Genomic DNA, 72,089 nt, shown 5'->3' with positions numbered 1-72,089 from the left:
GTAGGAATATTGCTGTTTTTTGGGACATTTGAGTAGCTTGTAACTTGGAAAATCGCATAATAGCAGAATTTTTTTGGCATATACCCCCTTTTTTATTATATATATATTTTTTAGGATGAACACATGATCTATTCGGGATTATATATTTTATATATACCGACCTTACTCTGTATGGTGTGGTTGATACACATTAGACCATTTTTATGATTGTAATAGATTCTAGTAGGAACTGTTTCTGTTGCCTTTTTTCTTGATCCTAATAGAAACAATTAGGACCTTATAGGATTTGAGGAATCCCAGTAGAAGGACTTTTCTTCACTCTATTGGTAAGGAATTTTATTTGTAGGTAGCGCCAATTACCCTGGTTACCATATTGTTTTATTTTTTGGAGGAAACCCCAATTGGAGTTTCTCTCCTTGTGGGTGGCAGCAACCTAGTGATACAATTAGTATTTGTCTGTAGCCATTGTTATCATTATCCTTTTTTGATTTCCAACCCCCACCGTTGTTTAGCACGGTTTTCTTTACTTTTATATCAACTTTCAATGATTGGCACCATAGCGTGTAGACTCTATAACTTTCACAAAGACCAAAAAATATACACTGATTTGTTTTTGTTTTTTGTTTTTGTTTTTTACCAAAGATATGTAGCAGTATACATTTTGGCCAACATTTATAAAGAGGAATTACTAATTTGCAAAATGTTAAAAAAAAACAAGAAAAATGTGTTTTTTTACCAAATTTTCTGTCTTTTTTTAATTTATAGCGCAAAAAAAAAACAGCATGAATAAATACCAGCAAAATAAAGTTCTATTTGTGTGAAGAAAAAGGACTTAAATTTTATATGGGTACAGTGTTGCATGATGGAGTAATTGTCATTCAAAGTGTACTGAAATCTGAAAATTGATCTGGGCAAGAAAGGCTTCTTCACAGTAAGAGCTATGAAATGTGGAATAGATTACCTCAAGAGCTGGTTCTGCCAGCTCATGATTGCTTTAAAAAAAGGCCTGGATTCTTTCATAGATGCACATAAAATAACTGGATACTAATATTTATAGGGAAAGTTGATCCCAAAAATATCTGATTGCCTCTTGGGGGATCAGGAATGATTTTTTTTCCCCCGCTGGTGTTTTGCTGTTTTTTTTTTTTGCTTTCCTCTGGACCAAATGTGGGTATGGGATTGTGTATATTGGATAGTCATTTTTTTATCCCTTTTAATGATTGAACTTGTGGACTTGTGTATTTTTTCAACCACACTATCTATGTAAGTATGTAACTATGTCTCCATGTGTAAGTGATATTTTGTTCTCAGAGCAGTGATGCTATAGGAATGTTTTTTTAAACTCTTTTTTATTGAAAAAGCTACATGACAATGACAGTTATCAAATAGGAATGTTTTGGGGCTGTAAATGCTGAGATATCTGCAAAAAGTGAGAAATGAGAGTAGGAATCTATAAGAGTGCCCTGACAGTATTTAAAAATACGTGTAAAAAAAATTGCGCTTAATATAGGTGAAGAATGCTGCACTTTTACCACTCCTTGTAAACAAGGAGATAATAAAAAACACATGAAAATATAAAAGTTTGCGCTGTCTCTTTTGTAAAAAAAACTCTTATCAAAGAATTAATTCAAACAGTGTCTCAACACGTGATTAATATTAAAAAGTTCAAAAACAAGTGTCCATGTGTGTCAAAAATATTTTTATTGGTATTCCACCAACTGAATGTGCTGTACACCGTTCCCAGTGATAGCATATTACATCTATCCATGTGAAGATTAAATTGGCCTCTTATCAAATCCCAATTTCTAAATTCCAGGAGATCATCGCTCACATGAGGTAAGTAGATGCTGGATGCTTAGCCACATCTTCTGTGTGTCTCCCGACCTCCAAGATGGATGGAGCCGACAGTAACCGACTCAGCGTATTCACATTGAAGGTTTACTGCACAGTGTCCCAGAACAGTTTGCCTCACTCAGGATAACCTCTTGGATCACTGGCAAGCTTTCCAGCTCCCTCCACATGTCAGGCAGCAGCAGTCAGTGTCACTAGTCCCAAGATCAGGAGATGGGGTCTCCTACAGGCTGTGAGTCTGTAGCTGAGAGTATTTGAACCTTAACATGAAAGAAAGGTACTCTCGCTAGGATGCCTCTAGCAATTGAGGATGGAAGAAATTTAGGTTTGGCGCTGTGAACTGTGTCCCAGACCACAGCCATTTTGAGAGCCCATGCCGATGCTGTGAAGAACTTGGTAAATTTGCAGGGCCCCTGTTTTTTTTTTTCTTTCAGGACACTGCCCCTTCTCCTGTGCTTGTATTGCTGAATGGGAGCCAGGAGAAGCAGTTGCGAGAGCATAGAAGTCACATACAGTCCCCAGGCAGTGAAGAGCAGCAAATATCAAGTAGCCATCATGCTCTACTGGCCAACTATGCCCACTTCTGCACAAGCATAATATTGAAAAATAATAAGCCGCGCTTGACTCACACAAACATCTAATTGTGCAAAAAATGAAATAAATCGTGAACCAATATTATCAACTATATATAGATTAATATATGCCTATATTGTGCATAGTAAAAAACACAAATACATTAGTAGCTCAAGCCATACAACTTATTTCTTGCAATATGAAATTCCATTTATATAAACCTATAACAACATGGAAAAAAGAGGGAAAAAAAACACCCAGTGTATAACCAATGAGTCCGTATATATGACCCACAAGGAACTAGTTTTCAAAAACTGTGAATGAAGTCCTCCACAGATGAACCACAGAAATCATAGGAGATCCACTACTGGGTCCAATGAAACAGTGCTCGATCCACCACCAACATGCGATAAAATTTGCCACTTACCAGAAAAACATGAGCCCCCGCTACAGAGGGTCACACGAGACCTATAAGAGTAGATTCAACCTCCAGCCAAAAAGGGGTCCTCAGTATTCTCCTGGTTTCACCACTCCAATGAGAGTTAAGTGGAAACTACTCCCAGACGTCTTCCTCATAGGTCCAAAGGGACTCAAAGCAGGGACATCAGAACCATAAAGGAAAAATAGAACTCCAAATAGTGTAAAACCCTTTATTACTGAAGATAAAAAAAGTAAAATTGCACTTACAATGTGTAGAAGAAAAAAAGCCCTAAGTCCGCTGCGCCGGCCGGACGCACACGGACAGACCCGTTCTCCTGGAAACCGTCACAAACACGAGGTGATTTATAGCGTACCTATCAACCCTACGCATTTCGCAACAAAATTGCGTCATCCAGGGGCACGAGCGGCACGCTGCATCACCTCCATTTATATTGTCTCTAGCCCTCCAAGCCTCACTCTGGGCACCTGGCTGTTCCCGCCAAAACCAAGCCTCATTTCAGTATCCCAATCTGATTCGTCAGATCTTACCCCCAAGGGCCAATCAGGGACTGACTCAGGTCAGGTAACAGCCCACCCCCCATATAGACAACCAGTCATATTTGTTCCTGGTATCTATCAAAACTATAATTGAATGTGTGGCCTGGTACACAAACCGCTGGGTATTATATGATCCACTATATTCCCTGGGACGCACGCCCATCGTTATTAAGACATACCTCTGGCAGTTTTAACAGGAAAGAAAAAACGAAAAAACGAAAAACACTGGATTAAACCTTCTTCCGCCCCACTTCCGGTTCCTTACTACCGGTTTACTACCACATCCGGTGTGACCAAGCCTCGCCCTCGGTCCCGGATCACTTCCGGTACGACACATCCAATACATGGCTATATTCAGGCCAGCCAAGCCTCGTTATCATTGCGGTAGATCATATCCGGTGTGTGGCTGTGACAAGCCAACCAAGCCTCACTCTCATACCGGTATGTCATATCCGGTGTGTGGCTGAGTCAGGAACTACCAAGCCTCACTATCATCATCCAGTAACTTTCAGTGCGTCCCGTCCGGCGCCCGATCTTGATAATATTACCTTAACCTGCCAACCGCCCTTTAACCACTTAAGCCCCAGACCATTTGCCTGGTCAAAGACCAGACCACTTTTTGCGATCCAGCACTGTGTCGCTTTAACTGACAATTGCTTGGTCGTGTGACGTGGCTCCCAAACAAAATGTAAGCCCTTTTTTCCCACAAATAGAGCTTTCTTTTGGTGGTATTTGATCACCTCTGTGGTTTTTATTTTTTGCGCTATAAACGAAAAAAGAGTGCCAATTTTGAAAAAAACATATTATTGAAATATCCCCCAAAAATATATATATATATATAAAAAATTCCTCAGTTTAGGCCGATACGTATTCTTCTACATATTTTTGGTAAAAAAAAAAAAAAAATTGCAATAAGCGTTTATTGATTGGTTTGCACAAAATTTATAGCGTCTACAAAATTGGGGATAGATTTATGGCATTTTTATTAATATTTTTTTTACTAGTAATGGCAGCGATCAGCGATTTTTATCATGACTGCGACATTATGGCGGACATGTTGGACAATTTTTACACATGTTTTGGGACTATTGGCATTAATACAGTGATCAGTGCGATTAAAATTGCATTGATTACTGTAAAAATGTCACTGGAAGTGAAGGGGTTAACACTAGGGGGCAGGGGAGGGGTTAATGTGTATCCTATTTTGTGTTCTAACTGAAGGGGGGATGGGACTCTGCAGGGAAACTAACAGATTTCTGTCTATACTCTGTATGGACAGATGATCTGACAGTTCCCTACTCTGTTTACACACACAGCCGGCGGCGATTGAGACCGCTGGGCACTTGCATTGGCTCAGGGAATGGGGGAGTGGGGAGGGACCAACGTAACATAACGGCGATTCGTGCAGCCGAGCCATGCAGTACAACTGTGGTGGCTGGTCGGCATGCGGTTAAGTATAACTAAACACAAAACCTTTTTTTAGTTTTAGAGTGGATGCAGATTACAACACCTTTCAGTTTTTTTTTTAATTGCTGTCTGTGCCGTCCCTCTCTATTTTTCCTGTTTACCAATATCTTTGAAAGTGAAAGTACCGTATATACTCGAGTATAAGCCGAGATTTTCAGCCTCTTTTTTGAGGCTGAAAGTGCCCCCTCGGCTTATACTCGAGTCACCGCTGTCTGACTGCTCGATCAGCGTATCGAGCAGACAGACGGCGGACATTAAAATTCAAAAGCCGCGCCTCCTTCTCCGCCTCCGCCTGTGATAGGCGGAACACTGAATTTCCCAGCAGTCAGTGTTCCGCCTATCACGGACATCCGCTCATCCTCGTACTACGGACGAGGATGAGACGATGTCCATGATAGGCGGAACACAGGCTGCTGGGAAATTGAGTGTTCCGCCTATCACAGGCGGAGGCGGAGGCGTGGCTTTTGAATTGTAGAATGGCCGCCGAGAAGAGCGGCGATCCTGGAGCGGCGATCCATCGGCACGACACGGGACGGAGGAGGCACGGGACGGAGGAGGCACGGGACGGAGGAGGCACGGGACGGAGGAGGCACGGGACGGAGGAGGCTCGGGACGGAGGAGGCACGGGACGGAGGAGGCTCGGGACGGAGGAGGCTCGGGACGACGGCGGCTCGGGACGGAGGCTCGGGACACAGGTAGGCTGGACACACACACAAGGCTGCACGGACACACACACAGGGATGGATGGATGGATGGACACACACACACACACACACACACACACACACACACACACACACACACACACACACACACGGATGGATGGATGGATGGATACACACACACACACACACACAGGGATGGATGGATACACACACACACACACACACACACACACACACACACACACACACAGGGATGGATGGATGGATGGATACACACACAGGGATGGATGGATGGATGGACACACACACAGGGATGGATGGACGGACACACACACAGGGATGGACGGACACACAGGGATGGACAGCCATGTCTCACCCTCGGCTTATACACGAGTCAATAAGTTTTCCAGTTTTTTGGGGGTAAATTGGGGGCCTCGGCTTATATTCGGGTCGGCCTATACTCGAGTATATACGGTATAACAAAATTTTAAATTTTGGGTTGTCCCCAGAAGAGTAATAGAGGGTTAATATTCCAATGGGAGACACTAGCTCTGGCGACCTGGGTGACCCCAAGGGATTCTCTTAGTTTGCAGGGGTTTCCTTTCACTTCATGTTTTGGCTATGGGGTAGGTCATGAAGATAAATGCTCCCAATGGGTCAAAGATGGCAAAAAGAAAACTGATAGGGGTCTACTGCTCTACTTTATGCAAAATGAAAACAAAATAAAGTTTTGCCTATGGTTCTACTTTAAAGTGGTTCTAAAGCCCTAACATATTCTGTGCTGCAGCCCCCCCCCCTTTGTCTACCTGAGCCCGATTTGGTCCAGTGATGTGCATGACAGCAGCGGCTCCCCGGCTTTCTCCCTCCTCATTGGGCAGCTTGATAGCAGTGGGAGCCATTTGCTCCCTCTGCTGTCATTCAAATGCTGTGACACAGGAGCAGTGGGTGGGGCAGGAGTGTCATTGTACACAGAAGCAGGATGCAGGAGTGAACATGCTTGGGTGCCCCCATGGAAATCAGCTTTCCATGGGGGCACCCACTGAAGAGGAGGGGCCTAGAGCGCCGGCGGGGAACCTCAGAAGAGGAGGATCGGGGCTGCTCTGTGCAAAACCTGCAAATAGCAAGTAATTATAGACGTGCTTGTTATTTTACAGACACTTTAACCAGAATAACTCTAAAACTATTATCATAATGTAAGCAATGATTCCTAATTGTTTAGCTACAAATGTTTCTGATGTGTTGAGGCACCTAAAAAATAACCCCCCCCCCCCCCCCCACAACCTCTTTAACCACCAAAGAACTCAAGAAAACACCCTATATGAGTATATTTTTTTCAGGCCTTAGTGTTTTTGAGAGCTTATCTAAGTACCCTGTGTTTCCAGTTCTTAGAAACAGAAGCATGTTTTTTTTTTGTTGTTATAATATAACTACTAATTGGCTTAAGCCATTTAGAAATTTAAAATGAGAAAAAAAATATTCTTGGATGTACTTTTTAGATGCAAGATTTTGTACTATACTAAAGTCAACACCAGAAAGAAGTTTCTAGTGCAATTAAATTTTATTCTTAAATGATTTAGCTGTGGCAGTGTACCATAAATAAATTATATATGAAGATTATAAAGTAAGTCAGCATTAAAGCTTGAATTGCATCTGATTTTTACGACATCAAGTCAAGGATACTTCAATGATTCAGTAACTGTCTTCCAACACTGTCAAAGTTATGCTGCAAAGAGATAGATCTACTGCTTGAAAACATCTGCTAAGGTGTTTTTTTTCAAGCATTTTTTGCTCTAAAAGCTAAATGTTAACCATATTGTATTTACTCAAAAGCCCATATGTCAGATCTCCCAAGTGATACTTTTTAGGTGGGTCAGCATAGCAATAAAACTGCATCACGTGGATAATTCAAGTTAAAAGAATAATCTAACATACAGAAAATTATAAAGCAAAGACATTATTAAAGAGACGGTGCTACTGTTACAATATCTTTAAATTAGCAATCATTTTATGAATGTAAATACCACAGGTAGTGCCATAGTCATCAGATGAAAGAATAGCTAACATTTCTCACGATGCTGAGCATGACAAGTAAAGAAGAAAGGTACATCTTTCACATTGCAAAATTTCACTGAACAATATAATAAACCAACATCAGATGACACAAAAAGTCACTGCACACCAATATGATTGAATCAAAGAAAATAAATGCGGAAAGGATTGCAAGACATTCAAAGGTAATATCAACTGAAGGTGACATACAGTGCTGTGCAGTAAATTGATTGACTACTCTTCAGCTGCTCAGAAAAGGTATGGATGATTTGGAATGACACTTGATATGTAATAGTATATTTGTACACATTTTTATAGATGATATCCCTATTTTAGAATGATTATACTTTTTTTTTTTTTAACATGTACAGTTCCCACATATTGTCACTGATCACTAATATAAAATGAGTCCTGAATATAGGCAAAAAAGATATAGAACAGGGATATGCAATTAGCGGACCTCCAGCTGTTGGAGAACTACAAGTCCCATGAGGCATAGCAAGACTCTGACAGACACAAGCATGACACCCAGAGGCAAAGGTATGATTGGACTTGTAGTTCTGCAACAGCTGGAGGTCCGCTAGTTGCATATCCCTGATATAGAACAAATCTGATAGAAATCTGATGTATTTAAAGCACAAATCTAATAAAACCTGTTCAAAATGGAGACTACATTAAATGAAAGGCCTGTTAAAAACTATGGTGAATGAAAAAAATGTTTTTATTAAATAAATGTGATTTGAACTGCAAAAAAATGCCACAGTGCTTTAAAATCTATACATGTCAATAGGGTGCATTCTAACATAAGCATTGTCTTACAATGCACTTTAAATGTTTATGCACTTTAAATCTATACTTGATGATGCAGTGTTGTACATATTGACCTACAATGACCCCTGCAAGTCAAATCACATTGCAATGCCTCTGAAAAACAATGTCAACGCATGTTCAATCTTATGCAATATTACAAGCCTTTTAATTGAATTTACTCTTGGCAAACTTTGAGCTTCCAGTACAGGTTTATGTGTGTTTTAAATCTTTTGATGACATCACTTTTGCAGGTATGATTATTGGTTGAATGAATTGATTTCTTTGACAGTTTTCTTTTCTAGGATGGATATGGGTTGGGTGCAAGGAAATGACATATCATACATGCTGTACACGTTTAGACTTGTAAATGTTAAGATGTTAGTTTTTAACTGCTGCTATTAATAAAGAGTTTTATGCAAGCATTGATCTGGAGTTCTGAATAATCTATGTTACTTAGGTTTGTTAGCATGTGAAGCATTTTCTAGGCACCCAGAGAAATGTGATAACTTCACTGCAAGCACATCAATGTTATAAGGCACAGTGTGTTATGATGAAAAGGCAATGGTTGCATATAGGTAAAACTAAACCTGTGTTTTTAACACATCTTCACAATTTATAGAGATATGTTTTACACTTTTAGTTATAATAGTAAATTGTGTGGACCCTGCCCTTAGATAATGCCAATCTGGCAAATGGTTTCAAAACTGGTATACCCATTGCGAGGAGGCAGCAAGCATGTAAGCCCCCTGCCATAATTATATTAATATTAGCCTGCATGATATTCTACATTTAATGAGGTGCTTTAAGAGGTGTCCCTATCCCAAAAAAGTACTCCTTGTCCAGCATTGGTGTCTTTTGTTGATGGTCACTAGGTTCTTCAACTCTTTTTTTCCTGATTATATTAGTGCTCACGTGTGTTGGTCCTTGTGTGTGAAAATACAGTCAATCACAGTAGATTTAATTTTATTTTCAACACTAACCAACAAAATTATTATTATTCAATACAGAAGTGAAAATGGATCTCTACAATGTGAAACTAGTTGGAATGAAAAAAAAAAAAAGTATATGCTCTTTTTAACCAGCTCAGCTCCAGGAAGGTTTTGCCCCCTTCAAGACCAGGCCATTTTTTGCTATTCAACACTATGCACTTTTAACTGGCAATTGCATTGTCATGCAACACTGTAATAAAATGAAATGTATATAATTTTTCTCACACAAATAGAGCTTTCTTTTGGTGGTATTTAATTACTACTAGATTTTCTGTTTTTATTATATATAGGAAAAAAGACTGAAAATTGTGAAAACAAAAAAAATATACATTTTCTACTTTCTGTTATAAAACATATCCAATAAAATTACATTTCTTCATAAATGTAGGCTGAAGTGTATTATGCTATATTCCAATGTAAAAATCCCATTGTTTGTGTGTTTATCCTAAAAATACAAAACTCAAAAACCATTAATAACACCTCATTCTACCTCTGAGAGGTTTCCAATGACTACACCGGTTGTGGATGCTTGTACCAACCTTCCAGCAGAGGTATTGAGTCCATCAACACTAAGTACAGTCAAAATGTAGACACACCCACATATCTATACTCTAACAAAAATGTTATAGAAAACTTGGTGGGTTTCTAAGTACTTGAAGTCTAAAACAACAACATGTACACATATAACCTTCACACACATTAACACAACATGAGTCAATTTGGAAGCAAAAAAAAAAAAACACAAGACATAGTGAATCCATAAGATGCCATAAGTTGCAAAATAATATATTACCATTTACTTTCCCAGTGTCAGAGTGAATGAAACTTCACTCTAAGCCCCAGGAAAGGAAAGAGAAAAAATCCCTACAGTTTCTCAGAGTTATAGGCATCTGGATCTCAAATCTGTGCACAGGTTCATTATTTGAGAATACATTTACTTGTAAAAGAGAGAAAAAATTATAAATGTAAACTAGTACTGAGCTCATTACAAACGGAAACAAAAAATAAATAAAAAGCATGTGTGCTAATGTGATCACCTGATGGCCATCCAACAATGGTGTGTTCACACCCCTGAGAAAAAAAAAATCTTGTTTACACAGAGATGGTTCATACATATCCATTACATCACCCAGACACACACATTACTTGAGATTGAATCCCATACATTCTGGATAGGGAAAGCTTTGTAATTGCAAATGAATTGCTAGGTGTTTCTGGCTACAAAAGAATAAAAAAAACAATGGAACAGGAGCACCTAGTCTATTATACTTTACCTTCTGTTAGGCATGTGTATTTATGCATATGCGTTGCTGTCTACATACACCTGCTTTATACATATAAATACACTTTTAGGAACTCACTTAAACTGAAAAATATAACTTGTAGACAAAAGTTATTACTCTATCCTTTTGTTTCTGTAACCTATTTAAAGCAAACCATACAACATTCTCACATGTACATTGATAAATTGTCAATGACATTCCCACTTTGATCTAGTGAAACTAAAATGCCATCGACCTCTAAAACATAATTTATATCTTGTATTTCTTCCCCAGTTTAGTTCTCGACGTCATGCCTCTTTGTGATATATTGAATTTGTTTCAATATATTTTTACTAGAAGGCAAACAAAATTGTGCCATGTGACCAAACAATCCACAGGTGTAGCATTTTATTTTTTGTAGAGTATTAAAGAGTCTCTTAACAACCGGTGTGGTTTTAGGCTGAGAAAATTTCATGGCTAAAACCGGATTAACCACTTTTTCTGTCTTCATAAGAGATATAGGGGCACCTTCAAAAGAGCTCCCACCTAGCACATACTTCAGATGGTGATAATTCCCTATTGCTTCTAGAAATACTCAAACCCATTGCATTACAATATATGGTATGTGGAGATTGCACAAGCTGTCCTGGGCTGGAAGATGTAGACAATTGTTTGCTCTATGCCTCCTTCAGCCCATGTGCCAGCTGCTCAGCATCTCCCTGCTTGTTTTGGTTGTCTATTGTTGGTTGCTGGTGACTAGCATTCAAATATACCATTGAAACTTTTAGAGTACTGATATTGTCAGGGCTGGGCTCAGCCTTTCCTTCTCTGAGCTGGCCACTCTGCTGTCAGCTAATTGCCAGCTCCCATATCTCTCCACAGTTATTCAGCTGTTGATATCTTTCTCGTCAGTCCTGCCTACTTAAGCCATCCAGTCCAGATGATCTCTGCCTTTGCCTTGGTCAATTTCACAAGAAACAGCTCCTGCATTTCTGTTTAAAGACTGGCTTTGCTGACATCCCTTCTGGCTCCAGATCCTGCCTGCTGGTCCACTACATTGATCTCTGGCCTCTGGCTTGGCTGACTATCCATTCTGGTTACTGAAGTTTGGCTATGTTTTTACTACATTTGTTCTTTTTTACTTTTTTTATTAAACAAGTGTGATTTAACTGTACTTCTGTCTGATTTCATGGTTTCTGACAGATATTTCTCTTGGCTTTCCAGATCCTCCTTGAGATATATGTTTTGCAACAGTAACTATTCACAATTGTTAGCTATCCAGCTTTGTATTTTTTCTCTGTAAGCTTTACATTTACATACTCTTGTGCCTACTGCTATGGGCTTTTAGATTCCTCTATTGCTTATATTATTTCAGAGCTATTTAACTTAACAATCCTAGCCATCAACTTGATGTACAAGTTTAATGATGATACAACAATACACCACAAAAACAGACTTCTGACACAGTAGTTAACCACTTAGAATATGCACAAGAGTGGAGACAAAAACATTAAAAAAACACTAGTAACTTCACAGAAAGGATGTCTACACCCAAGAAACAAAATATAGAGGAAACATGCTGAACAATAGAGATACAGTCTGTACAGTATACACACAACAAACAATTGTGCTGAGATAAGCACACGAGGAACATTAGGGGTAAACCATCTTGGTAGACAATAGAAAGGTAAACACAGCCGTGTTTAGACCAATAACCACTACACCCACTTCTTTTTCACACAAAAAACACAAATCTAGCTTATCAAATTATTGGTAGGGTTTTTTTCCTTAACAATATTTCAAGGTATAATACAGAATACTAAATGTACCTTATTTTACACTCTACAATCATCATCATGTATTGGATTGGGTAACCAATCTTAGACAGTTTGGTACTTTAAAGTGGAATTTTACTCTGACAACAATGAGAATATTGCTCCAAAAACAGCCACCAAAAAAGCAATAAAACTACCAATTCTCTTGTAGCTCAGTTTCAATATCCTACACAAATACAATGCCTTTAGTGGACACAAAATCTAACTAAAACCCAAAAACTTTTTGAACCTTTTTTGGCTGACCAACAAAGACCACACTCTTTCAGAGGCTTTCCAATAAAACATGTATGCACTCCCCATAAAGCAAACTCAAACAATGATTAGAGAGAAACAATGCTTGGTAAGCACAAACAAATTTTCCTGCTCAATATATCCTCTCCATTAAATGTACTGTTTTTTACTGATTCATCCAATATTTATTTTTCACTATAATTATGAGATATTAAATAAAACAAGATTTGTGGAGTATCCTCCCTATATCTTATTGCTCGTACACACAATCAGACTTTCCGACAACAAAACCATGGAATTTTGTACAAATTTTTTTGGCTCAAACTTGTCTTGCATACACACGGTCACACAAATGTTGGCCAACAATTATGAATGTAGTGTTGTACTAGACGTACTTCGTGGTTTTTCAGCTCTTTAACGCCACCCTTTGGGCTCCTTCTGCTAGTTAGTAGAAGTTTGGTGAGTGTTGATTTGCACTTTTCTTTTCACGTTTTTCAGTTCATTTCTGAAGAGCCAATCATCAACCAGTCATGTTGCGTAATTCGGAGGAGATAACATGTTATTTAATATTGGCCTTGGAGTTATTGCTTTGACTTTTTTTTTGGTTGAATAATGGAGTGGAGAATAATACTTGGCTATGTTTTTTACTTCAAATAACAGTTTGGGAGTAGGCAGTTTTTATTTAAAATAATACAATGTCAAATTGTATCTTTGATCTTAAAAACTATGGGATAATAGTGTTGTGGTAACTTGCCCCCCCAAAAAAAGCATAATAATATTATTCTTGATATCACTATAAAAAAAAAGCCTTTAAAAATTTGTTTGCAATAACTCCATCAGTATGACCAGCAAAGCAGTTTCATTACTATCCCATAAAAGAACAAGAGAATTGTGCGCTGCATTTGGAGATTTCCTAATTTTCCACGTCACAAATGTTAATTCTCTATTAGGAAAGCTAGTTTACAAAACTGACCACTTCTGCCTCCTAGCATGCTTGTTTGTACTTTGTACTTTTGTCAGACGGACTTGTGTACACACAATCGGAAATCTGACAACACACATTTTTTGGTGGAAAATTTGAAGTATGACAACAAATGTCCAATGGAGCATACACATGTTCGGATTTTCCACCAACAGCCTGACATCCAACATTCCCCTTCGGAAAATCCAATCTTGTGTACGGGGCTTTAGAGTTATTCTAATACCCACTAATAAAACACAGGTATTTAACTTTATTTTTCCCTAGATAAACTTTCTGTGACCTCCAAACTACCAGACAAACTGACACAGTTTAAAATCCCCACCAATAACCTAAATCTGTATTACACAAATCTCAGTTTTATATTAAATACTTTCAGTCTGGTCCCGATTTTGTAGGTTGCCAATTATATAATCTGTTTAATATATTTGAGATTTAATATTTGTCTGATATGATTTGAGTTAAATGAGAGTTTGTTTTACCATGAGTGAAAGCTTTAACACAATAACAACAATTTTTTGGTAAGTAGTAAGCAGGTCTAAACTAATACACAGTAATCTATTTGTTCAGGAAAAGAGTAAAGTACAGAGTATATTCCTTAAAACATTAATCTGAAAACAGTAGGACAGAAAAGACATAAGACAAACATATTTAGTTACAAGTACAATGCAGACATTTCATAGTTACCAGGCTATGGCCCACAAAGGTTTCATTCAGGTGGCTGCTCTACCATAGAGTGCATCCTTCCTTCCCATCTAGTCTGTGTATATCATTACAGGCTGATGCTTCATTGGTTGGCATGGCGTGGCTCTAATTGGTGGGCCTCCCTATTCCTGGTTAATGATTGGCTACATCTCCAATCCCTATACTTTGCATAATTCAGCCCCTTTTAATGCAAATCCTTGTCACTATTCTGAGCCGGAGATTTAATTTGGTCTTTTTCAGGGAAGTTACAACAAAAAACAGGAAATTGCCCCAGGACTTTAAATGAGGTGAATGTGGTTAGCAAACAATTAACAGAGTAAATGCAGTTCCAACATTTAATAAAATATTCATGCAAACATAAACATGAATCATAGCCAAGCCAGTGAAATGATACATACAGTAGAAAATGTGATTACACATATCAATGTATAAAAATGTAAATTGCAGAGTACATATGCATAAAAAGTATCCCAACGCATTTCGAAAGACCATACTCGCTTCATCAGGGGTAGGTGCATGTGTAGTACATCTATAGGGGGTATAATGAACCATATATGTATCAACACAGACATGGTAACATGACAATTGGTCAAGAGGGTCCAAAAACGCATGGCCCTATACTCACCAAAGGCTAGATCAGTCTACCAATTGCTTGATACCCAGAGGCGGCAGTAATGAGCATCCGATTCTGGAGCTGAAGAGGCAGAGGAAAAACCAACCCAGCAGAGCACAAACAGGGGCAGACATGGCCGGGATGGGGGAATGTGTCGCCAAAGATCCCCCAGTATCCATAAATAATGTCAACTGAAACATAAATGTATATGTATCAATAGGCAATAGGTGCTGCCATACCAGCATAAAAGTAAAGTAGTATATGAAAAGAGTATGTATAGGCATGAACTAAACTGGTTCAATAATGGTATGAGCTAGGAATCTAGAAAAAAAAAAAATAATATATATATATATATATATATATATATATATATATATATATATAGAGAGAGAGAGAGAGAGAGAGAGAGAGAGAGAGAGAGAGAGAGAGAGAGAAATAAAATAGGACAAAAACAGTGTGATAAAGTGTATTTCCCACATAGCATGTATCCAAGTCCATTGGATGTGTTAGCTGAGATAAAAATATAAAAAATATATGTATGCCAGTTAGTACTATACCAACAGAGTAGCCATGGAGTATGCAATGTAAAAAAAACTATATATATATATATATATATATATATATATATATATATATATATATATATATATATATATATAGTTTTTTTTTCTTTTTTTTTTCCCGCATATATGAATAAATGTTCAAAAATCTAGATGAACTTAGAAACTCAGAGAAAGTGAAATGAATGAGATGAATGTGTAATGGTGTATGCATGAATGAACCATGAGAGTGAATATAATAATGTATGAGACAATGTATAAGGCAGACAATGCTAAATGTAAGTGCTCAAATGTGAAGGAAGTGGATGGATATTTAGCATCCATCAAGGAGTGTGGACTCACCTTGAACAAAGTACACTGCTTCATGTGAGTGAAACAGGAAACAGGATGTGACAAACAGACCCTAGCCATGACTAGCCTTCAATTTATATCCCCAGAGGACCCAGTGAACTCCGCCTCCAATGCCATGTGTGTGTAACAAGTCAAGCGAACATGAATAACGCTCGCCGCCAAATGGGGGCACGCCTGTGCAGGTGCCCCCAAAACACACATGTTGACATTCCACGCAATAACAAGCTGACGCCACAACCATGGACATCGCATGGTAGGCGTAGTCACATGGCGCCGATGTGTAGGTTGACCCACCCATCCAGACAGGGCAAGGGGGACAGCAGGAGGTATGAGAACCTCCCTTGTACACATTGCAGCTCCCGAGCTGGACAATAGCCAATGCCACCAGCAGGGAATAGCAACAAGACCCTAGATCTGCCCATGGAAGGTGTGGTACATAAGTGTTGGATGCAATTGCTGAAAGGGCTGCAGAATAAAATGATTATGTGTAATGAATGATTGGCTAATGGTGGCAGCAGATCAGGTTTGTGCTAAATGGGTTCAAATAGACAAAAAGGAAAAGGACTGGTGTCACCAACAAACTACCTCCATCCCAATATATACAACAAAAAACAGGAAATCGCCCCTAGAGGATCTCCTGTTTTTCTTTCGCCCCCAGCTTGCTATTGCATGGAATATCAGCATGTGCAACTTGGGGGCATCTGTGCAGGCGTGCCCCCATTTGGCAGTGAGCATTATTCAGGTCCACTTGCCTTGTCACACATACATGGCATTGGAGGCGAAGCTCGCTGGGCCCTCTGGGTATATAAATTGAGGGCTAGTCATGGCTGGGATCTGTTTGTCACTTCCTGTTTCCTTTTTCACTCACATGCAGCAGTTTACTTCATTCAAGGTGAGTCCACACTCATTGATGGATGCTAATCATCCATTCACTTCCTTCACATTTGAGGACTTAACTTTAGCATGGTCTGCCATATACATTGTCTCATACATTATTATATTTATGCTCATGGTTCATTTATGCACACACCATTACACATTCATCTCACATCTCATTAATTTCACTGGTTCCGAGTTCCCAAGTCTATCTAGCTTTGAACAACATTGCATACTTCATGGCTACTCTGTTGGTATAGTACTAACTGGCATACGTATATTTTTAATATTTTTATCTCAGCTGACATATACAATGGACTTGGATACATGCTATACGGGACACACACTTTATCACACTGTTTTTGTCTTATTTTATTTCTATATATATATATATATATTATTTTTTTCCTCCGTCGTCCCCCAAATTCCTAGCTTATACCATTATTGAACCAATTTGGTTCATGTCTATACATATTCTTATCATATACTACTTTACTTTTATGCTTGTATGGCAGCACCTATTGATACATATGCATTTATCTTTCAGTTGACATTATTAATGGATAATGGGAATTCTCTGGTGACTAGGGATGAGCCGAACACCCCCCTGTTCGGTTCGCACCAGAACCTGCGAACAGACCTAAACTTCGTGTGAACTTTAGAACCCTATTAAAGTCTATGGGACTCAAACATTCACAATCGAAAGTGCTCATTTTAAAGGGTAATATGCAAGTTACTGTCCTAAAAAGTGTTTGGGGACCCGGGTCCTGCCCCAGGGGACATGGATCAATGCAAAAAAAAGTTTTAAAAACAATAAAAGTGTAATATTCCTTTACATTTCGTAGCTGGGGGGTATCTATAGTATGCCTGTGAAGGGGCGCATGTTTCTGGTGCTTAGAACTGTCCCTGCACAAAGTGTCATTTGTGCAGGTAAAAACGTCTTTTAAAATCACTTGCGGCTATATTGTCGGCTCCCCGTAATACAGAGAACACTCAATGAGTGTTCTCTGTATTAGCTGACAATTCATTCATTCATTGATAAAAAAAAAAAAAAAAAAGCGTGGGGGTTCCCCTAAATTCAATTACCAGGCCCTTCAGGTCTGACATGGATATTAAGGGGAACCCCGTGTCAAATTAAGAAAAAAAATTGACGTGGGGGTCCCCCTAAATATCCATACCAGACCCTTCAGGTCTGATATAGATATTAGGGGGAACCCCGCATCAAATTGTAAAAAAAAATTGACGTGGGGGTCCCCCTAAAAATCCATACCAGACCCTTTATCCGAGCACGCAACCTGGCAGGCCGCAGGAAAAGAGGGGGGGACGAGAGAGCGCCCCCCCTCCCTCCTGAACTCCGGAGACACTGCGGAGATCCCAGCGCTGACGTTTCTTATATTAGGAGGGTGACCCGTCACCTGACCCCGCCCCTCTGACGCTGGAGAGGGAAGCCAGGGGTTCCCCAGTGACGTGTGGGTGACCCCGCCCCCTCTGATGTAACGCAGGTTTCCGTTACATCAGAGGGGACGGGGTCACCCATACGTCACTGGGGAACCCCTGGCTCCCTTCACCAGCGTCAGAGGGGGTGGGGTCAGGTGACGGGTGGCCCCGCCCTCCTAATATAAGAAACGTCAGCGCTGGGATCCCCGCAGTGTCTCCGCACTGGAGACAGAAGACGGATGTATGGACAGCACTGGACTGAGAGATCCCCCGTCGCTGGATATGATCATCCATCGCTGGACCCCGGAGATTCGTCGCTGGATAGCAAGAGTGGATTAGCACCGCTGGAATCTTTTTAAAAAAAAAATTATTTTTAATAAAGGAATTTTTCAAATGTGTGTTTGTCTTATTTAACCATTTTTACACTTTCTTTGTGAAATGGTAGGGGTACTTTTGTACCCCCTAACCATTTCAAACAGGGGGGAGATCTGGGGGTCCCCTTGTTAAAGGGGGCTTCCAGATTCTGATAAGCCCCCCGCCTGCAGACCCTCACAACCACCGGCCAGGGTTGTGAGGATGAGGCCCTTGTCCTCATCAACATGGGGGCAAGGTGCTTTGAGGGGTCACAGACCCCCAAAGCATCCTCCCAATGTTGAGGGTATGTGGCCTGGTACGGTTCAGGAGGGAGGGGGGGCACTCTCTCATCCCCCCCCTCTTTTCCTGCGGCCTGCCAGGTTGCGTGCTCGGATAAAGGGTCTGGTATGGATTTTTAGGGGGATCCCCACGTCAATTGTTTTTTTAAATTTGATGCGGGGTTCCCCTTAATATCCATATCAGACCTGAAGGGTCTGGTATGGATATTTAGGGGGACCCCCACGTCAATTTTTTTTTAAAATTTGACACGGGGTTCCCCTTAATATCCATGTCAGACCTGAAGGGCCTGGTAATTGAATTTAGGGGAACCCCCACGCTTTTTTTTTTTAAATTAATGAATGAATGAATTGTCGGCTAATACAGAGAACACTCATTGAGTGTTCTCTGTATTACGGGGAGCCGACAATTTAGCCGCAAGTGATTTTAAAAGACTTTTTTTCCTGCACAAATGACACTTTGTGCAGGGACAGTTCTAAGCACCAGAAACATGCGCCCCTTCACAGGCATTTTTTTTTTCCTCAGTTTCAGCCGATACGTATTCTCCTATATATTTTTGGTAAAAAAAATCACAATAAGTGTTTATTGATTGGTTTGAACAAAAGCTATAGCGTTTACAAAATAGGGGATAGTGTTATAGCATTTCTATTAATATTTTTTTTATTAGTAATGGCGGTGATCAGTGATTTTTATCATGACTGTGACATTATGGCAGACAGATCGGACACTTTTGGTGTGATTTTGGGACCATTCACATTTATACAACGAGCAGTGCAATTAAAAATGCATTGATTACTGTGTAAATGTGACTAACAGTGAATGGGTTAACCACTAGGTGGTGCTGTAGGGGTTGAGTGTGTCCTAGGGAGTGATTCTAACTTTGAGGGGAGGGGCTGTATGTGAGCCAACACTGATCACGCACCCGATTACAGGGAGCGGTGATCAGTGACAGTGTCGCTAGGCAAAACGGGGAAATGCTTGTTTACATTAGCATTTCCCCATTCTTCCTCTCCGTGAGATGATCGCTGGTATCCCTGTGGACATCGAGTCTGCTGGACCCACGATCGTGCTCACGAAGCCGCATCTTAAAGGGCAACGTCCAGGTACATGATTCTGTCTATACGTGCCCTTCTGCTGCAGTATACGAGTGTGAGGCAGTCGGAAAGTGGAGATCAAAAGGACATTTGAAGATCACATATAACTCCTTCTATGCCGTATACCTTACGGCAGTAAGGTGAGAGGCTTGTGCACACAGAGGTGCCACCATTAAAATATTAGCTGGGCACCGATCGATTGATTGCTCACGGTGGAGGGATTCACTATTTGTATGGAACATTATATCAGACTGTTACAGTAGAATTTGTTTCTTGTTTTATCACTCTCACTACCAGACTATAGTGGCTTAATCCTGCTTTATTGGACACAGTGGTGCATGTTGGACTTTATCACACTGTTTATTCATTTGTTCACTTATTCGTTCAATGTCACATTTTGTTATATAGATTTCATATATTTTGTTGTAGGTTTTTTTTTTCATCACATGGTATTTTATATATTTTATATTGAGTTGATACACATTCGTATACCACACACAGCGCAACGCCATCACGTATACATTTATATATTTTTTTCGGCTTAGGATCAGTTAATTAGGTGCTTGCTGCAGTGTATTTAGCCCCCTATTTTCACCTTCTTGACAGCACAGGAGTTTGTTACCTTTATATTTAAAGTTTTTTTGAAGTTGCAATTTTTTTGTCACAATTTCTTGGAAAAATCAAAAATGAAATCTTTATTTTATTTTTTACATAATTAATATTGTTGCATTAATATTATTACTAATATCTTTATTATTTGTATTCAGTCAATTGATTTAAAGTTACTGAAGTATAAATATTGGTCAGTGATTAAGACAAAGGAATACGCTAAGCAACTTCATGAAAAGGTTATCAAAAAGCACAAGTCATGAGATGCATACAAGAATCAATGGAGTACAGTTATTTCAGTTATTAAGAAATGGAAGGAGTATGTACAGCTATAAAATGAACAAGCACTGGTTGTCCACCGATTGTTATTAACCACACAAAAGAAGACTAGTGAGGGACACCACCAAGAGATCTATCAAATCTCTGAAAAAGTTACAAGCTTTTGTGGTTGAGATTGTCTACACTATGTTTACAATGACAGTTTAACAGGGTGCTCAACCATATGCAGTTTTATGGGAGAACAAAAAAAAAAAGAAAGACTAAACTAACATGACAGCTCACTTATAGTTTGCCAAAAGGAAATTGGAGAGCTCTAAAGACAGCTGAAAGAAGGTTCCAAAGTCTGACTAAACTCCTATGATCAGCAAACACTACAGATCATATATCAAAAGCATCATCAATGTGATGTCAAGCATGTGACGTGTGGTGGCAGCAGCAGAATGCTATGGTGATGTTTCTCCGCAGGATGCCCTGGAAGGTTCACGTGTTTGGGGCAGCGCATAGGTTCCTGTTAACAAGTACTACTCGGATGGGTAAATTCATATGCACGGCCACTGTGCGCTTCAACCTGTCATTGATTTTGACAGGTTGCCGAGGAGTGCTGTATGTTGTACCAGTATCTCTTAGGCGGATAAATATGCCTAAATATACACGTATGGCCTTCTTTAAACTGTGTACATGAAGCCTATGAGTACTTTATGACTTCATTACATCAATGTTATTTACTTAATAAGAAGGCATACTATTTCTTATGGATCTATTTATTTTATCATGACTATTTTTATTTCAACTTATCTATTAAACAGTTGTAATATTATACAATCGGATCTGTGACACAGGTTTCTACCACAGAGTTCACTTTAGTAATACTATGGTGAGATTTATACTTAGCATAACATATTGTTTTAGTCTAAACATTGACCAATTCTGCCAGCTCTGGACCCCCCCATATGATCCCTACTCTTTCTCTTCTATTGATCAAGGGTTTGCTTTGGGTGTTGCACCTGTCTGGATCCAAATATTGCAATGTATGTAAGTTTGTGGTAACAGTTCTGTGTTTGACATTCATTGCAAATATTTATTTATGTCTGTGTTTTGATATGGTATTTTTTAGATATAGTCACCTCATCTCCAGAAAAAGCATTTATAAAAGTTTGAGAAATGCAGTGAATATCACCCTTAGCCCTTCATTAGATTTAGTATGATATATTATTATTATTATTCAGGATTTATATAGCGCCAACAGTTTGCGCAGTGCTTTACAACATGAGGGCAGACAGTACACTTACAATACAAATCAATACAGGAGGGATCAGAGGGCCCTGCTCGTTAGAGCTTACAATCTAGATGACTTATAAGCATCTGTTATCAATACAATTTATAATAAGCTGCATTTGTGATGTCTTATGCAGGAACTTTTGTACCCCCTTACCATTTCAAACAGGGGGGGGGGATCTGGGGGTCCCCTTGTTAAAGGGGGCTTCCAGATTCTGATCAGCCCCCTGCCCGCAGACCCTCACAACCACCGGCCAGGGTTGTGAGGATGAGGCCCTTGTCCTCATCAACATGGGGACAAGGTGCTTTGAGGGGTCACAGACCCCCAAAGCATCCTCCCAATGTTGAGGGTATGTGGCCTGGTACGGTTCAGGAGGGAGGGGGGGCCGCTCTCTCGTCCCCCCTCTTTTCCTGTGGCCTGCCAGGTTGCGTGCTCGGATAAAGGGTCTGGTATGGATTTTTAGGGGGACCCCCACGTCAATTTTTTTTTAAATTTGACACGGGGTTCCCCTTAATATCCATGTCAGACCTGAAGGGCCTGGTAATTGAATTTAGGGGAACCCCCACGCTTTTTAAAAAAAAAAAATATTTTTATCAATGAATGAATGAATTGTCGGCTAATACAGAGAACACTCATTGAGTGTTCTCTGTATTACGGGGAGCCGACAATTTAGACGCAAGGGATTTTAAAAGACTTTTTTTCCTGCACAAATGACACTTTGTGCAGGGACATTTCTAAGCACCAGAAACATGCGCCCCTTCACAGGCATACTATAGATACCCCCCAGCTACGAAATTTAAAGGAATATTACACTTTTATTGTTTCACTTTAATCATTATTAAAATCACTGCTCCTGAAAAAACGTCCGTTTTTAAAACTTTTTTTGCATTGATCCATGTCCCCTGCGGCAGGACCCAGGTCCCCAAACACTTTTTAGGACAGTAACTTGCATATTACCCTTTAAAATGAGCACTTTAGATTGTGAACGTTCGAGTCCCATAGACTTTAAAAGGTTCTAAAGTTCACACGAAGTTTAGGTCTGTTCGCAGGTTCTGGTGCGAACCAAACAGGGGGGTGTTCGGCTCATCCCTACTGTCTAGTGTGTGTATTATTCAAGTGCTGCCAACGGCCATCATTTTTTGTTTCTTGCCCTCTGACTTCTGTTTCTTGTCTTTTTACCATGTGAAATACACTTCAGTATTTTGGGGTTTCTCTCATAAACATACACTTACAATTGTTTTCCTGGTGTTTTCTATAATTGACATTGCTTAAAAAACAATAACAAAGACCGTTTGACTTTTTAAAGTCTTCAAATGCAAATTCTGTGTATATTCTATGGTACATGTTTGTTTTACTTTTACCTTTTTATTTTATTTTTATATATAAATATTTTAATAGTGTTTTTTTGTCTAAAATAGCACTGTCTACAGAAATCATAACCTCACAATAACAAATGCTTAACCAGAAGGCACAGTAAAATACATTTCAAGTGTTGATATAAGTTGCAGTGAAATAATATACACTCTCATACAGTTCACCCTGCAGCCATTCAACTCCTGCTGACCTGTGTCCATAAATTACTGCCATAATACATCAGATGCTTGTCTTGTACTTTCATCAAGATCAACAAGATGCAATCTCCAGAAGTGTTTGCATGATCTGAGGACGAATTTATGTCCTTGTCCTCCCTGACTGTAAGATGTGCTGCTAAAGTGCTTGCCTACTTTTGTGTCTCTAAGTAGTGGTGTAGGGCCATTGTAAATAATTAAGTAGAAATTTGTTACCCTTTTGTCAAATGTATTTCTGATGTTGCTCTTCCTCAGCCTCCATTAAGAAATCCCTTGATTAAATTTTAAAGTCTTAAACAATTTGAAGGGCTGAGAGCACAGGACACAAACTACAATTTAAATGTTTTTGCACAGCAATGTCATATTCTCTTTGGGAGCTTGGAGAATAATGGTAGGCATTTAGTATGCAATCCTGTGATTCCTTTTCGAAATGTGATGTTATAGATTTGATTACTAACGCTGCAGTTGGATTTTTGTAGGTCATTTATTTCCTAAACTACGTAAATCTCTGAGGTTTGAAATCATTCAATTTATGTGTGTTTACAAATATTTCAGTTAAAATACAAGTGTGTTGTCGGGTAGTTAAACTAGCTTGAGTGACACGCAAGTTATTTACTGAGCATATTAATACAGAACATGTAGAATAAGTACTTCAAATCATAAATTAAAATTCATAATGCAGCCTGCTTGCTTAGATTTTGCTCTTTACAAACACAAATAGATCTCTCTAAATTAGATTGTTTTTGCATTAATGCAACAAAGCAAACCAGACAAATATTTTCATATTTTCCCTCCAAAAAAATTGAAGACACATTTTCCTAAGGTAGTACAGGGAATAGAAAAAGTAATGGGTATGTGACAAAGGTACACCTAATATACTGTTATTAATATATTTCTTATTTCTAGAGTGTAAGTATTTTCAACTTGTCAAGTTTGACATTACTGAAGGACACATCGTTGATCTTCTGTATTTGAGTTTTCCTTTTCAAAGTATTGCCTCTAGTTAAATATAATATGTTTGAATTTTGCAATATGTATGTAAAAAGTATAATTATAAAGTAAATGAAGACACTGTAAAACTAATGGGGTTTATTAATGATAGGAGTAGAGAATGTTCACTGTGCAAACTGATTTTTTATTGTTTTTTGTTTGTGGTGAACAAGGTGGTACTTTTTGAATAGTGAATCGTGCACAAGGGAAATAAACGATAAAACAGGATTTTACCTCAATATTAAAAGAGCATAGCTTCACCTTACTTTTTTTTAAATGAATATTAACTGTACAGGGATCATGTACACTTTAGTTTGGGTCTAAGAAGCACAACCCCCACCCCTTTTGACTTTCATGCAAATTAAGAGATTGGGTCCCACAGTCACTACATCTGGTTAATGTAGTTAAAGCGGAGTTCCACCAATTTCTGTGTTTATTAAAACTCAGCAGCTACAAAACGTGTAGTTGCTGACTTTTAATAAATAGACACTCACCTGTCCTACCCTCTCCTCTCCACGGGGCTGGCATTGCAAGTGTGGGCACACGGCTGTGACAGCTTGCAGCTTCATAGCCGGGTGCGCACTGCACATGGGCGAGTTGCGCTGCACATTCTGAATGGCCGGGCAATCTTCTGGGACCTGTGAAGTTTTTTCGAAGATTGAAGGGAGGGTGGGGGAGAGAGGAGAGCTTCTGCTCTGCGCCTGTGCCATGAGCAGAAGTGGGAGCTGGCTACCTGTCAAAAGTAGGTACCCGCCCCCCCCCCCAAAAAAAAATTACATGCTAAATCAGGATCAGTGGATCAGGAGTCCTTAAAGCCGAAGTTCCACTTTTGGAGGGAACTCCGCTTTAAGCCAGTTGTATAGTAGTACATTTTTGAATTGACGTTTGTACAAAAATTATTTGTACATTTGATGACTGTACAGATGTTTTTAAAAATTTTATTTGCTTTTCACATTCAATTTTGGAATGAATGTAATATTCCAAACACAAACTACACATTCGTAAAAACCTGAAAAATCACCAAGGATAGTGAATGTCCCTATTTAACAATTTGTGCTATTTGCAGACTGCTTGGGTTTAAAATATGAATCCCAACCAGTAAGATATTTTCCTAATTTTATTAGTGTATACTGAACAGATATAACTCTACTGCCTTTTATGTTGTTTTTATTGTAGTACACTGCACATTGTGTTTCAGTTATTTATCACTTCTCCTTCCTTACATTGTCCACTTCCTGACTATATACACTAAACACTATATTACCAAAAGTATTGGGACACCTGCCTTTACACGCACCTGAACTTTAATGGCATCCCAGTCTTAGTCCGTAGGGTTCAATATTAAACTGGCCCACCCTTTGCAGCTATAACAACTCTTATGGGAAGGCTGTCCACAAGGTTTGGAAGTGTGTCTATGGGAATAGTTGACCATTCTTCCAGAAGCGCAATTGTGAACTCATGCTCTGATGTGGATAAGAAGGCCCTGCTCACAGTCTCCGCTCAAATTAACCCCAAAGGTATTATATTGAGTTGAAGTCAAGTTCCTCCACCCCTAACTTGCTCATCCATGTCTTTATGGACTTTGCTTTGGGCACTGATGAGCAGTAATGCTGGAACAGGAAGAGGCCATCCCCAAACTCTTCCCACAAAGTTGGGAGCATGAAATTGTCCAAAATGTCTTGGTATGCTGATGTCTTAAGAGATTCCTTCACTGGAACTAAGTGGCCAAGCCCAACCCCTAAACAAACAGCCCCACACATAATCCACCCTCCCCAGGCTGCTGAGAGGTAACGACTCAGTATTGCAAGGGCAGACTGAAGTGGGTAAGGAGGAGAAGGAGGAGGGACAGACTTGTGCCCCTTTTGTGTGGCTTTTAGGTGCTCTTGCCAATGGGCTGAGTGGTTGGATGTTAAATGTTGTTGTTAGGCATGTGGTACCCAAATGGTTAGTGTTTTTGCCATGTTTGATGTGCCTGAGACACAGTTTGCAGATACCAACAGTGCGATCTGCTGCAGTTGTGCTGAAAAAGGCCCAGACAGCTGAGCTTTGGGAAGTGGGCAGGGAGATAACAGCTGCAGAATGTGATGTAATGGGTGGCTGCTCTTTACCCTTTCTTGATGTCGGGGGTTGTGCCGCCTCACCTTCCATTTCTTCCTCTGTTCTATCTGGCACCCAAGTCGCATCAGTGACCTCATCATCAGCATCTCCATCTCTATCTCCATCTCCTCCATCTTCATCATTACCACTGGAGACAACTTGACAATACGATGCAGCTTGGGGAACATGAATGCCAATTTGTCTACCAGTGTTCCTCCCTCTCTCTAGACTCATGTTCCTGGCATCCTCAATCTCAGAACAACACTTGAATCCAGTAATGGCTGGATATCATCAAGGTACAAGTGGCAGATGCAGTGGTCAAATAACTAGGCTGACTCCTAAATAGCTGGTGTTGGGGCTATGGCAGCAATAGATGTGGACAAGGAGGCAGATTTTGTCCACTCTGGCAACTGCAGAGGACTGCACACTTGTCTCTACTTGCGTGACCGAGGATGAGGAAATTTTAGTAAGCCAGTCCACCACCTCCTCTGCATGCTGTGGCTGGATAGCATGATCAAACTCACTAAACAGAATAAATGATGCCCTGCCTGAGAACTGACCACCATGTCCACCTTTGCCTATGTACACATTTGTTGATGGCCCCCTTACAGTGCCAAGGGAATGTCTGCCTCTCCTTGTTGTCCTTTCAGACATTATTGGGAGGGAGGGGGCGGTGCTTATAAGTAAATGTAAAGAAGAAGTTGAAATCTGTACGTAGATGTACTTTAATCAATGTAAAGAGGTGTTTGGTACACTTTAATTTGAGTACTCACACTACACAGACACACTCCATGGATGCACTAATAATATACTGCAATATAATGTGCCAAACGTACAGTGATGCACAGAACTATATGGCGTTAAACTGGCAGTAATGCATGTGAAACTATATGGAATTAAACTGGCAGTAACGCACACAGAACTATATGGCGTTAAACTGGCAATACCACACTCAAAACTATGTGGCGTTAAACTGGCAGTAACACATGCAAAACTATATGGCGTTAAACTGGCAGTAATGTACACAAAACGACATGGCGTTAAACTGGCAGTAATGTACACAAAATGACATGGCGTTAAACTGGCAATAACGCACACAAAACTCTATGGCATTAAACTGGCAGTAACGCACACAGAACTATATGCCATTAAACTGGCAGTAACGCACAATACTATATGGCGTTAAACTGGCAGTAACGCACAAAACTATATGGTGTTAAACTGGCAGAAATGCATACAAAAATATATGGCATTAAACTGGCAGTAACACACACAAAATGATATGACTTTAAACTGGCAGTAACGCACACAAAACTATATGGCGCTAAACTGGCAGTAATGCACAAAACTATATGGCATTAAACTGGCAGTAACACACTCAAAACCATATGGAGTTAAACTGGCAGTAACACACACAGAAGTAAATGGTGTTAAACTGGCAGTAATGTAATCAAATATATACATTGTTCAACCGTCACTACACTGACACTAGCTGAACTGTCCCTACTCTAACTATACACTAATGTCAAGATTACTGACACATTCTCACTACACTACAACTATATGAGCTGTCCCTACTCCACACTAATGTATGTATGAATGACACGGTCTCACTACACTATAGTGAAACTATCTGAGCTGTCCCTAGTCTATCTGCACACTGTGCAAAGCTGAATGATGGTCCTCCTCACTACACTCACACTATCCCTAGACTGACATTAAACTCATATTCTACACTGACAATTGAAGCAAAAATAGCACAGTATAGCACACTAACTAACTTATAGTACTGAAGAGAGCCCTGTTTTATCTCTCCCCACGTCAAAATCACACTGAAAATGGCTGCCATTGAAAGAATACTTTTATACTGTAGGGGAATGAGCCATGATTGGATAAAGTCATGATGACAGTGTCCAATCATAACTCTGACATTGCTCTATGCCCGGATTGGCTGAAGCTTTCACTGCTTCAGCCAACCAGGGCTTGCAGTACACTGTTCAGCAGCACAATGCATTGGGGTCAGTTCAGTGGGGGGGGGGCAAACAAACGGTTTTCCCATTGTGCAGTACAGCGGTCCCATTTTCTTACCAGGTGAGATATTATAGGGGCTACAAGGATCCCCTCTGCATCTTGGACTATTTGGGAAGAGTCTGTCTTCATTTTACCTACCTTAAGACACCACAAGAAGTGATCAATTACATTTAAAGAATACGGGCACTATAACCCCCTCCTGTTTTTCTTGGCCCTCTCACACTACATAGTACCTGAAGCCTCTATGCTAAACCGCAGGTTCTCATATAGATCAAAGTGTGTTGCCGAAGTGAAAACCGGTCTTTTATCTACTTGGAAAAATACTTCCTTTCCATTTTTCTTCTCCCTCCTACACATTTCTCTTGGGGTGTACCCATGAAGAAACAAAATTGTTAAAGCTCCTGAGGAAGCATTGCTCAAAAACGCGAAACATGTAGAGCGCCAGAACATATCTGAGTTTTAGTTCTGTACTTGATACCCTGTCTTATTTACTTCCTGTATTAATGTATAATTTGTCATTTTTTGGATATATATGGAAATGAATATGGATTTTGTCTAGACTATATTAACATTGACAGGATATAAAGCAGCACTTGATATGTTTTTACAATCCCCCTTTTTTTGTTCTAATTTTTAGTTTTTTAAATAAATAATATATTTTTTGAATTTATTGTTTTTTATTTTTTAATTTTGCCTAAAAAGTCTAATAGAACCAACACTTTTCCTTGAGGTCTTTTGTGTGAAGGTCTTTTTCTTTTTTTTCCCCTTCTCCCTTTTTCCTTACAATCTTTTAATTGAAAACATGTTTTTCACTTTTTTAGACTTTGATAGTAAAATGTTTGTATTTTATAAATACTGTAGTTGTTGTGAGTCGTGTCTCAAAAATCTCACCTATATACAAATTCCTTCTCTAATTGTTCATTATGGGGTATGGTACATTAGAGACGACATTAAAGTGAAACTACGCTTCATCTGAGCCCTACAAAGCAATAATGCTATTTGAATTTGAATATTCAAAGCATACACACCCACCCATTTATGTCTCCGTGATTTATTTAGCTGAGAAATTACTTTAAAAAACATCCCCTAGCATTTCTGGCCACAGCAATCTTAAGTAAGGGCAGTTGAGTCATGTAGAATTTTCTTCCTGGACCTCATATGCTCTTAGCCCAGACCTGCATGCAGGAGGATTTGCCTATTTGAGAAAACCCCTTCCCCCCTCCTGAAGACTCCTGGGATGTATGACTTTATGTATGGGATTATTTGCCCAGGCAAGAAACCAGAAAGTAACTTAGGAAACATAAAAAAAAATAGTTTAACCACTTGCCGACCATTTCCCCATTCTGCCTAGTGACATGACAGGGATCTACTTATTGGGAGCAGTGATCGCTGTCATGTCAGTGGTAGCCCATCCCTCCAACATAATCACTCCCTAGGACACACTTATCCCCATGATCGCCCCCTAGTGTTTAACCCCTTCCTTGCTAGTGTAATTTACACAGTAATCAGTGCATTCTTATAGCACCGATCGCTGTATAAATGACAATGGACCCAAAATAGAGTCAAAAGTGTCTGATGTGTCCGCCATAAAGTTGCAGTAACAATAAAAGTTGTAGATCGCCACCATTACTAATAAAAAAAAATTATAATAAAAATGCCATAAAACTATCCCCTATTTTGTAGACGCTATAAGTTTTGTGCAAGCCAATCAATATATGCTTATTTCAATTTTTTTACCAAAAATATGTAGAAGAATACATATTGGCCTAAACATATATTTTTGGGGGATATTTATTATAGCAAAAAGTAAAAAATATTACTTTTCCTTAAAAATTTTGCATTTTTTTGTTTATAGCACAGAAAATAAAAAATGCAGAGGTGATTAACCTCCCTGGCGGTATGATTCAGTCTGGATTTAGGTGCTGAAAGCGGTACAATTATTTTGCATGGAAATTTGGCGTCTTATATTGTAGTCCTGTAATTCTTAGGAATAACTCTCTTAAATATGTTCAAACCAGAGTCTAGCAGACATCCCGGGTATGATAAAGTTTATAATATAATAAAGAATCATCAGAAAAATATTCAATAATGTAATAAAATCCTAAAACACTGAAAAAGGGACACGTTTTGGTTGCTATGGACAATCTCCAAATTCCAGGCAGAAAAAACAGTATTTATAATATAAAAGTGCATGCAGGGCATTGCACAGACCACTAGGGACAAAGGGGGTGTGTCATTTTGTAATATAGCACTGTAATCTGTAAGATTACAGTAATGTGTGTGTTTTGTGTACTTTTACTTTTTAAAATTTGCCGCCGTTCTCCGCTCCCGTGCGCCATAGCGCCGCAGGGAACGGAGCTCGGGGGCATTCGTCACTGTGAATCGAGCGGAGGACAACTCGATCCCACAGCGCGGAGGACATCGCTGGATCCAGGGGACAAGGTAAGTAAGTCTCACTGTGTCCTCCCCTGCATCCAGCGAAGCGATCCAGAGTCTGGCTCTGGGTTACCGCTCCTATCAGTAAATTCCTAACCCGAGCCAGACTCGGGATTACCGCTAGGGGGGTTAAATACCACCAAAAGAAAGCTATATTTGTGAGAAAAAAAGGACGTAAATTTTGTTTTGGTGTAACATCGCACAGCCGCGCAATTGTCAGTTAAAGTGACGCAGTGCCAAAACGCAAAAAGTGCTCTGGCCAGGACAGGGGTAAAATCTTCCTATCTATTTACTAGTGATAGCAACATAAGAATTAAAAATCGTCAATGTTGATTGAGAGAGTACGGATCCACTTGAAACGTTTTTTTATGGAGCTACAGTATTTTTAGTTCCTGATTTTTTTCAGATTGAAGTGAGTCTTTAAATAATTCCTGAATCAAACTATGATATACTTCTATTCATTCAATTATTCCTTTTTTTTTATTGGTTCATAAATACTTCATTCATTAAGTTAAGGATTATGTTTTTCTCCAAATATTAATAGCAAATTAAATGTACAGTCTGATGTAATTTGGCACAGGATTGGGGAGATAAAAGACCCCCGTGGATTTTCTTACTGAATATGCTGGGATGATTTAAAGTGGGAGTAAACTCCCATACATTAATGTCATCTATAGGTAAGCCTTTATTATACCTATTATATTACATATTATATTACCTATAGATACAGTAAATATCTCCTAAACGTGCACCATTTAGGAGATATTTAGTGTACATGCAGCCAGTGATATCACCGGCACATTGTGCACTGAAGGAACAGTCACCCGGGCCGTTCCTTCAGAGTCTTGCACCATAAAGGGTGGCTCACACAGTTGGAATCCACGAACCCAGAAGGAAGATCGGTGAAGATGGAAGCCCTGACCTTGCTGGCGATTTACTACTGATTTAGGTGTAAAATACTTTTAATTAATTTTTACTGGCATAAGTTTTTTTTACATCATTTTCAAAATACTTTTGAATTTCTGAACTTTATTAGCATTATAAATAAGTGTAACATTATTTAAAGTGGTTGCAAAGGCAGAAGGTTTTTTTTTTTATCTTAATGCATTCTTTGCATTAAGATAACAAGCCTTCTGTGTGCAGAAGCCCCCCTCAGCACCCCTAATATGTACCTGTGCCCCTCTCAATCCAGCAATGTTGCATGAGAGACTCGGCTGTCCGGTTCTCTCCCTCCTCATTGGCTGAGACAGCAGTGAAGTGTCATTGGCTCCCACTGCTGTCAATCAAAGTCAGTGAGCCAGGGCCGTCTTTAAGGCAGGGCAAAAGGGGCAGCTGCCCTGGGCCTTGTCATTGTTGTGGGGCCCAAAGCAGCTGCCTCATACTTGCCAACTATCCCAGTTTAAATTCCCTTGTCCCTTGAAGTTTTAGTCCTGTGCTGTTTCCTGATATCTCAGTGTGAAGAGCTGTTACTAATGCCGCCCAGCTCTGCCCTATTGTTGTGTACAGATGACTCACCTGTAGACCCTGTGTTTACATGTAAATAGCTGGAATTCACATATAAATAGTGGCAGGATTACTAAGTAAATAGCTGCAGCAGGTGGCATTGATATGTAAATAAATGCGGCATTCATATGTATAGCATGCTCTCCTGCAGTGAGGGGATGATGTGCTGTAATCTCCAACAACCAATCAGTGAGCAGTATTACTGTATAGTAATCTCTAGTAACTAATCATTTTCTGTAACCTCTAGCAACTAATCAGTGAGCCATAATATATGTTGTAACCTCTACCAACCAGTCAGTAAGCAGTAAAGATATGCTGTAACTGCTGGCAACCAATCGCAATTGCTGCCCGATCTGATACAGTAAACTGATTTTAAGTCTAGCTGCTATTTATTTAGGTCTCAGAGCAGGTGGAGAGTGAAATTGCATGGGGGGGGGGGGTGGAAAGAATTTTTTTCCCAGGGTCCAATCAATATTAAACATGGCCCTGCAGTGAACCAATGAGGAAAGATAGGGAATGGGGCTGGGCCACAGTTCTCTGGCTGAATTGAAACACAGAGTGGCCGCTCAGCTTGGGTGCCCCCATAGCAAGCTGCTTGCTGTGGGGGCACTCAACAGGAGGGGGGGCCAGGAGTGCCAAAGAGGGATCCGAGAAGAGAAGGATCTGGGTTGCTCTGTGCAAAACCATTACACACACACAAAAAAAAAACACAAGACTTTAGTATCACTTTCATTTATGCCAACTATTAATATGTTAGATTTCAGCCATAAAAACATGGCCTAATCATCATCCACATCATAAAAATAGACAATGGTGTTAAAAAAAAAACAACAACACGCACAACAACACGCACAATGAGTGGAAAGGGGACCCTAGAGTAAGCCTCTGCATAAATCTGTTGAACTTTTCATAGTCTCTGATATTAAATATTCTCTGTAGGACAAATCCTCTAACAAGTACTGTATTCTTCGAAGGGCATCACCAAGAAAAACATCTCTATTGAAACATAAGCATTGCTGCACAACATAAATTTGAAAAATTTCACCTAAATATTTCATAATGCTTCTGAGATGAGAATCTTGACTTTGAACTGTTTTGCTTCTTTAAAGCCTGGACAGCTTGCTCTCATGGAGGCACCATCAATCTAAATGTGTAACAGAAGTTGCGTGAAAGCAATAACCTAAATCACATAAGTAAATCAATAATAGAAAGGCTTATATAGATGAAAAACAAGCATTTTGGTATAGCTAAGCTTTCAATTCTTATCAGTGCTGGGGCAAGGTCATTCAGTTCCCAGGGCGACCCTTCCATTTCTGTGATGTAAGAGTCCAATTATCATTTGCAGCTGGGATCCAACTCCTAACTACCACAATGCTTGTCTTAGCATCACTATGCAGCCACTCAGATTTCAAATGCACCTGAAATTGTGCAGTAATGTTGTGGGAGCTCACTTCTGCGTGTTCATTGCCTCTGAAGCCTGACTGTGAATTGTACCTGGTTAGACGTTTTTGGAGGCTGATGCTTGCCCCTGGGCATCTAACACTGCTCTTTCCACCACACTACCCCCTCCTACTCCAAGTCAAAACTATAGCCTTGCATTTAAATGCTTACTCCCCAATACAGATCATCCATCTATATTTCACCCAGGGCACTTGGTCTGCAGTGCTCAGCAGGATAAGTAACCCCACTATTAAAAATCATACAGCCCTCTACAGCCTACCTGAATTCCCCTCCAATACAGCAAACTTCTAACCACGTGTACACAAAGAACCACCACCTGTACAGATCCTCCCCACCTGTACCCATAGCTCCCCCACCTGTACACTTAGAATTCTTATACATGTACACACATAGTTCCACCCCTCCATACTTGTTCACATACAGCTTCCCAACATTTATGCACACAAAGTTGCCCCCTCCACTTGTACAGCTCTCCAACACCTGTAGACACACAACAACCTTCTATACCCGCTTATATACACACAGCTCTCAATTGAAACATACAACACCCCCATCTCTACACATACAGGCATAGTACATTGGCAGATCATCTTTCTTGCTCCATTTCTTGTTGCCTATTGTCATGGCAGTTCAGCTGCTTCAACATACTTACCAGCGTCAGGAGGGATCATCCCCCCTCCCGCCGCCTTTCGGTGCTTCTCTGGGCTCTCACGCAATCGAGGACCCAGAGAAGGAATACACCGGTGCTAGAAGGAAATCATAGAGAAAACTGAGGGACAGATGGTACCGGGCAATCTCTATGACTCTCGAAGGCCCGGGCACAACATTATGACGTCATGCCCGGGCTGCTGGAAGTAAACAAAGCCAAGATCTTGGCTAGAAAGCATCAGATTGTTAATTTTTTTGATCTAATGCTTTCAAGCCTGGAGGAGAGATCTCTCTATAAAGAGGACCGATCACGCACTATTCCCATTACAAGGGATGTTTTCATTCCTTGTAATAGAAATACAAGTGATCAAAACATTTTTTTAAAGGAAAAGTGGGAAAATTAAAAAAGTGAAAATAAAATAAGCAATAATAAAAATAAAATTAAAGTGCCCCTCCTGTTCCCGCGAGCTCAGATGCAGGAGAAAACACATATGTAAGTCATGCCTTCATATGTAAATAGCGTTCAAAGCACACATGTGAGGTTTCACTGCGAACATGAGAGCAAGAGCAATAATTCTAGCCCAAGACCTCTTCTGTAACTCTAAACTTGTAACCGGTAAAAAATGTTAAAGCTTCTCCTATGGAGAATTTTAAGTACCGAAGTTTGGTCCATACCACTAGCTTGACATGTGAGGTATCTATTTACTCGGTGTAACATCATCTGTCACATTCTACAAAAAATTGGGCTAACTTTATTTTTTTTTTAATGAAAATTTTATTTTTGTTCCCCAAAAAATTGCATTTGAAAAATTACTGCACAAATACCATGTGACATAAAAAGTTGAAACAACTGCCATTTTACTCCCTAGGGTGTCTGCTAATAAAATATATATAATGTTTGGGGGTTTCTAGCAAAAAATGATGATTTTTACATGTAGGAGAGGAGTGCTGGAATTCACAGTGTGGAAATGTTTAAACACTATGGCGAAACTTGTGTAGGCAAAGGAGCTCAGAAAAGCAATGGGCCAGCACATTTTTGTAATGAGTTTGATGAGGATTTAAACAAATATATGTGTCTTTAAGTAAATTTATTAAGTGAATTGCATTTTTCTGTTTGATTTTGTTGAAGATTACATTTTAGAAAAATTCATTAAATGTTTTCTTGCAACTTTTGGCTTGCAATAAAATGTAAGGTTGTCCAGTGCACAGTAGCAAATATCCTTGCTTAACTATTGTTAACCACTTCAATACAGGGCACTTATACACATTCCTGCCCAGACCAATGTTCAGCTTTCAGCGCTGTTGCACTTTAAATGACAATTGCTCGGTCATGCTACACTGTACCCAAACTAAATTTTTATCATTTTGTTCACACAAATAGAGCTTTCTTGGTGGTATTTGATCACCTCTGTTGCTAAACAAATAAGAAAAGACTGAAAATTTTGAAAAAAATAAAAGTTTTGCTTTTGTTTCTGTTATAAAATTTTGTAAATAAGTACATTTTCTCTTTCATTGATGGACACTGATAAGGTGGCACTGACGGGTGCTGATAAGGCGGCACCAATGAGGTGGCACCAGTGAGCATGCACCGACGAGCACCGACAATGGGCACTGATATGCGGCACTGATGGGCACTGGTAGGCAGCACTGATGGGTGGCACTGATATGCAGCACTGATGAGCACTGATAGGCGGCACTGCTGAGCACTGATGGGCATTGATACGTAGCACTGATGGGCACTGATGGGCTCTGAAATGCAGCACTGACATGAGGCAACGATAGGCATCCCTGGTGGCACTGGCAGTGGTAGGCATTATGAGTGGACATCGATTGGCAGCTGCCTGGGCATTGATTGACAGCTACCTGGGCACAGATGTGCATTTCCCTGGGGGTCTGGGGGGCATACCTGGTGGTTCAGTGTGGATGGCCATCCTGGTGATCCTGGGCAGCATGATGGTGGTTCTGGGGGGGGGGGCTGCACTGATAAACAGTCAGCACAGACCCCCCTGTCAGGAGAGCAGCCGATCGGCTCTCCTCTACTCGCGTCTGTCAGACGCGAGTGAGGAAAAGCCGTTCTCCTGTTTACATTGTGATCAGCTGTGATTGGACAATTGGATTAGATCAGAGTACGGTGTATCAGACAGACGATCGCCACGATGTGCACCCCTGGGGGCGTGCATCGGCTAAATATCCTTAGGACATCATATGACACCCAGTCAGGATATTGAAACCACTTTGCCGCCGTCATTCTGCTATATGGTAGGCAGCAAGTGGTTAAATAGTTTTAACCTAAAATTAAGTACTGCATTTTTTTGTTGCATACATTTGGAAATGTGTATGAAGCCATGCTTTCACACCAATTCTCCTCTGCAAAGTTTAATCCCTAACAGCAACCACATTTGGGAATATACTTCAAAGCCGTACACCTTACAAAATTGACCAAAAATAGTAAAATAATCAGAGTTCATTGTAGAAACCTTCAATACACTACTACTGTAAACATATCTACTTTCATAGGGCTTCCACAAAAGTCCAAACATACATTTATATAAAATATAAAAAAAAAAAGAGAAAATTAAAATAGTATATGGTATTTGCCTCTTACTAACTATTGCTACTACTAAAAACAAAAGAATATTCAGCATCTGCCTCTTCTAAGTGGTAATACTACTACTATTTAATCAATATATTTTATTGCAGATGAAGAAATTATAAAGAACAGAACATAGATTAAAAACAAATGTATATCTATTAAAACTCCCAAAACTTCCAAGATAATCATCAAAAAATATCTAAATACATCCTAATATATATATATATATATATATATATATATATATATATATATATATATATATATATATATATATATATAGTGTTGGGAAAAAGTATTTGCCCCCTTCCTGATTTTTTTATTTTTTTTTGCATATTTCTCACACTTAAATGATTCAGATCATCAAAGTTTAATATTACATAACGATGACCTGAGTAAATCCTAGATGCAGTTTTTAAATTAAATAAGAATATTTAAAAAAAATTAAATTATTATTTAATTTATTAAGGGAAAAAAGCTGTTCAAACCTGCCTGGCCCTATGAGAAAAAGTAATTGCTCCCCCCTCCCATGCTGAATCATGAATGAACTGTGATTAACCACAATTTTTGTTGGAAAGCCGAGTTAAATTTCACTTGCCACACCCAGTCCTGATTACTGCCAGACCTGTTGAATCAAGAAATCACTTAAATAAAAGCTGTCTGGCAAAGTGAAGCACGCTAACAGATCACAAAAACCACACATCATGTCAAATCTAAAAAAAATCAGGAACAGATTAGAAACAAACATGAATCGGTCTAGGAAGAGTTTCAAAGCCATTTCTAGGGATTTGGAACTCCACTGAACCACGGGGAGAGCCATTATCCACAAATGGAGATCACTTGGAACAGTGGTGAACCTTCCTAGTACAAAAATGACTCGAAGAGCATGATGACGACTCATCCAGAAGGTCATAAAAGAACTGCAGGCCTCACTTGCCTCAGCTAAGATCAGTGTTTGTGATTCAATAATAAGAAAGATACTGCAAAAATGGAATCCATGGGAGAGTTCCAAGGCCAAAGCCACTGCTGACCAAAAATAACACAAAAGCTCATCTCACATTTACTAAAAAACATCTTAATTATCCCCAAGACTTTTAGGCAAATATTCTGTGGACTAACAAGACAAAAATGTAACTTTTTGGAACGTGTGCGCCCCGTTACATCTGGCATAAAACGAATACAGCATTTCATAACAAGAACATCATACCAACAGTCAGACTTGGTGGTGGTAGCCTGATGGTCTGGGGCTGCTTTGCAGCTTCAGGATCTGGATGACTTACCATAATTGATGGAACCATGAATTCTGAGCTCTACCAGAAAATCCTAAAGGAGAATGTCCAGCCATCAGTTTGTGACCCCAAGCTCAAGTGCACTTGGGGTATGCAGCAGGACAATGATCTGAAACACAACGGCAAGTCCACCTCCAAATGGTTCAAACAAAGCAACATTTAGGTTTTGGAGTGGCCTAGTCAAAGCCAGACTTAAATCCAATTACAATGCTGTATCATGACCTTACACAGGGCGTCCATGCTAGAAAACCCTCCAATGTGGCTGAATTAAAACAATTCTGAAAAGAAGAGTGGGACAACATTGCTCCAAAGCAATGTGAAAGACTTATTGGCAGTTTTTGCAAACACTTAATTGCAGTTGTTGCTGCCAAGGGTGGCACAACCGGTTATTAGGTTTAAGGGGCAATTACTTTTTCACATGAAGCCAGGCAGGTTTGGAGAGCTTTTTTGCCTTAATAAATGAAACCATCATTTAAAAACTGCATTTTGTATTTACTCTGTGGTTATCTTTGTATAATAAGAACATTAATTTGATGATCTGGGTCATTTCAGTGTGACTAATATGCAAAAAAATAAAAAAATCTGAAAGGGTCAAATACTTTTTCACACAACTGTAAATAGTAAGGCTGTAGTAATTGTATATATGTGGTGGTGATGGTGTTTACTCTCTCAGAATACTGGCAGTTCCTTAAATGGCTCTGTAAGTTAAATGGTTAATCCAGTATTTATCAACTCCTGTCCTCAAGGCGCCCAAACAGGTAATGTTTTTAGGATTTCCCTCAGACGAAAAGTCTATGGTAATTATTAAGGCAGTGAAACTGATCATATCACCTGTGCAAAATAATATAACACGTCAAAGAGTTAAAATCAACATGAATGTATATATATTTCAAGATGTATACATACTGCCCTCAAGGAGCTTACAATCTTATGCCGTGTATACACGATCAGACTATCCGGCGGACTTAGTCTGGCGGACAAACCGCCGTAAAGTCCGCCGGACTGTCTGAACGAGGGGACCTGCCCACACACGTGACTTTTCCGGCGACTTTTGAAATGAACGGATTTGCCCACACACACAGAGGAAAGTCCATTCATTTTGAGCGCGGCTCCAGGTAGCCGGGACCAGCGAAGGAAGCGTCACCCGTATGGAGTTAAAGGTGAAGCCCTACACCAAAAAAACAGCATGGGGGTCCCCCCTAGGTCCATATCAGACCCTTATCCAAGCACGCAACCCAGCCGGTCAGGAAAGGAGGTGGGGACGAGCGAGCACCCCCCCTCCTGAGCCATACCAGGCCCCATGCCCTCAACATGGGGGGGTGCTTTGGGGTGGCCCCCACACCCCAAAGAACCTTGTCCCCATGTTGATGAGGATAAGGGCCTCTTCCCAACAACCCTGGCCGTTGGTTGTTGGGGTCTGCTGGCAGGGGGCTTATCGGAATCCGTGAGCCCCTTTTAATAAGGGGGCCCCCAGATCCCGGGCCCCCACCCTATGTGGATGAGTATGGGGTACAATGTACCCCTACCCATTCACCTGTGGAAAAAAAATACAACACACAAGGGTTAAAATAGTTTATTGCACAGCTCTGGGGGTCTTCCGTCTTCGGGGGTCTTCTCACCAGACTCCTCCACTATCTTCTGCTCTTTTGCTAGCTCTTTTACTAGCGGAGGAGCCCAGCTTTCTTCTTCGTCACCGCCGTCGCCCGGGGGTCTTTTTCCGACTTCCAGGGTCTTGTCCCCCTCTTCGGTTCTTCTTGCTGGGCCTCCACGCCTTCTTCTAGCTCTTTTACAAGCGGTGGCCCGGTCTTTTGTCGCCGCCTTCTGTTCTTCTCTTCTTCTGTTCATCTCTTCTTGAGCTGTTGCCTCGTCGCTGTCACTGGTCACAATGACAGGCACGCGGCGTGCAGCGACTTATATAGGGACATCACCGGATGATGTCCCCGCCTATTATGATGTCACAGTCCCAGATGATGCTGGGACTGTAACATCATAATGGGCGGGGACATCATCCGGGACTGTGACATCCTCTTGGACTGTGATATCATAATGGGCGGGGACCCACACTCACAGTTAATGATATACAGTACATCTGTGGTGTCACAATTTACATTCCCAAAACACCTGAGGGTCTGTCCTGTGGAAAGGGTCAAAATACTACCCTATTAAAAAGGGCGGGGGGGTGTCCGGCCGGCGGAGAAGATGGCCACATAGCTGTGAGCTCCCGGGGCCTCACGCTACTTAGCAGCCCTTAGCGACACATCGGGGAGGTTTCCGCTGCTCAACTTTCGTCCCTGATCCGGTGGGTATCTCAGGCAGCGATGACTAAACGGAGGAAAGGCTCTAAACCACTGCAGCAGCTCACTGATTTTTATCTGGGGTGACACCGTCGAATCCCCAAGATGGCGCCGGCGCGTGTTACAGTGGAGGGAACAGACCGCACACCAGCCATCCACATGGCGGGGTGAGTCAGGCTCCTGTTACACTGGCAGACACGGGGGATATATCACCCCCTCCCACACCCACTATGCGCAGCCCAGCCAAAACCAGACCACGCAGGAAGTGAGATGCAATATCTGCTGGGCCGCAGCAAGTCCATCCACAGCCTGTCTCCACACAGCTCTCCTCACAGGGCATTCATGCTGAGCCCTTCATAGACGGATTCCCTGCTTCAGACCAGGCTATCTCAGAGAGCACTATGAAAAATATGCTCTTGTCCCTCAGGAGAACATTATTTAATGATTTTTCTGACATGTTCGCCTCAGTGAATAATACTGTCCACACTCACTCTACCCAAATCCAGCACTTGGAATCGAAAATGGCGGATCTCTATACCACCCATAATGACCTAGTCGATGCCTATGCTGACCAAGAATCTGCTTTACAGCACCTTTAAAACAAATTATCAGATTTGGAAGACCGCTCAAGGCTAAATAATATAAAATTCTGAGGTATCCCTGAAACCATCCCTCCTAGTGAACTCACTAATTTCGTCCAAGCCCTTATGAAAGCCCTTATACCATCTCTGACAGACATGAATTGTGCGTGGACAGGGCCCATCACATTCCTAAACCGAAATTTCTTCCTGACACAGCACCTAGAGACACTCTGGTGCGCATTCACTACTACCATGTTAAAGAAAGGATCATGGCGGCTGCTAAACAAAATCTAGTGGTCCCGGATGACTTCACAGGTATATCTCTATATACCGACATTTCACAACAGACCGCATTGAATAGAAAGAAGCTTAATCTGCTTACGAAGATTCTATGTAAACAATAACATAATGTACAGATGGGGGTTTCCCACAAAACTACTCATTTCGTGGAATGGCAGTATGATCCCTATACATAGTGTGGAGAAAGGAATACAAATGTTTAAACAATGGAATCTGCTCCCTCAGGATGCTCCATCTCCTGTTCAGCCAGCTCCAGAACGCCTGGGTACAGAATGGACTTGATCTGTCTTGCTGCAATTCAGCAAACCTCTCCCTACCTTTGCTACGTACCTGTAGCGTGAGGCACGGAGGCCTACTACTGCTTTTGCCTTTTTTGTCTGTGCCTAGTGCACGGCACTAGTGGTCTATATACCCCGATTTTTTGCCAAAGCAGCTTCAGCTGCCCATTGTCCTGAATACTCAGGTCCTTTTTACTAATGTTGTCCTCCACCCTTCCTTTTCCTTTTCTTTTGTGGTTTCTCCTCTCCCCTTTTTGCTGGGTCACCATCTATAGTATTCCTTTCCCTACGGGTGAACATGCTGTATGGACTACAACGCCTATATGGATTGCGCTGTTCTTTCTTACTCTACAGGAACATTGCCCTATTTTGGAGATGAGATGTAGTAACCTCCCGTGGGACGCACATCTCCTGTTCTGCAACATTTCAGCACGTAACCCCATGCTGACATGCCATTGAAATTTGTGTCCATCAATGCGAAAGGCCTTAACAGCCCTTTTAAGCGATCTGCCCTACTGAAGGAAGCCCGCTCGCTTAAAGCGGATGTCATCTTCGCCCAAGAGACACACTTTGCTGCCCATAAATGCCCTAAGTTGAACTTCCAAGGCTACTCTCAAGTTTTTACGTCCAATGGTCCCAAAAAAGCCAGGGGAGTTCTGATTGCTATTAGGGATTCTGTCCTGTTCTGACCCATCCGCACAATCCAAGACCCACTTGGCAGGTATTTGATTCTTATTTGCGAACTCAACCACACCGTGTTTACATTTGTATGCCCCTAATTCCAAGCAAAGAAGATTCCTTGCACCTTTGCTTGCCAAGATTTCGGACATTGTTCAAGGCACCCTCCTTATCGGTGGGGACTTCAATACAGTCTTAGATCCCACTATGGATTCCTCCGCCCAGACCAGGAGACCCCTACACTCTATTGTCCCTCTGAACTGTATAATGTATGGCAATGCTTTCATGGCTCTGAAAGAGACTACACGTTCTTGTCGGCAGTGCACTCTTCTTACTCCCGTATTGACTTTTTTCTGACAGGGAAAAAAATCTCTCCAAAATGTATTGAGATCGGACATTGGCACAATATCTTGGTCGGACCATGCACCAATTTTGCTAGAATTTGATCATACCTTACGAAATACTCCTCCTCCTATTTGGAGGTTGAACGCCTCACTTTTGGGAGACAAGCTACTGTGCCAAACGATCCAGCAAGAACATCGCGATTTCTTTCTTTATAATGACACTCATAATGACTGATGTTTACCGATTCACATTATGGAATACTTACAAAGTGTACATGAGAGGGGCATTGCTTAAATTAGCTTCATTTGAAAAAAAAAAGAGGTCGAAGCAGATTGATGACTTGTTACACACCATATCCTCTAAAGAAAAGTTTAATAAACTTGCACCTACTCCCTTGCTTACGCAAGATATTCTTAGAGATAGACAACAGTTGAGATCTACTCCTTTATAAACAGGCAAACCATCTTAAATTCCTTAAGGCTTCCATTTACGGCTTGCATAACAAAGCCGGAGCTTGGTTGGCTAGAATAGTGAATGCCAAACAGATCAAACGTAGGATAGCTACCCTTACTCATCCATTCACTAAAAAGCCTGTCACAAATCCTAAAGACATAGCCAATGTATTTGCGGATTATTACCAATCCCTATACGACCTTCGTAATGATGGGGATACTCACCAACCCTTACCAACACTTATTGACGAGTTTTTACATTAAATAAAACTTCCCACCCTTTCTAAGGATCAACTTGATTCCATCTCTCGACCATTTACGATCTCTGAGATCTGTTTGGCCATCCAAAGACTTCCCAACCGTAAGTTTCCAGGTGCGGATGGTTTCATAAATGAGTATTACAAACTCTTCTCCAATGAAATTGCTCCACATTTACAATCAGTTTTCACTCTGGCGTCGTCCTCTGGCACTTTTCCACCTGAAATGCTTACAGTGGTGATAGTGACTTTGCCAAAATCCAACAAGGATCCTACTAACCCTGCAAATTATAGACCCATATCCCTTCTCAACACAGATGTGAAACTCTTCGCTAAACTTCTAGCTACCCGCTTGCAGACAGTTTTACCTGATCTTGTCCACCCAGACCAAGTGGGCTTTGTACAGGACAGGCCCCGGATGGCACTAGACGTCTTATTAATGTAATTTCCCAGGCTGGATCCTCTTGGGTGCCTTCTCTGCTTCTATCCTCAGATGCGGAGAAGGCATTCGACAGGGTACATTGGGGTTACCTGAAGGTGGTACTCAATAATTTTGGATTTGTGGGATAGATTCAGATGGCCATCATGGCCCTATATTCCACTCCCTCGGCCACGGTACTTACTTCGAGCATTGCCTCTAAATCGATACATATAACTAATGGGACGTGACAAGGATGCCCCCTTTCACCGATAATTTTTACGCTTTTCATGGAACCCTTGGTAGAACATATTAGATCCCATCATAACATCACCGGGCTAACTATAGCTGGTAAAGAGCATAAAATCAGCTTATTCGCTGATGATGTTATGCTTATACTCTCTAACCCCTTGACATCATTGTCTGAGACACAGAAAGTGCTGCAGGAATTTAGTGCCGTTTCTTATTATAAACTGAATGCTACTAAATCGCAAATTCTAGGCGTCCATGGGCCAGCTTCCATGCAATTAGCTTTGACCAGGGAATTCCCTTTTACTTGGTCTCCTCACTCTATACCCTTTTTAGGTACTCATCTGACCCGACAGACCTCACAATTGTATACACACAATTTCAAACCCTTTTTGGAATCTTTACCTCAGCAATTGTCACATCTATATACCCAAGACCGATCGACAGCGGGTAGAATAGCAGCACTTAAAATGCTTATACTCCCTAAACTCCTTTATTTATTTCGCACACTGGCAATCCCTATTCCACGTACTTTCCTTTCCTCGGTACAAACGATATTTAACCAATACATCTGGAATCGTAAACCGCCTAGGTGTTCTGCTACAATTTTGCAGACACATAAGAAGCATGTGGGTGCTCCTAATGTAATAGCATATTATAAAGCATGTGTCTTGGATCAACTTAAATATTGGTGGACCCCCTCCGAACACAAAACCTGGATAGCCATGGAAGTTGATGGCACTACGCACTGGGACCTCAAATCAATCCTTATTGCTATTCTTTTAGGTGCACCAACCCCTACTTCCTCTATACCTACGATTCAAATCCCTACAAAACTATGGTCTGAAATTCCCATCTCTTCCATACATGATCAATTGTTCTGTAAAATTCCTATCTCACTCTCGGTCCTCCGCCATTTTATTCCATGCCTTGATTTGAAAACATGGATCTCCAAAGGCATAACCCTACACCAAGATGTGTATCACAACTCGTCCCTTTGCACATTTGATTATTTGGCATCGCGATTTCAACTCCCTTCCTCAGCCTTTTTCCCCTACCTACAAATTTCCTCTTTTCTACGGAAGCACCCTCTACCGTTTTACCTGCACTTACCTTCACTACTAAACAAATTCCTCCAGGACCCTAATGGCCCCATTAAAGGAATATCTCTGCTTTGCAGCATCTATAACGCCCAGCATTCCTTTTCCAAAACAACTACTATTACAAAGTGGGAAAATATCCTAGGTAAAACTTTTCCTGATGATTATTGGAAGTCTGCGTTTTTCACTACGTATACTTCTTCTAGATGCGCCATTCATTGGGAACATTTTTCAAAAGTAGTTCACATCTGGTACCTCACACCTTATAAACTTAGTAAATTTTGCCCAGATCGTACAGCCTTATGTTGGAGGGGGTGCGGAGATGTAGGTACATTGTACCATATATTGTGGACGTGCAAATCAGTCCGATCCTTCTGGAACAAGGTTTTCACAGTGATATCTGACATATGTGATCAACGTGTGGATCCCACACCTGAACTAGCCTTATTACACCTAACAATACATAAGTTTCCTTCTAAGATCAGAGTGGTGCTTGCACAAATATTACTAGCGGCCAAACTCACTATCACACGTTTATGGAATTTGGTGGATTCTCCTTCTCTCTCTGATGCTGTTCTCACCCTCAACCATCAGTGCGAGATGGAGAGACTTAGTCTTTATGAATTTCAAAGCCATGCCGTTTAGGATTAAATGGAGTAGCTGGCTAACCCACCCCAGTTGTACGGTTAAGGATTAAAGATTGAAGGTTGATAACTTGGTTTACAAATGCAATCCAATTCATGCCCTTGTTGGGATATTTCTTCTACGCATGTTCTTCATGCTTGCATATGGTGACCTGTCCCCCCCCCCCCCCCTTACTTATCCTCTCTTTGTGTATGTCTACCCCTTTCCCTGTTATGGTTTCTGTACTGTTTTTGAAAGGGGGAGGAGTCTCCACCCTTGCTGTCACAGTGTGATCCCATTGGGGTGCCAGTACGTGAGTGAGGGACTCCTTCTTCCTGATTATTTCTCAAACCTCAGCCTATCCGACATTCGCCTTCTTATTGATATTGCTTTATTATTGTTATACTATGCCATGATACTCCACTATTTCATGTTGGTTGTTAACTATTTGGCGGATGCTAGCTCTACACATATGTTCGTTGGCTGTGTTTGTATGTTCTTTCATATATAAACTCAATAAAAACTATTGAAATTAAAAAGGGCAGTAAACAATTCCTACATTTCCATTCACCAATTTGAAACCTGTCCCATGTTTCATTTGTATGTATGGAACTGTGTACAAGTAAAGCCTTTGCCCTTGTACACACGATCGGAGATTCCAACGTAATGTGTCCGATCGGAGCGTTTTGTCGGATATTCTGACTGTGTGTGGTCTGCATCGGACTGTTTCCATCGGAATATCCGTCGGACCAAATTTTCCAACTTGCCGGAAATATTTTCCGATAAAATGCTCCGATCGGACATACTCCAATCATGTGTAGAGAATTCCGATCCAACAAAGTGTCACGCATGCTCAGATCAAATTCCTACATCAAAGCTATTGGCTACTAGCCTGAACGTAGTCCCATCATAACGAAATTACGTCATCATGTTCTGAAAGATCGGATTTTCCGACAACTTTGTCTGACCGTGTGTATGCAACAGTTTCGGACAAGGTCCGTCGGACAAAATCCGACGGACAAAATCAGACGGATTTGGTTGTCGGAATCTCCGACCATGTGTACAAGGGCTTAAAGGACCAGGTCCTGCGATATATAAATGCAGGTTTGTAGCTGTTCATTGTCAGTCAACATATACCAATGCTTTTGGCATATGCTTAATACATCCTAGGAAGAAGTAGTGTATGCAAAGATGTGTCTTGTCATCCTGGACTCGATCCCAACCATATAACAGGTTCTCTCTACTATTATCCCTCATATAGACTATGGACATCATTTATGTTTATCCCCCCTCTTCAAAAATATCCCCTTAAGGGTAGAGGTCTCCTGTTGAACATTATCAGGTAAAGTACTGACCCACTGGCATTCCCTTGAATAGGGGCCTTGGATGACTAACCCTCAAAAGATTATTTGAGATGTAGGTTTCATATAGAAAGGGGATTTCTCATGTAAACTTACTGTCTATTGGATTGTCAAAAAAAAAAAAGTTGTTTGTATTGCTATATTATAATGTGCATGTTGTGGCTATAGATATAATTTAACTGACTGTTTCAACAATTTCATTAAATGCAGTATCTTTTAGTTGCATACATACATAAAAAAAAGTGAAGCCACACTTTCACAGCAATTTCCTCTGCAAAGTGTAATCCCTAACTCTAGTGTAACAGCTACTTTCCTGTGACATATATAGCAATAAACAAACTAAGAGCAGGCATGCCTTGGAGGTAACCTCTTTCTTCTTACAAGTGAAGATGAAGAATTCCAGTGTGTATCATGCCAAGGAAGTTCTGCAAAGTGTGGCCCCTAACTCTTGCCTAACTTTAGAGAATACCTCCGGAATCCCAAATGTCAATAAAGAATAATGTTAATGCTTACACTTTTGAAAGTGACTGTGTTTGTAAATTGAAAGTTAGTTTATAGTAACATTAAATTGACCCCGTCACCAGAAATTCATTGATTAAAAAAAAAAAAAACAGGTCTGTTGTGAAGCCAATTTATACTTACCATTGTGGCAGCCCATGTCTTGAAATGCCACCATTGAGCTTCTTTTTCTAGCTTCTTTTCTTGCTGCAGCTGTTCAACCCTTCCAGGTGAGTATGAGAACTACTTCCCCTAAAGCATGTAGTGGCTCCTCCCCCAAGTGAGGGAGAAATATATATAAGGAGTATATGGTGGTATATAGTATATAAGTATATACACTAATGCCCCGTACACATGAGCGAAATTTCAATCTGAAAAATCTTGGATGGTTTTTCTGACGGAATTCTGCTCAAGCTTGGTTTGCATACACATGGTCACACAAAAGTTCTCTGAACTTTCAACCATCAAGAATGTGGTGATGTACAGCACTACGGCGCCCCGAGAAAATGAAGTTCAATGCTTCAGAGCATGCGTCAAATTGTTTTCGAGCATGCGTAGGAATTTTGCACGTCGGAATTGCTACAGACAATTGGAATTTCCGATCAGAACTTTTTGCGACTGAAAAATAGAGAACCTGCTCTCAATCTTTTGCTGGTGGGAATTCCACCAGCAAAAGTCTGATGGAGCATACACATGGTCACATTTTCCGACCAAAAGCTCTCATCAGACTTTTGCTGGGGGAATTTCCGATCGTGTGTACGTGGCATAAGTATATTAAAGGGTGTGGCAAGCATCACGCTGGGCAACAGTTAGATACATGAGTCTTTTGTTTGAAGTCAGCTCTGGCAGACAGATATATTTGCATCATTATTGTGCAGCACTACTAAAAGGCAGAAATATATATATTTAAAGCGCACATTTAGCTGGCTCCATGTACATACTGTACAAACAGACAAACAACATATTTAAAAAAAAAAAAACATTAAAATTACTATAGATTTCATTTTAATATTATCCGTTATCACTAACTTCACATGTAATAGCAATATCTAAGTAATGTAAATTGTGATTTGGAACCTGTGTGAGTCATTTAAAAAGCTTTGTGTTATACCAGCATAACATTGTCAGTTCTGGTAAGTGGTGACGTTAAAATCTTCAACCTATATTTGCATTTAATAAATTCAGGCAAAATTTACTGGTTCATATTCTAAATGTAGCATTCTGAATGTAGCATCTGGACATTAGATCCATGCATTTTACTCTCTCTTCCCTATCCTGGATGATTTGTGTTCAACATTATATTTAATTTAAAATGTGGATGTCAGTCTAATTTTGATTACATGCTTCTTCAACATCACTCACACATCTTATCTTGTTGGTTTCCCTTGAATATAAAATTTAATGCATGCTTATTTCCATCAAATGGCTTTCCTTGCTTTAGCTTCCTTGCATTTCAATGTTATATCGTTTCAGACACCAGTAAAGTGGTATATATTATTTTCTCTGCACATGTTCATTCCATTCTGTGATTTTCAACTTGCATTTTTACCAGCAAATAAACTAAAAATATATACTTTATAAACTGGGGGAAAAAACAAATTTAAAATGTATACCTAGCCATATTAAAAGTCATTGGTATTCAAAGAGACTTGGGCAGGGAATTGTGCACAATTTTCTTACCTGATGGTGAATTGCATTGTTTGAACAATAAATTGCATGATGTGCATTTTTATGTGTTCTATTATGCACTATAGTTAGATCCAACTTTTAACTTTCTACTTTTTCAATTGCAAGCTATAAAATTTTTCTATTTTGGACAAATTAAGATCCAATGTAATCCAGTAACTCGTTTCTCCTTATTTTTTATGAGTGCAAATGAGCAATCCACTGACATGCAAGGACAGTATGGAATATTTCAAAATGATCCCGCTTACTATTTTATTGCCACATTTTTTACTGGCCATGCACTGGAGGGACATGTATTAAAGTCCACTGCAATAGATCTAGTTTTTGATGACCCATAAAAAGAAAAAAAACAGCCTCTGATGCTAATTTTATAATAAAGCATTTGTTGCTTAGTTAACCACTTCAGCCCTGGCGTATAGTCATATGACGCCCACAGATGTGATCTCCCATCCTGGGTGGGCGTCATATGGCGTCCTCTCATTCCCGGCTGTCTAGGGGTGTGCGGCGTGCACGCACACCCGCGGCATTGCTCGGGACCCGGTGCGCGTGCCCGGCGGCTGCGATGTCCGCTGGGCACCCGCGATTGCCCGGGAACACAGCAGGACCGTGGATCTGTGTATGTAAACACACAGATCCACGTCCTGTCAGTGGAGAGGAGACTGATGGTGTGTTCCCAGTACAAAAGAATACCGCTCGGTCTCCTCCCCTTGTGAGTCCCCTTCCCCCCACAGTTAGAATGGTCCCAAAAATGTGTCAAAAGTGTCTGATGTGTCCGCCATAATGTCACAGTCATGAAAAAAATCGCAGATCACCGCCATTACTAGTAAAAAAAAAAAAAGTGCCATAAATCTATCCCCTATTTTGTAGATGCTATAACTTTTGCACAAACCAATCAATATATGCTTATTGCGATTTTTTTTACCAAAAATATGTAGAAGAATACATATCGGCCTAAACTGAGGAAAACATTATTTTTTTTTTTAAATGTGGGATATTTATTATAGCAAAAAGTAAAAGATATTGGGGATCATTCTTATGGTGCACAGAATCGCTGGCTGAAAACAAAGATATCTGAATGATGCCTGTGGCTGCTAGCATCATTCAGATATTTCCACTGAAAGTCCAGGATGTCATATGATGGCCGTGGGTGGGAAGTAGTTAAAGCGGTACAATTATTTTGCATGGAAATTTGGCGTTTTATATTGAAGAATATGTATTGGCCTAAACTGAGGAAAAAATTTGTTTTTATTTTAAATTGGATATTTATTGTAGCAAAAAGTAAAAAATATTGTGTTTTGTTTTCAAAATGTTGTTTATAAAAATAAAAAAACCGCAGAGGTGATCAAATACCACCAAAATAAATTGTGGGAAAAAAATTTTGTTTGGGTACAACATTGCATGACGACGCAATTGTCAGTTAAATTGATGCAGTGCCAAATCACATAAAAGTGTTCTGGTAAAATCATATTCTAAATGTAGCATAGGGGGTAAAATCCTCCGGGGCTGAAGTGGTTAAAAGCATCACCAGACATTTTTAAGACTATTACCAGTAGAGCTAAGACAAACTATAGAAGCTTTATGATTTCATACTGGGTAAAAAGTTTTAAGCCATTTTTACTGACTACAGACTATGGCATTTTGTAGGAATGGATTGTGTTATCAAACCTTTCCTCCACATATGAGCATTGCAGGAGCACATATTCATATTTTTCTGAATTTACTTAAATATGAATACATACAGTATGTCAGCACTGCAGTGATATTCAGAGCCTTCACAAGCCACAGCTTATCTTGCAATGTGCCTTCAGGATCTTCAATACATTGTAGTGTTCAGTTTAAAACAACAAATCATTCAAATGAAAGCATTTGTAAAATTGACATTAAAGAAATGTAAAGATCAAATCATGTGATGATCAGGTGTCTTATATGAAAAGTGGATCTCAAGAAATTTTAATATATCTTTAATCGCCAAAATGCAGGAAAGTAATGGTGGATCATAATGGCAGATTGTAGTCACTTTGTAATAACTAGTACTTGGTCCTTACAAAAAAATATTCTCTTTTGGCAAATATATAGTAACAGCTGAAACATTTGCTAGTTAGTCACTTGTGCTTGGTAGCAATGTTATTGCAAATCCATGCAACTTTCAAAATGTATTGTTCAACCCCCAGAGGCTTGTACAGTGTTTTTGCAACTGAAACACCTAAGTATGTTTCTGGTTTAACATAAATAAATACATTTCCACCCTGTATTATATACTTCTATGAAAGTCTCCACTTTAAAGTGGTTATAAATAAAGCCTTAAGGTTTTTCACCTTAATGCATTATCTGCATTAAGCTAAAGAACCGTCTGTGTTGCAGGATCCCCCCCCCCCCCACCCCCAGCCTTCTTATACTTACCTGAGTCCGGGGCTCAAGTCCTGTGGGAATGCATGGGAACGGAGTTCCTGTACTTTTTCCACAACAGGAACTCAGTTACCGTTAGCAGCCATGTTCTGCAAGACTTTGAAGTATGGGAGCTCTGTGGCAGGTGCTACACCAGCAGCCACCGATACAGTTCGCAATAGTAAGTGCCGCACACCAGGGGTGGACTGACCATTCAGGCATTGCCAGTAGGGGGCCCCATGACAGCTTCCTCTTCGATCTACCTGTCAATCACAGCTATCTGATGGGTAGATCAGGTCCCTGCTGCTAAGAGATTGTATTTAGTCAGACCTCTCATGATGCGCTCCTCCCCGCCGGCCCCTCCTGATTTTCTGTCTCCTCATCCCCCCCCCCAGTCTCCTGCATACTTTGTGTGTCCCACTGAATCCCCCCTCCTCTATCTTCAGTGCCATATGATGAGAGAACCCAGAGGAGGAGCACAGCTATTCTGCTCACAAGACATGCAGGGTGAGAGGTGAGCTGAGGGATGAACATCAGTTTGGGGTGGTAAGCTGAGCACAATACCTGGCAAAGTTTAATGCCAGGAGGGAAGTTTATGTGGAAATATATGAAGTGTTGGAATAGCAGCAAGTGTGTGTTGGAGCCCTGCAGAGTTTGCAGCCCCCCAAGCTAACATACATCTCCTAAGCAGGAACACATCACTATCTGCCCAAGCATTCTGTCCAGATAATGTGCAGTTAATTTATGACCTTTCCGTTTAACCCTGTGTTATCCAAACTCTGTTCAATGAAAAGTGTAAAAGTGTAAACTCACCACATAAACACTCTATATGCAAAATAACATTCCCCAATAAAGATCAGAAAATTAGCATGGAAGCACAATTGAATGAATGCTGATTATTCAGAGAATTACCGTATTTATGTTTATCAAGGATTGTTTTTTTTTTATGTACTAACAGTTAAGCTTCATACACAATATGAAAATTGGATGAAAAATACCACTTTTGAAGTGTTCGTGCATATGAGCGTATCATTTTTTTTCTTTTTGGTGGGGGAGTGGATCTTGGGTGGTTCTCGCACTTTTTTCCCCAGGACTTGACCCCTGCCTGTGTCTAATCTGAATCCAGCACTGTGCACAGAGGCAGTGTCTCTCTTTGCTCTCTCCCTCCCCACAGGGCAGATTGATAGCAGTGGGAGCCATTGGCTCCTGCTGCTGTCAATCAAATCATATGATGAGGGAGTGGGGGTTGGAACAAAGAAGTCTCAGGAGAGAGCATGCACAAGTGCTCCCCTTAGCAAGCTGCTTGATATGGGGGTACCCAGAAGGATGAGGAGCCAGGAACAGTAGCAGGAGATCCTAAAAGACAGGGATTGGGGCTGTTCTCTGCAAAACCATTACACAGAGCAGGTAAGTATAGCATTTTTTAAATAAAGGTTTAATATCACTTTAACTTTGTGTGCTGCACAGATTATCTCTAGAGGATGTCAGTTATAAAGCAAATATGAGGAACAGCAACATAAAATAAGGCAGGTTATAGAAAATAGATGCTCTTTCCAAAAAATATAATTCTTAAGATGTATACATGTTTTATTTCACTTCTATACATACTACTTTTGTAATGTTTACCTTGATTCAGAAAGCACAGGGCATGTTCTCTTATGGTTATAGTTTATCAATGCACCTTTTAATGGTAAGTGTTAGGCTTTCAATGTCAGATATACAGTACTTTATTATTTTCTTCTAAAATATAATACATTTCTTCAATTATTTTCTCATTTAGTGTTCAATACAGTTTATGAAAAATAATATCTATAGATTAACATTTAAGAGTATTGCAAAGCTGTGATGATGCTGACACATTACACTTCTTATTGATTTTAGAATTTATGGGCACCTCTTCATAATGGTGTATAAGCAATAATTTAAACATTATTCAATCTATATTCTCTTTATACATTCCCATAGAGGTTTTACAGCTGACACACATGACACTAAAAAGTGTGCTTCAATCTTAAAGGTTTCATTAAATACTTCTGACATTTACCTTGATTCCCCAGCCATCCTCCCACTACAATTCCAAACCTTAAATGTAATTTGGAAGAGAGCATTCCTCCTAATAGTGAACAGATACTTAAATTAATCCAGCTAATATGATACAGTAAATGTATTAGATTAGAAGCGAAAATTGAAGCACAATGTACAGTAGGTATTACATAGAAAAAAATATCTTTAGAAAATTATTGAAAAGACAGTTCTAAAATGTATACCTTAAATTATTATTTTTTTATTTATTGTAAACATTTTCTTTAATTTCGGATCGAAGATAAGATCATATATCAGTCATGAGATAACTGTCAGAAAATTCTGCCAGGCAAATTCTAAATCATAAAAGACTTTTGTGGTTCCCTTCAAAAATGTCTATATAATGCTAATAGGCTAGCACATCCATGTTATAAACAGTACCTGATTTTAAAATAACTATATTTTGTGCAGAACTTAATAGATAAACACATATCCTACCTAAAATATTTCACAATATGCGAGTGTTTCCTCAGTGTAGATCTCAATAATAGTAACAGTGTTTTTGTAATGTAAACATAATATAGCACTATTTTCAGTCTTACAACCATGTAAATAAATAATCTGCCTAAATATATATCAACATCAAACATTTATGAACATCAACCAGTGTTTCCACCGTGTAACCTTCAAAAAATGCAACAATACTTTCACAGTGTAATGCACTGTATACACGGTCGGACTTTCCAACGACAAAATCCATCAGATTTTTTCAGACGGATTTTGGCCCAAACTGGTCTAGCATACACACTGTTGCACAAAGTTGTTGGAAAATATGATCGTACGAAGGGACTATAAACGAGCCAGTAGCCAATAACTTTCATCTCGTAATTTATTCTGAGCATGCGTGACACTTTGTCCGTCGGAATTGTCTACACACAATCGGAATTTAAACGAATGTTGTTGTTGGAAAATTTTAGATCCAGCTCTCAAACTTTGTGTATCGGAAATTCCAACGGAAAAACTCAGATGGAGCCCACACTCGATCTGATTTTCTGACAACGTGATCCGATCGCACATTTTCCATCGGAAAGTCTGACCGTGTGTACAGGGCTTAAAGAAGCATATGTGCAACAATATATTTCACAGATATTGAAATCTTTATATCCTCAGTGTAATAAACAAATGCTTCCCTTTTCTTGAACCTATAAATAAACAAATAAATGAAGTGCTTAAAGTGGGTATAGAAAATAATCACCCCCGTTAAAATTATCATATGTTGTTGCTTTGCAGCTTGAAATGAAGACAGTTTTTTGTTTTATCCAGTTGAAAGATATAACACCAACATGTCAGAAAAATAATCCGAATCAGAATTACTGAATTGGAAAAAGGATCACCTCCCTTTATGTCAGTATTTTGTTGGACCAACTTTTGCTTTAATTACAACCTTTAGCCACTTCAGCCCCGGAAGGTTTTACCCCTTTAATGACCAGATAATTTTTTGTGAAACGGCACTGCAATAATTTACCTGACAACTGCGCGGGCTTGCTCCGCTGTTCTCAAATGGGATCGATGTCCTTTTTTCCCCACAAATAGAGTTTTCTTTTGGTGGTATTTGAGTGTTTTCTAACTGTATGGGGGGGGGTGGACTGACAGGAAGAACACAGAGATCACTGTTCCTGATTACTAGGAACAGAAGATCTCGTTGTACTTCTCTGTCAGAACAGGGATCTGCCTTGTCTACACAGGCAAATCCCCATTCTGCCTCTCTGTGGATCAATCGCGGGTGTCCGGCAGACGTCAGGTCCGCAGGACCCATGGATTGGCTCCCTCTTTGTGCAGCAAACACTCACGCGTGCCCAAAGTATGTAGTGCACAAAACAATGTGCAGTTAAGTTGGTTCGCGCAATAGATTCACCCTGCCACGGTAAATATGTGGTGGGCAGCCTTGAAGTGGTTAGTCTGTTGGGATATGTCTCTACTAACTTTGTACATCTAGACTTTGCAATATTTGCACACTCTTTTTTGCAGAACTGCTCAAGTTCAGTTAAATTTGAGGGTGACCATTTGAGCAATGGGGTTTAAGTCTGGGCTCTGACTAAGCCATGCAAGGAAATTCACCTTTTTCTCCTTCAACCACTGTTTGGTAATTTTTGTGTGCTTTGGGTCATAGTCATGTTGAAAGGTAAACCTTTTTCCCACTGACAACTTTCTGGCAGATGGCAGCAGGCTTTCCTGAAGAATTTGATGGTATTTTGCCCCATAATTTTTTCTTCCATCCTGACAAGTGCTCCAGTCCCTGCTACAGAGAAACACCCTCATAACTTACCATGTTTTAGTGTAGTAATAGTGTTATTTAGCTGGAGATCTGTATTGGATTTTCCGACAGACATATGGTTTGGTGTTGAGGTTAAATAATTCAATTTTAGTCACATCTGACAATAACAGCTTTTTCCATGCGGCCTCAGAATCTTCAAGGTGTATTTAAGGTTTTCAGAGGAGACTACAATTTAATTATTTTGCCTCAACACTGAACCATATGTCTGGCGAAAATCCAATACAGCCCACCACCCAAATAACACCATTCCTACAATAAAGTATGGAGGTTGTAATATCCTGTTATGGGTTTGATTAGCTTGTTGTATAGATACATCAGTGATTCCTCAATATTAAATATCTCCTTCCATGCTATTCCAACTGTAATCAGTGCTTTCGTTCTACCATTTCTTTAAAAAGATGCTTACTTTCTTAGATGGTTTTTGTAAGTGCATAAAGATCAAACAAGCTTTAGGCTTGGTTAATACAATCCATTTGGCTCAGAAATACTGCTACTATGCTAATATCAGATATGTGCTTTGGCTCCTCCTGGCATGGTCACCTCAAACTCAGCTCTATGTGTTATGTCGCAAGACTTCAGCAGGAGTTTGATGCATAATGCTCTTGATGAAGTCTCATGACACAAAGTATAGAGCTGACTTTGAGGTAACATTATCATGCCAGGGGGAGTTAGATTAGTATATGGGAATAGTACAGCAACAGCATTCCTAAGCCCAGTGAATTCAGTTTTCAGGATGTTTGATGACTCCACCTGGAATTTTGCAAACCCTGAACATATTTGTTCAATGAATTCACCCAGCATTAAGGATGAGCTTCAATTTGTCCATTCATTTGACCTGAACTAAAGCTTTTTACAGTTCACCAAGCTGGCAAACTTAACCACTTAAGGACCGCCTCACGCCGATATACGTTTGGCAGAATGGCACGGCTGGGTACATGATTCTTTAAGTGCCCAGCCGTGAGTCAGGAGTGTGCCGCCGGCAGCGCGCTCCCGACCCGGTCCTGTGCTCGGTGATCGTGGCCACGTGACCAGCAGACCCAATCGCCGCTGGTGTCCCGCGATCAGGTCACAGAGCTGAAGAACGAGGAGAGGTCTGTGTAAACAAACCTCTTCCCGTGCTTCCCTGTGTGTCTGTCACCGATCATCTGTTCCCTCTGTTCCCTTTTATAGGGAAGGAGATAAGTGACGTCACAAGCCAGGCCACGCCCCCTACAATAAAAAAACTCATCACGTCATACATAACCCCTACACTGCCCCCTAGTGGTTAATGCCTTCACTGCCAGTGTCATTTACACAGGAATTAGTCCATTTAAATATCACTGATTGCTGTATAAATGACAATGGTCCCAAAAATGTGTCAAAAATGTCCGATGTGTCCGCCATAATGTCGCAGTCATAATAACAATTGCTGATCGCCGCCATTACTAGTAAAAAAAAAAAATTGATAAAAATGCTATAAAACTATCCCCTATTTTGTAAACGCTATAACTTTTGCGTAAACCAATCAATAATCGCTAATTGCGATTTTTTTACCAAAAATATGTAGAAGAATACGTATCGGCCTAAACTGAGGGAAAAAAATTTTTTTATATATTTTTTGGGGATATTTATTATAGCAAAAAGTAAAAAATATTGAATTTTTTTCCAAATTGTCGCTCTATTTTTGTTTATAGCGCAAAAAATAAAAACTGCAGAGGTGATCAAATACCACCAAAAGAAAGCTCTATTTGTGGGAAAAAAAGGACGCCAATTTTGTTTGGGAACTACTTCACATGACCGTGCAATTGTCAGTTAAAGCAACGCAGTGCTGAATCGCAAAAAGGGGCCTGGTCCTTTGGCTGCAAATTGGTCCAGGGCTTAAGTGGTTAATTACCAGTTTTGACCAGTTTTCTTGCTCATACAAACCTTTTGCTTCTGCAGATTAAAATAAATCATTCAGTAGTGGTGATATGACCACCCCTAAATGACAACTTCAGGGTGCCCACTTCTTAGCTTCTTTCAGATTGTACACAAGCTAGCTAGCATTCTGGCTGATGTAATTAACCAAATATTACATTGGATTTACATTAGAGATCAATATTTATTTGATTTTTTTCTTAATTTTAAGAAAGGACTTTGTCACAGTTTCTGTGTGTTTATGTATTTATTTTTTATTTATTTTTGTGAATCATGTCAAGAAGCACTACAGCAGGTGCCGCCGATATTAGGTTTCCAGCACGATCCTGTCGCGCTGGTTCCCAGCGACAGGCTTCTCTAACCAGCGTGATCCCGTCTCGCTGGTTTTTGCGCTGGCTGCAATAGGAAATATCATTATGGCATTGGTTTATTATCACTAGGGATGGCCGAATTGGCGGTCGGTTCGCGGTGAATTTTGCATGTTCGCGATTCACCCGATCGCGGACTATTGCCGCTGTTCGCCCGGTGGACATATGTGTTTACAGTGTGAAAGAACTTTGACCCATGATGACACATCCATCATGGGGTACAGGACAGCCAACTGAGACATTTCAGCACATGAACAATTGAAAATTCCCCCTACCTTATAAATAGACCTGATCTGGCAGCCATTTTACATTCTGTCTTATGTCAGTGTAGGGACAGGACGCTTTGTGGAGCAGGGAGAGACTATAGTGACACAAATTGCTAGCTATTAGGTCCACAAAAGTCCTTTTAAGGACTGGTATAGGTGTAGTACAGTATATAGGGTTCAGTGCACTGCTGTGCTAGTGATTGCAGCAACCTGTCTTTTGTCAGTGTAGGGAAAGAACGCTGTGTGCAGCAGGGAGAGACTGTAGTGACACAAATCACTAGCTATTAGGTCCACAAAAGTCCTTTTAAGGACTGGTATAGGTGTAGCACAATATATAGGGTTCAGTGTACTGCTTTTCTGGTGATTGCAGCTGTCTTTTGTCAATGTAGGGACAGGACGCTGTGTGCAGCAGGGACAGTCAGTTTAATCACTAGCTAGCTATTGCTATTAGGTCCACAAAGGTCCTCTTTTTTTTTTTTTTTATGTATTTTTATTGAAGAAAAAAGATTTTCATACAACAGGTGAAATCGTACACAGTGATACAAATAGTCAAGATTGATAATGCAACATCGTCAAAGAAAACCGCCGCAGGCGGGAAATAGACTGTGAACATTTCAGTATATCACATCAAAAAGTAAAAAGAAAAAGGACACACCACGAGTCTACCAGTAAAAATGCATAGAAAAACCAAAGAATATATATATCAGTGTGGGAGGGGTTGTGGGGCAGAAATCCCAAGGCCAAACCCGAGAAAACCATTCCCTAGAGCACATGGTCAAAAGAGTTAAGGTACAGTCTCAGGGTTAACCATGGAAATGTCCCACTTGTCCCATATTTTAGAAAACTTGGGTAGAGTATCTTGCACCAGCGCAGTCAGATGTTCCATTCTGCGTATATATGCAATAGCAGAGATTAGCTGCGATTGGGACGGAGGGGAGGTGGACAACCAAAGAGTGGGAATCGTTCTCTTAGCAGCTAGAAGAATATAGGCTGTTAATTTCTTGGCGTATTTAGATAACGCCGCGATAGGCAGGCCTAATAAGTAGTGTTTAGGGTCTAATGGAATATCTACCTCCAAGACAGACTGTAGTAGGGATTGGACCATGGACCAAAAAGGCACAATCAAAGGGCAGCTCCAGAAAATATGGTAATGGGTGCCCTCATCTCATTGGCATCTCCAACACAACTTAGATACGGAATGATCATATTTATGTAACATTTCAGGGGTTTTGTACCAGAACATTAGTATCTTGTAGGCCGTCTCTCTCTGCTCCACACATCTGGAAACTCTAGAGGTAGAGGTCCAGATGTCCTGCCATTGGGAAATGGTTAAGGGGGATGGTAAAATTGTAGCCCATCTTCTCATATAGAGATGTGTGTCTGTGGTGGGTGAGATTGAATTGTGGAGGGCACTATAAATAGAGGATATAAGTCCTTTCTGGTACGGGCCTTGTGAGCACAAAGTTTCAAAAGTGTTAGGATTGGCCAGAGTCAGGTCAGGAGATCTAGAGTGGAAATAATGTTTGAATTGAATGTAAGAGAAAGAGAGTCGATCAGGAATGCCATATTTGTCCTGAAGCTCAGGAAAGGATAGGAATTTGCGAGATACTGGATGCACCAGATGGCGGAGTTGAAAGACGCCAGACCTATACCAAGGAAACATATTCTTCACCGAAAGGCTGTCAGGCATATCTGGGTTAAAAATGACATTCAGCAGGGGTGAGCATGGAGAAGAGAGAGAGAACCGTGTGTGACACTGTTTCCATATGGAGAGAGTAAAAAGCATCGGTCCCAGGCATATACGCCTAAGCTGAGCCATAGAGGAGGTCAGATCAGACCATAGCATGGAGCACGGATGGACCGGGGTGACCACACTCATTTCTAGCTCTGACCATCTACTGGTAGCAAAATATGACGACCAGGAGACAGCCGCCACTAGGTGCGACGCATAGTAATACTTCACGATATCGGGGGCTCCCAGTCCTCCATGAGATCGTGGAGCAAAAACCACCGTTTGGGCAATCCGATGCCTCTTATTCCCCCATATAAATTTAGCAAAGGCTCGCTGAATATTCCTAAGCTGAGGCATGGAGATAGCAACTGGTAATGTTTCGAAAAGATATAAAAACTTAGGGAGTATGGCCATTTTTAATACATTAATCCTACCCAGGAGAGATAGGGGGCAGGACGACCAACTTCTGAGTAGACCATGCGTTTCTGCTATTAAGGATATATAGTTAGCTTCATAAAGGGAGCCGTACTTGGCGGTCAGGTTAATGCCAAGATATTTGAGAGAAACGGGGCACCAACGGTAGGGGTACGTGGATTCTAAGGAAGCTTGAAGTGCGGGGGGGATATGAATAGGGAGCGCTTCGGTTTTAGACGTATTTACCTTATAACCCGAGAGCCTACCGAAGGAATCTAAAAGAGTGTGAAGTTTGGGAAGGGAGGTTAGGGGTTTCGTCAGTGTGAGGAGAATGTCGTCCGCATAAAGAGACAGCTTGTATTCTTTCAGTCTGAGGGAGACTCCCCTTATGTCTGAATCCGCCCGTATAGCTGCAGCCAAGGGTTCTAAGCATAATATAAACAGCAAGGGGGATAAGGGGCATCCCTGTCTGGTACCATTACTATGTGTGAATAGCGGGGATCTGTAAGATGCCAATTGGACTTGGGACGTGGGAGACGAGTATAGGGCTTGAAGGGTCGATAGGAAAGAACCAGAAAGGCCAAAGCGCTTAAGCGTTGCAAACATATAGGGCCATCCCAGTCTGTCAAAGGCTTTTTGTGCGTCTAAACTCAAAACAATAGCCGGGCGAGACATTTTATCAAGTAGATCTATGAGGTCAATGGTACGCCTGGTATTATCCCCAGCCCGTCTACCCAGTACAAATCCCACCTGGTCATTATGAATCAGAGCAGGAATCAATAAGGAAAGCCTATTAGCTAAAATTTTGGTGAAGATTTTATAGTCGGAGTTGAGTAAGGCTATGGGTCTGTAGTTATCTGGCAGTGTAGGGGATTTACCCGGTTTCGGGATAACTGTGATATGTGCGTGGAGAAACTGAGAATGCGGAACATTGCCCCTTTGCAGGGAGGTGAAAAGATTAAGCAGATGGGGGCTCAGTGTCGGGAGAAAAGTTTTATAATAAACATAAGGAAGCCCATCAGGACCCGGGGATTTATGGGACGGAAGGTCTTTTACAACCGCAGCTAGCTCCTCCGGTGTAACGGGGGCATTTAAGGTGTCTACTTGTGGGGAAGACAACACTGGTAATTTCAAAGAAGCGCAGAAATCATCAAAGCTACTTTGGGAGAACTCATGATTGGGGTCAGAAGCTAGGCAGTTATATAATTTTTTGTAAAAAGTGCCAAACACTTTAGTCATCGTCAAGGGGCAGTAAGTTGGAGTGCCGTCCGGCTGTAGCAGGAGGTCAGGATAGGAGTGAAATGGACGGGGCTTCAGCTTGTTCACCAACATCCTATGAGGCTTGTTGGCAAATTCATAGAACCTTTGTTTAGTCCAAAGCAGAGCCTTAGAACACTTGTGCATATCCAAGGACTTTAACCGTTCGCGGAGAGAGGTCACTGTGCGAAGACGCGGCACCGATGGGGAGGACACAAGCAGAGCTTCAGCTCTTTGCAATTGCGAGAGGAGGTCCAGTCTCTGTGCTGCCGAGTCCCGCTTAAGGCGAGAGCCAGCCGAGATACATAATCCTCTAAAAACAGCCTTGTGGGCCTCCCAAAGGGTGGACACGTCCCGCACCGACCCTTCATTAAGCTGAAAAAATTCGGCTAACCCGTGGGATAGATGAGCTTCGGTAACCGGGTCGCGGAGGAGGAACTCGTTAAATCTCCAGTGGCAGGTCTTAGGTGTAGAGAGGGTGAGGGCGAGGTCAAGCTGTACCGATGCGTGATCAGACCACGTTATGGGATTCAACTCCGAGGCCACTACCGACGTTAGGAGAGGCGCCGAAACAAAGATGTAGTCCAATCTAGAGTACATCTTGTGTGGGGGAGAGTAAAAGGAGAATTGCCGATGTGTAGGGTGTTTAATCCTCCAGGTGTCCAAAAAATTATGGGACCTAATGAGCTTGCGAAATGCAGCAGATTGACGTTCCGTTTTCAGATTGTCTGAAAACAGGGTCTGCCTATCCTTCCTAGCAGACATGGCCATATTAAAGTCCCCGCCAAGGATCATGAAAGGCTGGGCATAGGTGCCCAGGCTGTCCAAGACCTCAGTGAGGAAGTGAATCTGGCCTGAGTTGGGAGCATAAACATTGATTATAGTAAGAGAACGAGATAAGTAGTCACAGTCCAGGAGAATGTACCTGCCCCGAGGATCGATAAATGAGGACTTAACCCGTAGCGGGCATGTCTTTTTAATCAGTATTGCCACCCCTGCTTTACCAGAGGGGTCGGAGGCCATAAAAGAGACCGGAAAATGTTTGGCCGCAAATTTAAGAGATCCCCCCGGGCGAAAGTGGGTCTCCTGGACTAGGACCACATCCGCATTAGAGGACCTGAACTCCTTCAAAGCCAACCAGCGCTTATGGATTGAGTTCAGGCCCTTAACATTGTAAGTAAGTACCCTCAAAGCCATCGTATAGAAATCAGAGAAAGCTTAAGACATCCATAATATACATATAAAAAACGGACATAACCATACCAACCATGAAGAAACCGGGACTCGTGGCGTGTCCTAGAAGTAAAAGCCAAATGAAGACATAGAATAACAACAATGTGATTATAAATTGTAGTAGAAAGCATCCAAATTGAACAAAAGATGAAAAAAAGGCCAAAAAATAGGCCTAGAAAGTAGAAGAAAAAAAAAACATTACTGATAGAAAAAAGGCCTGGGGGGTGAAAACCACCCAGGAGTCCACAGCCGTAGCCATGGAACCAAAGAAGGCACATCAGGGGTTCCAGCTCATCTGGAGAGACCCCGCCACCTTCCAGCAAAAAATTACAGGAAATAAGAGCAAAACACTGTAGTCCCAACAACCAAAAAAGAACAGGGGCAGTGGAAAATGTAACCTGTAACTAAAGTTGCAAATATCCCTTGTTAAAGAGGAAACATGGTGAGACAGGGGCCGAGGCCAAGATCAGCCAAACATGACACTTGGAAGCTTCCATCAGGGAGGGAGTCTAGGATGCAGGTTACGTTGAGGGGTAGAGAAGGATTTCTGCGGCTTCTGGCGTGCAGGGGTCCAGATCCGAGCAGGAATGGAGGAGGGTCTGGGCGTCGTCGGAAGCGGCATGGGGTCTTCGTCTGGAAGCGGTGGTAGGCCCAGGTTACGTATGAAAGCTTCACTCTCCTGAAGATCTCTCATAGAGTATTGAATCCCATCTTTAGTAGCAGAAAGGCGGAAAGGAAACCCCCAACGATATGGAAACTGATGATTTTGTAGATGAGCAGTCACGGGGCGAAAGCTGCGACGCTTGGCAAGAGTAATGGGGGATAAGTCACTAAAAATTTGAATCTTGGCTCCTTTAAATTCCAAGCGTGATTTGTTCCGGGTGGCCATGGTCAAAGCCTCTTTGCTATCGTAGTAATGAAAGCGTACGATAATGTCTCTGGGGTTGGCTCCGGCAGGCGGTTTTGGGGCCAGGGATCTATGGGCCCTATCCATTCTCCAGTCTATGTCCGGGACTTTAGGGGCAACAACGTAGGCTGAGTAGGTAAGGTTTGATCTCCCCCTCACCAACAGCCTCTGGAACACCTCTGATCCGAAGGTTTTGGCGACGTTCCCTGTTCTCCAAATCTTCCTGTTGGGATTGGAGCTGAGAGACCGATTGTTTCAGACCAGCGTTGTCTTCTTCCAAAACGTGGACATATTGTATCAGGTCATCAAATTTGGTTTCCAGGACATCAGTCCGTTCTCCAATCTGGGCAAGCTCTCCCCGCAGTTCATGGGCCAGCTTACCCATTTCCTTTGAAACATTGCTCGTCAAGTCTTGTAGGAGAACTCGCAGTTTATCGTCAAGCACATCAACCGTGACCGGGGCGGACATCGTGTCTGAGTGGCTGTGTGACAAGGAATGTGGACTGTCGTGCGCCGGTGCTTGGGAAGCCACTTGTGCATACGTGAAGGAACCTGGAGAAGGGGCTGGGGAGGCCGGCCTGCTTAAAAATCGATCCAGAGTCTGTGTCTGTGGGGGCCGCAAATCCGGGGACGTAGACTGAGGAAGGTGTTTCGGCCCGTATTTCACCATGAGGCGTTGGGACTAGGCGTATAATCAGTTACATGCGGTGTTTCCCATAGAAAAGTAGCGACTGCGAGTAGCACGGGAGCATTGGAAGGCGGCTAAGGCCTATGTAGGATGATCACATGGCTGTCAAACAAGTGGGACCCAAGATGAGACCCCAAGATAGTATGCAACCGTTCAGAAGATCCAAACCAACCGTGGGGGGAGGGGGGGATGGAGCAGGAGTGCAGGCCGCAGCAGTCAACTGTGAGGGGGGGGAGATGAAGTAGGAGGGCAGTCTGTAGCAGTCCCAAGCAACCAGGGGGGGGAATCCAGACCCCACTGCCCCACTGAGTGGTATAAGGGGAGAGGGCACCAGTTAAGGCAGGAACCAGGGCAATTAGCAGGCAGGTACAGTCCACTGGTAGTAGGAGAAGGAGATGGGTGGACCAAGATGGCCGCTGAGCAGGCCGAGGGTAGGTGCAGGGTAGGAGGGTGAGAGAGATTTAGGCAGGCAGATACTCAGGAGGGTTGCTATGCACAGCAGAGGTAGGGATCAATGCCTGTTCTGGATGGGTCAGCTATCCGGCCACAGAGGAGGGAGAGCAGATATGCTGGTAAAGGCCTCGGGTGGAGCAAGATGGCCGCCGGAGCTCACCTTTCCAGCTGGGGCCTGGGCTTCCTCTCAGGCATCCGAGCGGCGGCCAGCGGGGGTCCGGTGTAGGAGAGGCTATCCGAAGGTATCCGCGCCAGGTGTCCGCTGTAGTCCCGGCCGAGATGGGGCCTAGGATGCGCCGTTCGGAGGCTCCGTGTGTCGGCGTAGGCCGCAAGATGGCGGCGTCCGGCCTGCCTCGCCGCCCGCCCGTCGCTGCAGAGCGAGACCGGCGGCGGACTCAGCAGCAATATCAGCTCCGTCCGGAGCCCCGATGGCCCACCGACCTCTCCATCTCGTAGAAATAGGGTGCGGTGGCCGAGGATGGGGTTCGATTGGAGCTAGGCCTCAGCGGAGCTCTCCCCAGGCACGTCCGTCGTCCTCCAGGTTTACTCCTCTTCCCACAAAGGTCCTCTTAAGGACTGGTATAGGTGTACAATATATAGGGTTGTGGTGCACTGCTGCTGACTGCTGCCCTATTCTGCAGCAGTCTTTTATCAGTGTAGGGACTGAGGGACAGTCTGCAAATCACTAGCTACTAGGTCCACAAAGGTCCTTTTAAGGACTGGTATAGGTGTACAATATATATGGTGCTGGTGCATTGCTGTGCTGGTGATTGCAGCTGTCTTTTGTCAGTGTAGGGACAGGACGCTGTGTGGAGCAGGGACAGTCAGTTTAATCACTAGCTAGCTATTACTACTAGGTCCACAAAGGTCTTTTTAAGGACTGGTATAGGTGTAGTACAGTATATAGGGTTCAGTGCACTGCTGTGCTGGTGATTGCAGCTGCCTTTTGTCAGTGTAGGGACAGGATGCTGTGTGGAGCAGGGACAGTCAGTCACTAGCTAGCTATTACTACTAGGTCCACAAAGGTTTTAAGGACTGGTATAGGTGTACAATATATAGGGTGCTGGTGCATTGCTGTGCTGCAGATTACTGCTCATTTCTGCAGCTGTCTTTTATCAGTGTAGGGGCTGAGGCACAGTCTGCAAATCACAAGCTACTAGGTCCACAAAGGTCCTTTTAAGGACTGGTATAGGTGTACTATTTGGTGTGCAGTATATAGGTGTGTAATACACGTATAAAATACTTGCACATATAGAAAGCATAGTATAGTGCATTTCCACTGTGCAGCATTGTGACTGCTGAGCGTTTCTGCCGCAATACTACAAAGAGTAACAAATGCAATAAAAAAAAAAGTATTATAACTGGTGTGATAGACCAGTGACCCCCAAAAACGACAGATTGAAGCGGGGTGTTATATACCTTCATACATACATACATACATACATACATACTGCACTTCTCTAGAGACTTTTGTCACAGGGTCATTTAAAAAATGACAGGCAGAGGAAGAGGCAGGCCCTTCTGCAGGGGTGGTAGGGGTAGGGCAGGAGCAACAGGCTTGAGCTAAAGTGGCAAATTGCAGAAGGTGTGTGCGATTACGTCAAATGACGCACCAGACTTGGTTGAGTGGCTCACTCAGCCTTACTTTTCTGAACCCTCCTCATCCTCTCGATCTGCACCCTCTTCTTCACTCTCTGCTGTGTGCACCCCCAAAGACACTACCACCAACACCACCACCATATACCGTCCGCTTGAGTCACAGGAATTATTTTCCGATCCATATCAAGACATTTCCGATGCCCAGCCACTCTTGGCATTGGATCAGGAAGAGGAGGTAGCAACAACCGCCACTAAGCAGTCTGACGACAGTACCCAGTTCAGCCCAAGGAGGGGTGTGGTCCCCGCTGTTGCTGCCTACTCAGAGATCTCTAATTATAGCGGTGGGGAAGGTGACATCGACAATGACGTGTCTAGTGATGTCACGTGGGTGCCCACAAGAGAGGAAGAGGAGGGGAGTTCAGAAGGAGATATGGACCAGCAGATGGGGAGGAGAAGCAGGAATAACTTATATTGCACAGGAGGGACAAAGCAGACTGCTAATGTATCAGGAGCAAGGCATCAACCATGTACAGTCACATCTGGCACTCCCAGGACGCCGGCACATGGCTCCGCAGTGTGGGCTTTTTTTAACGTGTCCGCTGCTGACAAGTGTTGCCATCTGCAATCTTTGCAGTCAACGCATAAGTCGCGGTAAGCCCAACACTCACCTAGGGATGACCGCCTTAAGAAGGCACATGAGCTGCCATCACCGAGCCCAGTGGGAGCAACGGAACACACAAAGCCACACTCCAGGCTCTCACCGTCCAGCCTCGTCATCTACTTCTCCTTCTCCTCTCTCCTCACAATTGTCCTCCATTCCACCTTCCATCATGCCATCCTCACGGCTTCCGTGGGCCAAATGTTTGAGCGCAAAAAAATGATGACGCCGGATAACCTTCTTGCCCAACAGTTGACGGCTGGCTTGTCAGAACTGATAGCCCACCAACTACTGCCATATAAACTGGTGGACTAGGAGGTCTTTCGAAAATTTGTGGCCATTGGAACACCACAATGGAAGGTCCCAGGAAGGAAGTATTTCTCACAGAAGGGCATCCCAGAGCTATATGGCCATGTTCAGCGGCAAGTGAATGTATCTCTGGCACACAGTGTCTGTGCCAAAATACATCTGACCACAGACACATGGTCTAGCAAACACGGGCAGGGAAGGTATATCACTTTTACTGCCCACTGGGTGAACCTTCTGACAACCGTCAAGAATGTAACCCGTGGCACCCATGTAGATTTGGATTTATCGCCACGGATTGCATGCAGGCCTTCTCCTCCTCCTACTCCATCCTCCTCCCTCTCCTCCTCAGCTGACTCCTCCTTTTCCGCTGCTAGTGTCTCTTCCGCTGTGCTGCCCAAGCTCCCCAGAACCTATTCGACATGCCAGGTGAGACGTTGCCATGCCTTGCTGCATCTGTTGTGCCTGTAAGCCAAGAGCCACACTGGCCCTGCACTCCTTTCAGCTTTGCGTTCACAGGCAGATCAGTGGCTAACACCGCTCAATTTGACAGTTGGTAAAGTGGTGTGTGACAATGGTGCTAATCTGCTTAGCGCATTGAAACAGGGCAAAATTACGCACGTGCCATGCATGGCACACGTCTTAAACTTGGTCGTGCAGCGTTTCATTGTCAAACACCCTGGTGTCCAGGACATCTTGCCGTAGGCAAGGAAAATCTCGGCCCATTTCAGAAGATCTTACACGGTCATGGCTCGCCTTGCTGACATTCAGCGGCGACACAATCTGCCGGTCAGACGTTTTATTTGTGATTACCCGACACGATGGAACTCAACCTTCTATATGCTTGATAGGCTGCTCCAGCAGAAACGTGCAGTTAACGTCTACGTGTATGAACTCTGCGGCAGAACAGGTTCTGGGGAGCTTGGTTTTTTTTCACCACGCCAGTGGCTGCTCATGCACGATGCATGCAGACTTCTGCGGCCATTTGAGGAGATCACCAAACTGGTCAGTCGCAGCCATGGCGCCATCAGTGAAATGGTACCTTATGCCTTCTTTATGGAGAGTGCATTGCGTTGTGTCATTGATCAAGCCGTGGAGGAGCAGGAAGATGCAGAAGTCGCAATGCTGGATGAATTCCCAGGGGGGGCTACTCTATCTGAGACAAGTCAACAACAGGAGTCTGAAGAGGAGTCAGAGGAGGATGGTGCCAGGGGCGGATGAGGAGGAGCAAGAAGAGCATGCTTTAAACCTTTCTGGGATCCCTGTTGTTGTGTGTGGATGGGGAGAGGAGAACGAGGAGGGCGACATTATCCTGGATGATGAGCAGGAGCCAGGCCACCACACCGCTTCCAGTTAAGTGCAAATGGGGGCCTTCATGCTCCAGTGTTTTAACAGGGGCCCCCGTATAAAAAGCATAAGGGTCAAGGACCAGTACTGGGTGGCAACATACTTAGACCCCCGGTACAAACACAAAATGGCGGAAATGTTACCACCGTCACAGAGGGCTGTCAGAATGGAGCACTTCAAGGCCTTGCTTCGAGAAATGCTGCATTCTGCTTTTGTGTGCGCTGGCAGAGGAGGAATTCCCACTCCCAGAGAAAGAGTTGCGGGTACCAATCCAACAGCTCCTGCAAGAAGAGGCCGGTTTGAAGATGTGTTGGTGACTTCTGATATGAGGTCATTCTTTCAGCCAACCCATCGACAGGTCTCATCCAGATCCAGCATCAGGGAACGCCTAGACCAACAGGTATCCGACTACATCAGGTTAACGGCCAATGTGGACGCTCTGAGGAGTGATGAACCCCTGGACTACTGGGTGGGCAGGCTTGACCTCTGGCCATAGCTTGCCCAATTTGCAATGAAACTGTTGGCTTGCCCCTTGTCCAGTGTCCGGTCCCAAAGGACGTTCAGCGCAGCAGTGGCCGATAAGAGCACTCGCCTAGCTCACGACAGTGTTGACTACCTCACATTTCTAAAAATGAATGAGGCATGGATCTCTGAGGAATTCAACACATGTGACCAGTAGACCATGTATATCTCTATAAACTATTTATTTAATCGAGCACAAAGACCTTTTTTCTACATTTGGCTCACTTCCTTGTACAAAAAAAGCATACCGTACTATATGCCCATACCCTCCTGTTTGAAGAGGTTGAGCGGTGTCATATTTTTGGGCCCTAGCAGCGAGTTGCTGGTATCAGTGCTCTATATCACGGTGCTGGTGTCAGTGCTCTCTATCACAGTGCTGGTGTCAGTGCTCTCACGGTGCTGGTGTCAGTGCACTCTATCACGGTGCTGGTGTCAGTGCTCTCGCGGTGCTGGTGTCAGTGCACTCTATCACATTGCTGGTGTCAGTGCTCTCTATCACGGTGCTGGTGTCAGTGCTCTATATCACGGTGCTGGTGTCAGTGCACTCTATCACGGTGCAGGTGTCAGTGCTCTCACGGTGCTGGTGTCAGTATTTTTATTGGAAATGCGCTGTCTTCCCTCCATCTTAGATTCTTACCATGGATCCAAAAATCTCTATACCCATTGTCCATTAAAAGACACCCCTTCATAGGCACAACACTGCAAATCTTCAATTTAACCACACACATTCACAATGTAGCTTCAATCCCTGGCCCCCTCACCAGGATTGCAGATAACCCAAAATTCAGTCCGGGCCTACAATGCAAAGTGTACTCAGTAATAGTGATCCCCACTCTTGTTTACAAGCACATGCGAGCAAACATAGGGGGTTATTTACTAAAGAAAAATCCACTTTGCACTGCAAAATTCACTTTGCACTGAAAGTGCACTTGGAAGTAAAGTCGCTGTAGATCCGAGGGGGACATGTTAGGAAAATAAAAAAACTGCATTTTAGTTTGCACATGATTGGATGATAAAATTAGCAGAGCTTCCACTCATTTCAGATCTACCCCTTAAATTTAGAGTGACTGCACTTCCAAGTGCACTTTCAGTGCAAAGTGGATTTACCTTTCGTAAATAACCCCCATAGTGTTAACTTCAAAACTAAATGTGAAAAAGTCCTAGATAGAAGCTTTACAGACTCTCAATGGGAAAAAGCTTGTATTCTACCTCACAAATGTTCAATTAGCACCAAACTACAAGAGACCTCATACACGATTCTCACTCAATGGTATGCTACTCCAGACAAAATACACTCATGGTACCCACAATCCTCTAACTCCTGCTAGAGATGAAAAGCAGACATTGGATCTATAGTTCACATTTGGTGGCAATGTCCTCTGATCTCAGATTTCTGGAAAAAGGCTTGTGATTTGACAAAGAAGATTATAGAGACAAACATTGACCTTGACTCAACTTTCTGTCTATTAAACATCACTACATAACCTTTACAACGCTACAAAAATTGCCTGACTATACATGCTGAATGCAGCAAAAGTCCTAATCCCCAGAGCATGGAAAACTACACATATCCCTACTCTGAAAGAGTGGCTATCCGAGATGAACAGTGTTCATGCTATGGAAGAAACTATGGCTATTGCATATGACTGTCTAAACCTACATCATAAAATCTGGAACACATGGTTCTTATATTAATATTCTGATGAATGTAAACAAATTATGGATGTGTGAGGAAAAATTTTACATTTCCAATAATTGGGATATATACTATCATACAACTTACTTATAGTTTCTAAAATTAAACTTTAACTGACAGATTGATTT

The sequence above is a fragment of the Lithobates pipiens genome, unplaced genomic scaffold (genome assembly GCF_037356315.1).
Source record: "Lithobates pipiens isolate NorthernLeopardFrog02 unplaced genomic scaffold, aLitPip1_a1.2 Scaffold_16, whole genome shotgun sequence".
NCBI lineage: Eukaryota > Metazoa > Chordata > Amphibia > Anura > Ranidae > Lithobates > Lithobates pipiens.
Note: the sequence above shows the minus strand (reverse complement) of the source record.